This window comes from Seriola dumerili, unplaced genomic scaffold (genome assembly GCF_002260705.1).
Source record: "Seriola dumerili isolate Sdu_G_001 unplaced genomic scaffold, Sdu_1.0 BDQW01000068.1, whole genome shotgun sequence".
Taxonomy (NCBI): Eukaryota; Metazoa; Chordata; class Actinopteri; order Carangiformes; family Carangidae; genus Seriola; species Seriola dumerili.
The window spans coordinates 19,257,629-19,318,576 of record NW_019174323.1 but is presented as its reverse complement, the minus strand read 5'-3'; the positions used below and the strand labels follow the sequence as shown (position 1 = coordinate 19,318,576).

At 43.4% G+C, this 60,948-nt stretch overlaps 3 protein-coding genes across 3 annotated transcripts in view; all 3 read left to right on the top strand.

The window, feature by feature from the left end:
• Positions 1 to 1,401: 1,401 nt before the first annotated feature.
• On the top strand, positions 1,402 to 22,986 carry heatr1 (HEAT repeat containing 1). Its single transcript, XM_022742376.1, has 44 exons — positions 1,402 to 1,552; positions 1,653 to 1,869; positions 2,354 to 2,495; positions 2,581 to 2,682; positions 3,233 to 3,373; positions 3,766 to 3,977; positions 4,065 to 4,198; positions 4,325 to 4,412; positions 4,746 to 4,835; positions 5,012 to 5,129; positions 5,396 to 5,503; positions 7,776 to 7,877; positions 7,959 to 8,047; positions 8,842 to 9,053; positions 9,203 to 9,324; positions 9,771 to 9,968; positions 10,622 to 10,796; positions 10,874 to 11,025; positions 11,115 to 11,307; positions 11,531 to 11,706; positions 11,983 to 12,135; positions 12,269 to 12,508; positions 12,922 to 13,053; positions 13,631 to 13,734; positions 14,339 to 14,485; positions 14,568 to 14,686; positions 14,816 to 14,937; positions 15,097 to 15,225; positions 15,417 to 15,641; positions 15,808 to 15,937; positions 16,438 to 16,625; positions 16,709 to 16,761; positions 16,845 to 16,968; positions 17,516 to 17,656; positions 18,495 to 18,793; positions 18,919 to 19,069; positions 19,350 to 19,520; positions 20,314 to 20,448; positions 20,678 to 20,782; positions 20,862 to 21,024; positions 21,277 to 21,431; positions 21,631 to 21,789; positions 22,065 to 22,173; positions 22,755 to 22,986. The coding sequence occupies exons 1-44, from the start codon at positions 1,411 to 1,413 to the stop codon at positions 22,841 to 22,843; spliced, it is 6,456 nt and encodes a 2,151-aa protein (XP_022598097.1). The 5' UTR covers positions 1,402 to 1,410; the 3' UTR covers positions 22,844 to 22,986.
• A 1,903-nt stretch (positions 22,987 to 24,889) lies between these two features.
• LOC111219665 (arginase-1-like) lies at positions 24,890 to 31,531 on the top strand. The gene is made up of 8 exons (XM_022742377.1): positions 24,890 to 25,089; positions 25,669 to 25,741; positions 28,163 to 28,337; positions 28,648 to 28,807; positions 28,894 to 28,988; positions 30,041 to 30,145; positions 30,631 to 30,767; positions 31,072 to 31,531. The coding sequence occupies exons 1-8, from the start codon at positions 24,955 to 24,957 to the stop codon at positions 31,233 to 31,235; spliced, it is 1,044 nt and encodes a 347-aa protein (XP_022598098.1). The 5' UTR covers positions 24,890 to 24,954; the 3' UTR covers positions 31,236 to 31,531.
• Positions 31,532 to 36,463: 4,932 nt separating this feature from the next.
• Positions 36,464 to 60,948, top strand: part of tmem94 (transmembrane protein 94) — a 27,327-nt gene continuing 2,842 nt past the window's right edge. Inside the window, exons 1-32 of the mRNA XM_022742704.1 lie at positions 36,464 to 36,546; positions 37,756 to 38,152; positions 44,573 to 44,689; positions 44,844 to 44,971; positions 45,812 to 45,948; positions 46,721 to 46,926; positions 48,007 to 48,158; positions 48,429 to 48,531; positions 48,636 to 48,722; positions 48,881 to 48,997; positions 49,204 to 49,260; positions 51,259 to 51,363; positions 51,822 to 51,995; positions 52,119 to 52,340; positions 52,613 to 52,925; positions 53,028 to 53,201; positions 53,407 to 53,509; positions 53,635 to 53,843; positions 53,935 to 54,116; positions 54,762 to 54,894; positions 55,467 to 55,582; positions 55,695 to 55,794; positions 56,090 to 56,198; positions 56,712 to 56,901; positions 56,988 to 57,065; positions 57,220 to 57,305; positions 57,426 to 57,507; positions 57,786 to 57,949; positions 58,115 to 58,209; positions 58,299 to 58,392; positions 59,447 to 59,617; positions 59,887 to 60,948. The exon at positions 59,887 to 60,948 is cut by the window's right edge and continues 2,842 nt beyond it. Of these exons, the coding sequence (XP_022598425.1) occupies positions 38,129 to 38,152; positions 44,573 to 44,689; positions 44,844 to 44,971; positions 45,812 to 45,948; positions 46,721 to 46,926; positions 48,007 to 48,158; positions 48,429 to 48,531; positions 48,636 to 48,722; positions 48,881 to 48,997; positions 49,204 to 49,260; positions 51,259 to 51,363; positions 51,822 to 51,995; positions 52,119 to 52,340; positions 52,613 to 52,925; positions 53,028 to 53,201; positions 53,407 to 53,509; positions 53,635 to 53,843; positions 53,935 to 54,116; positions 54,762 to 54,894; positions 55,467 to 55,582; positions 55,695 to 55,794; positions 56,090 to 56,198; positions 56,712 to 56,901; positions 56,988 to 57,065; positions 57,220 to 57,305; positions 57,426 to 57,507; positions 57,786 to 57,949; positions 58,115 to 58,209; positions 58,299 to 58,392; positions 59,447 to 59,617; positions 59,887 to 59,959 (4,101 nt within the window). The 5' untranslated portion in view covers positions 36,464 to 36,546; positions 37,756 to 38,128 and the 3' untranslated portion in view covers positions 59,960 to 60,948. The remainder of the gene's footprint in view (positions 36,547 to 37,755; positions 38,153 to 44,572; positions 44,690 to 44,843; positions 44,972 to 45,811; positions 45,949 to 46,720; positions 46,927 to 48,006; positions 48,159 to 48,428; positions 48,532 to 48,635; positions 48,723 to 48,880; positions 48,998 to 49,203; positions 49,261 to 51,258; positions 51,364 to 51,821; positions 51,996 to 52,118; positions 52,341 to 52,612; positions 52,926 to 53,027; positions 53,202 to 53,406; positions 53,510 to 53,634; positions 53,844 to 53,934; positions 54,117 to 54,761; positions 54,895 to 55,466; positions 55,583 to 55,694; positions 55,795 to 56,089; positions 56,199 to 56,711; positions 56,902 to 56,987; positions 57,066 to 57,219; positions 57,306 to 57,425; positions 57,508 to 57,785; positions 57,950 to 58,114; positions 58,210 to 58,298; positions 58,393 to 59,446; positions 59,618 to 59,886) is intronic.

Below are 60,948 nucleotides of genomic sequence, written 5' to 3'. Positions count from 1 at the left end.
AGTTGAAGAAGTCAGATTTATTTCAGCTCTCATCGTCAAAGCAGCCTTTTTATTATTGTATCATGCATATAAACCAGAGCCAGAATGCTGTTTATAGCCTATAGTATGACATATTTATACAACAGTTAGTTCCACGCGAGTAATCTGTTTGGAGAGACAGTACCAGTCGAGTTGCGGAATTTTGTGTTGACGTGGCCAAATAAATGATAAAATAAACAAACAATTCATTATGTGTTGTTGCTTATTTAACTAATATGACGCTCGTAGAAGTGTTGTGTAAAACAATATAAAACAATATTAATAATGTCTTCTTTGACCGAATCACAGCTGTGCTGATATTCAGTACATCAGTCCCTCTCCTGTGATACTGCTTGATTTTATGATTTTAGAACAATGGTAAAAATGAAAGACTTTGTGTTTTTCACAGTTCAACTTTCAGATCGTCTACAACAACACTCATCGTTCACAATAATTTACATATTTGCATTGTATATTTTTAGATCTTTGTGTAATATTTCTTAATTTTTTTATTGAAAATATTTCATTGTTAGATTTTTCTTTTTATATGTAAGGTACCTGACCTGCAGTATTTGCTTGTTTTGATCTTTGCCTATATTTTTCTTATTCTTACTATGTTTGTTGTCACGCACCAAAACACCAAAGCAAATTCCTTGTATGTTGAAAACCTACGTGGTGATAAACCAGATTCTGATAAATCACAGAGAGAAAAAACAGAATTAAGACTAATTAAGGAATCCATGTAAATTTAAACACATCATCCCAGTTTTATCATCTGAACGCCAGAATATTTAAAGACAGTTCAGATACTAAAAGAAAATATAACAAATGTTCCACTCACCCAAATCCCACCGTCACATTCCCCCCTGACAGTAAACATCTTCAGCTTCTAGATAAATGATTTGTCATTTAAGATTCAGTGCCAAACCTGGGACTAATCTGTATGTATGACCTTAATTTTGGTCTTATTTTCTTTAAAGCTGATATTCTTGTCTACAAATGTCTTTTTTTGTCTAATGAACTGTTTAAAACCCCAATATATAAAACAGAAACAGCAAATCCTTCAAACATTTGATGGTCTTACATGATGGTCACCTGAAAATATTTTGGGTTTTTCGGCGGATGGTCGGAAAAAATAAGACATTAGACAGTGACATTTGGCCTTTGTAAAATTATTCTGGGTGTTTTTCACTATTTTATGGACAAAACAATGAATTGATGATGAAAATAATTGTTAGCTGCGGCCCTCGACTTGCCTGTCCACGCTGGGTGCAGCCAGTTCTGATGTGAGGGGAACAACTGGACTATTAGAGCCACACTCAAAGGTAAAAGAAATGAGAGTAATGTGGTCATGGAATGTTTGTGTCTCCATCAGATCAAGAAACCTTCACCATGACGTCATTGGCTCACCAGCTGAAGAGGCTGGCGCTCCCTCAGAGCGACCCCAACCTGCTGACTCGCAGAGAGGTAGCCTCGCTGCTCTTCGACCCCAAAGATGCCGCGTCCATGGACAGAAGCACCTTCTATGCCCTTGGTGAGTCGCGTCCACCAGATCCTGGTCTTTGTAGTCCAGTTTCCCTTTTACAATCCCTTTTACAACCTGCCCCCCCCCCCCACCCCACCCCACCCCACAGGCTGCACAGGGCTGGAAGAGCTGCTGGGAATCGAGCCGGCGTTGTTGGAGTTCCAGGACACTCTGTTCAGCCAGGCCTCGCTGACTCTGGAGCGCAGCGTCCAGTCCAAAGAGGTCAATGAGAAGCTGGACGCCGGCATCTCGCTCTTCCTCACCCGTCTCTCCCCGTACTTCCTCCTCAAACCGGCACACAAGTGCATCGAGTGGCTGGTTCACCGGTACGCCGCTCTCACCACAGCAAAATCACCACTGCTAATGTAGCAAAATCAATATTGATGATAATCAAACATCCACTGAGCCCTAATAAAATAAAAATGATTCATTTTTGTGAACAACAAACCGGCATTTAAAGGGTTCAAACCCTGAAAATCATTCAATAATTGGTGGTTATGATCAGGACGGAAGTTGAATGAAAAAATTATTTGAAGAAAAAAGTGGAAAATAATATTAAAATCAATATTTTTATTACAGTTTTCTGTGGACACGTTTGTCCTCTGAGAGCTCAGTGTAAGTTTTTTTAAAAGGTGCATGACTTGAATTTGTCAAAGTAAAATGTTAAAGCGTCATTTTGTCCTGAGAGTGTGACGTTGTATCAGTACCTCAAACGTTTGTGTGTATGTAGATGGTGCGGTTTGATTGACGGCCTCTCTCGGGTCAGGACATTAGATGTCCCAGGTGTCTCACGTTGTGTTTGTGCTGCAGCTTCCACGTCCAGCTGTACAATGGCGACAGCCTGCTGGCCTGTGCTCTGCCGTACCACGACACCAACGTGTTCGTCCGAGTCCTGCAGCTCCTCAAGATCAAAGACGCCACCAGCCGCTGGAACTGGCTGCACTGCCTGCAGGTGGGACGCCACCGCACAGACTCACGCCGTTCACAGTTATCTCGGTTTCTGTGGCACTCACGTCTTGTTCTTGTCGTTCCTGTAGAAACCCGGCGTGCCGTTGTCCAGAGGGACCCTGATCACCCACTGCTACACAGACCTGAGCTTCATGGACTTCATCTGCACCATGGTGACCAAGTCCATCCAGGTAAACCCAGGGTGTCACTCTCTGTCAGGGTTGTGTGTGTGTGTGTGGGGGGGGGGGGGGGTCCTGTAAGCGCAAATCTTGTTTTTATTCCTCTGCGCTGGCAGAATGGCAGCCATTTCGTTTTCAGGTTGTCTGTCTGTCACCTGGACTCAAGGATGAACGGATTAGATTTTGGTGGCTAAAGGTCAAAGGTCACGGTTACCTCACAAAACATAATTTTGGCCTTGTGAATGCAATATCTCAAAAACTCTTCAAGGGAATCTCTTTGAATTAGGCACAAATGTTCACTTAGACTCAAGGACAAACTGATTAGGCTTTGGTGGTCAAAGGTCAAACTTCAAGGTCAGTTTGACCTCACAAAACACTTTATAGCCATAAGTCAAGACTTCACAGCAATTATGACAAACTGTCACACCAATGGTTCATATCTTCTCTGACTCTGGATAAACAGGAAGTGACCTGGAGCTAGTCTGAGTGCAGGAGGTGATTCTAGAACACGACCCTGGAGCTCAGGAAGAACCTGTTTGAAACTTCTTCTGCTTCTTTTCAGGCGTATTCGGGACGCTCTGGAAGCTGCTCCCAGCTCAGAGTGACCTTCTCCTTTTACGCCTCCACCATCGTCCCTGCTCTGGACGCCGTGGACAACGTGTCCGACACCATCATTGCCAAGCTGCTGCCGTACGTCCAGAGGGTGAGTGGTTCATGTTGATGATGCTGCTGTGAAGCTGCAGGAATGACCATGTGCAGTCAGAGCAGTCAGTTCAGGGTCACAAGCAAATATAATCAATCACTTAAATGATAATTCTCTCCTACCTCCACGTTTTAATGATGATGTGAAGTTTCTGAGTTGGTATTAGAGAGCTGGTCTCTAATCGAAATCAGCGTTTTGCCAGTTTTAGATCTTAGAAGAAAAATTTTAGTAGACATTTGAAAACGTCACCTGGGACCTTTTCAACGAAACGATTACTCAAGACAGTTAGTGGCTGGTTAATTGATAATGAAATAATCGCTCGGCCGCTTGTGGTCGACATCTAACGTTTCGGAACTTTGTCTGAACTTTTGTTCGTCTTGTTTTCCCTCCAGGGTCTGAAGTCGTCACTGACTGACTACAAAGCCGCCACATACATGATCGTGTGCCAGCTGGCGGTGAAGGTGGTGATGGAGGCGAGTCTGGTCGACAGCCTCTCCGTGCACATCAGCAAGTCTCTAGTCAAAGAGCCCGTTCTGGCCAAGGAGGGTCTGGGCTGCCTCATCGTGCTGCTGCAGAACCAGAAGGAGGGAGCCGCTGGACCCAGGTAGGCACCAGGTTTCTGCCGCGCCCTCGTGGTCCAGGTGGCTGATGGGATGTGTAGTGACCTGACTGCGTTTCCTCCTGTGTTTAGAGCTTTTGGCCGTCTGTGCTCGATGCCGGCGCTGGTCTCCACGCTGCAGGTCATGGCAGCCGCTCATGATGTCAGTCCTCTGCTGCGTTACCTGCTGCCTTACCTGATCCACAATGTGTTCACCAGCAGCTCAGGTGAGACTTGGAACCACATGACAAACTCTTCACAGGGCAGAGAGAGAGAGAGAGAGAGAGAGAGAGAGAGAGAGAGAGAGAGAGAGAGAGAGAGAGAGAGGGTTTACCTGCTGTTCTCTGTCACAGGTGAGACGGAGACAGATGAGCTCGGCGTGTTGGAGTCCCTCCTGAAGTCTGTCCCTCTGACCAAAGGCCTGGACCAAACAGTGGCTCGGTAAACTCCCCTCACCCTCCGTCCACATTAACGCTTATTCAGGACATCACAGCTCTGGCTTAGATTCTCTGTCGACACTTCCTACTGTATTTTAGCCGAAACAATCACAAAAATGAAATGAACTCCTGGAGGGACTGATTAGTATGTGTCAAGGATCTTCTTCAGATGGGCCAGTAAATCACCTCAATACTTAAGCAAAGGGTTAGGGCTAACGGGCTAAGGTTAGTCCTAGGGTTAGCCCTAACCCTAACCCCCGAATCGAATCATTCAATACACTCAATACTGAGTGAACTGGTCCCTGACCCGCTCGGTGTTGTCGTGTTGCTACTGCAGTTTGCTGTTGGACAAGTACCTGAGTCAGACTGAGAACTCCTCTGCCCTCGACCGGCGTCTGCTGCCTCTGGTTCGACTGTTCGAGTCCCGGTGAGTCCGACTGCAACACATCTGGAGATATTCTTTTACAGCGATCACCTCTTCCCCCCAGGTTCCGTCGTCCTGCTTGTGATTGTTTTGTATATTTGATTATCGCCTGATTGTTGAGACAAAGTCTGAAGCAGCGTAATAAAAGGCAGTCACACTGTGTGTTTCTCCTCCGTCAGATACTGTGGTGCTCTGGACGGCGTCCTCGCAGGTCATGTGACCGACATCAGCAGCACTGAGCAGAGACATCTTTTCCACCAGTTTCTTTCTCTGTCCATGAGCAGTGGAAAGTACCAGGTACAGTGCACTAGACTGCATTGTGTGTGTGTGTGTGTGTGTGTGTTTCCTCATGATGTCCTGAATGTTATTAGTAAATAAAATTGAAAAACAAAAACTGACATGTATAATTTTAAATGAGTTTTTACATGACTAAACATATTCATATTTTCATCAACAAATCAAAGCTAAATGATGAACCTGTGGTCAGTGTGGTGGTCTTCATGTGAACCAGTTTGTATAGATATTATGAATGAATTCAGACTTTGTTTGTTTTGTGCCTGTAGATCTTGGGCGACTCGGACACAACGCTGCTCCTCAGCCTGAAACACCCTCAGCCTTCGGTCAGAGTCTCGGCCGTGGAGCATCTGATGGGCATCGTCACCTCTGCACAGGTACAGCATTTCTTTCCCCCTTCAGGGACAGTTCAGGTTTTTGACATGGGGTTGTGTGAGGTAATGATGAATGTTCAGTTCATTACCTGCAGTAGATTCTGTTCAGCGTGCTCCCGGTTAGGAAAGCCACCCGGCAGCACCCGACGGAGTGGCAGAGTGATGAGCTGCTGTGGGCAGGGCCACGAGAAAAAACTTGTTTTACACACTTTTAAAAACACTCAACGAAACAATCCAATATCTGTTTAAATGAAGCTTCGTGTAGAATTATTCAGCTCTTTATCTTCCTGTGAAAATGGCACTTGCCTTTGGGACTACATTTTTTAACCGCTAAACAACTGTATTCCTACGCGTAAGCATACATACTGAGTGCACTGTATTACATCGTAGCTGCAGGTCAGCTGAGTGAATCAGAAAGCGGTGTAATACACTGCTCTCTGTATGTATGCTTGTGTGTAGGAATACAGTAGCTGAGTACAGTTGAGAAAATGGAAGTGTCCACAAATAAAGCAGCACTTCTCTCCACATTTCTGCCATTTCCCTCCTCCTGGCTGCCTGACAGTGGGTACGCTTGTTTTCCGCTGCAGTCCAGCTAGTGAAGGTGGATCAGGTCTTCTGGTTCAGAATCTGACTCTTGCACAGACCGATAAGGTAGAACCAAAGCCACCACAGTTTGTTTACATAAGACATGCGGAGGGTTATTTTGCCATGGTGGTTGCCAGCAAGCTGACCAATCAAAGCCCAGTATGCTCAATTTCAGAAGGAAGAGGGGGCCTTAAAGAGCCCTGAGCTCTATTAGAGCGTTTCAGACAGAGGGTGACTAGAGTACGAAGAAGAAACATGAAGTCTTCTCAGAACGTTAAAGCATGTAAATCTATTTCAGTCAACACCAAGAATATAATGATTAGTGTTGTTTTTGACAGCCTGTTTTAATTTTAGTTTTAGTCTAGTCTTTGTGTCAAGCTGTCATTTTAGTTTTTATTAGTTTTAGTCACGTTCATACTCTTTTTAGTCTAGTCAAGTTTTAGTCGACTAAAAGTCTGAGCATTTTAGTCTTATTTTAGTCAGAATCATCCATGACTATTTTAGTCTAGTTTTAGTCGACGAAAACTGATGACATTTTAGTCTAGTTTTAGTCAATGAAAATTTTATTTTAGTCTCTTTCTAGTAATGCAATTCTGTTTAACCCAGTATAGTATAAGTACCTAGTAGTATAGACAAAACCAAAATTTTCTTTTAGCCAAACCCATTTCACAGTTCAAACAAGTTTATCTTATTATTATATTATTGTTACCTTATAGACTCAAGAATACATCCATTCCAGACACACAAGACGCTCTGATTTGAATTTACAACATATTTATTTTACCAACCAAACATGTTAGTACACACACATAAATTTAAATTAAATAAATAAATAAAATAGCATCACATGACAATGCAAAAAAAAATTGAATACATTCAAGTTTAACAAAGAGAAACAAGGTGCTTCAATGCTCGAGCTACAATAATATAATAAAAAGTGCAAATAACGTGTTTGTGTCTGTCTTGTATTGCTTGTAAACTGAAGACAGATTTTGCATCAAAAAAACTATTAAAAGATATTACACTACAAATGGTTTGGACCTTAGAGAGATATAATGGGATGGGAAGCACTGACTGCATACAACAGACAGTACTGAATTATGCCAACTACTGAACCAAATAACCAGCAGTCTCAACAGCAACTATATAAACTGTTACGTCCCGGATGTGTTATTTTAAAACTGGTTGTTACACACACGCCCGCGAGTGGGGATTGAGGAAGTGACGTCGCATGCGTCGGCGCAGTGCGACCTGATGATGTGAGACACAGGAAACAGAAATACTGCAAAATAATAATAACTCGACTAAACGAGTCGAAATGACGTTATAACATTTCGTCTCGTCTCGTTTTAGTCAACGAAAATGAAGAGACATTTTAGCAGAGTTTTTATTTTGTAAACCACATTTAGTCTCGTTTTTATTCGTCAACAATATTGCATTATATATTTAATTATAGTTATCGTCACATGACCAGCGTTTACGTTGCGTCTCGTCTCGTTTTCGTCACGTGATAAAGGTTCGTTGACGAAGATATTTAGTCATAATTTTCGTTGACGAAAGCAACACTAATAATGATGAACACAAAATTGCCATAATAGGTCTTCTTTAAAATAGATGTCACCTAAGGACCACTGACCAGCGTTTTCCAGAGCTTTTGACCACATCTCATGGTCGTTGTGTGTCTCCCCAGCTGCAGCAGACTTTGGACGAAGCCTTCCTGAAAGATGCCGTCATGGACTGTCTGAGGGACGACGTGCCGGAGGTCGTGGCAGCCGCTCTCAAAGTCCTGGAGGTCAGTGAGGTGGCGAGGGGCGTGGCTCTGGAGGCAGGTAGATTCAAATGATGGTGTGTGACGTGCGTTGTCTTGTTTCAGCTGTTGTTGGATGCTCTGGACCCCGAGGACACGGCATCATGTTTACTGTCGCTGCTGCACAGAGCGGATCTATTGCTGGCTCAGAGCTGGTCAGTGACATCATCATTATTATTTGAACCATTTCATTAACAAACTCAAATGACTGTGTGGAGGCCATTTTGTTTGTATGTCTCCACCCCGGCGACAGTCAGATATCTTAGTAATGGCTCGACCGAAATTCTTCAAATTTGGCCCAAACGTTCACTTGGATGAACTGGTTAGATTTTGGTGGTCAAAGGTCAAAGGTCATGGTGACCTCAGAAAACACTTTTAGAGCAATAACTCACACAGCAATAATGACCAAATTTCATACAAATTGTTAATATTTTATATGAACTTGATTGATCCCTGATCAGACTTTATTGATCCCTAATCAATTGCCTGATCATTATATATAATTGACTCACTTGGGCTGAATTATATGCTGAAAAATCATATAGTGATACGAGTCATGATTTCAGATGGAATTTTTCTTCTTTCATTTAATTTATACTGAAAAAAATCCCAAATCCAATATTTGGATTAGTTGTTCGGCCTTAATGCTCACATTATACAATAATACTGTGACTTATATATAACATGCATCAAAGACCATGATATGATACAGGATAAAATCATTACTTTTTTTTTTTACTAAACGAGAGAAATGATGTTTTTGTTTCTGTGATTTATTTATTTTATGTGAAACACTTTGTGATAGTGGCTTTGATTTAAATCATATTGATATCTAATAATCATTGACTTTATTGATTTCTGAACGTGATGATGATGAGTGTTTATGTCAGTATTGTAAATGATGCCTTCATGTATCCTCAGTGGATTTGAACTCTGTTGTTTCCTTCAGGCTGCCGGTGCTGACCGAGGCGGTGCGTTTACTGTCCGACCCGCGCATGGGAAAGGGGGACGCCGAGCAGGTGCAGAGAACAGGCTGGAGGCTGTTGCTCTTCCTGGTGATCACCACCGCCGGGCCGGACTCGGCCCAGCTCAGCCTCGCCTCCTGTGTCGCCCGATCCTCTGTCGTCGCCCAGCACCCGCTCACCTTCAACTGGGCTCAAGGTAACATTTCCTGTGGTGGCTTCACAATAAAAGCCACTCATATTTGCCGATGTTGGACTGAGCCGCTCGTCCAATAGCAGCTCAGCCAGCAGGACTTTAGAGAGAGATCTCTGTGACGCTGATGTTCGCTGTTCGTTCTGTCCACACAGAGTTGGACGACGTGATGAAGAGGAGCTCTGAACCCGGCTTCGTGGGTTTGGCCAACCAGCGTCTCGTCTCCACGTTGACCAAGAACCTGGCGAACATGGAGCACTTCTCCAAACGAGACGCCGTGAGTTTTTATGTCAGGCTGCCGTCCAGTCACTTTTTAACCCTTTAAGACCTGAGTCTCAGCACTGTCTGAAAACAGCCGCCTGAAACCTGAAGGTTTTCTCTAACTAAAACCTTTATTTCTCTGCCTCTGAAGCAGATAGACACATGAACTAAAAACCATCTGAGAGCTTAAACCTCTGACTTTCATTGTAAATCATTGGCCTTGCCTTGAAAACTGGATATGGCTATATTTGTCAAATGCCTCTATTCAGTTCAACTTTTTTAAAGTTTATTTTTAAGTTTAGTTTATGTAGATGTTTTTGATATTGATGAACATTAGAGTAAAGGCAGTAATGGCATTTGTCTGGGACTATTTTCAGCAGTGGATGAATCCACATTTGGTGCTGCGGTGAGTGTTTGTGAGGTGGGATGAGCAGCAGGTAACAGTCTGTGTCTGGTCCTCAGCTGGAGAAACTGGCGCTGCTGGTGGAACAGCAATGGGGCTCCGGCCTCAGAGAGAGGGCGTCCTTCCTGGTGCTGACCCAGACGCTGCTGCTCGGCCTGGGGGAGCTGAGCGAGACCCAGCACCTGCTCACGGCTCAGAGGGTCTACACGGTGCTGGAGCCCCCCCTGCTGGAGGCCACCAGGGACGTGGACGCACAGGTCAGAGGAACATCTGCAGCCGGCTCCGACACTGATGTTAGTTTCTCACTCTCAACTCCTGATGAGACCACAAGCTGTAAAAGTAAAACATTTAACACACTTTTTGTTTGGTGGATAGTTGAGAACATGTCACCACTTACAGAAACACAGCCTGCTGTTGCAGAGCAGCAGAGGAACAGCACAGTCCAGAACCCTTCCTTCCTTCCTCAACATCCTTTCTCCTTTTTTTAAAACAAAATATATTCAGTAGAATTTTCCAGAACTATGATGTACTTTAACCCATGTGAGAAACTCTTACACACACAACCAGTTCAATCAGTCCAACTCCAGATAATGTGACCGTCGTACACACCAAACACATTTCCATAACTAAGTAAATTTATTCATTTGTAGACAAAGTGAAATGTCATTTTTTCCATTGTGTTTATTTCATTAACTATCTATTGTGGGGGGGTAGTAAGAGTTTTTTTACGGGCTGATATCAGATGCCAAACATTGAAGTCACCTCTTCCTAGAATAAAGGAGTTAAACTGGAAAGGTATTTTTGTTTTGAATATTCCCTCCAATATGAGCAAAGTCTCATTATTGGCGTCGTGGTGGGCGTGTCTCTGTCACGTCTTCCAAAGCTTCATGTTTTTTTTTTGTTTCAACAGGAAACTGAGCGTCTGGTGTCCGTCCCCTCCTCCTTCTCTGAGGCTCTGACTCTGTACCTGAGCAGGTGTGGGCAGCGGCCAGGTGAACGCCTGGACAGAGAGTATGGCTTCGTCCTGATCTCTCTGCTCAGAGACTTCATCTCCTCTCTCAGGTGTCACGACGCCTCCTTTAAAGGTAAAGAGCCTCCTGAGCGTTTGACTCCCGCTCTGTCTCTGCGAGGTCACCTGATCACGCTCTTCTCTGTCTGACAGCTGAAGCGTGGTGGAACCCGGAGAAGCTGGACACAAACACCTGCTGTTACCTGGGACTGATCTGCCGCCTCTTCGGTGTCATCATCGCTAGTGGCGCCGGAGACGGGCCGGCGGCGGGCAGCTTCAGAGAGCTGATGAAACTCCTGGTCCAGGTGAGAGAATCAAAGACGCTGCTTCAAAAACACAAATCTGTGCCGTGGTGAGAAGACATCGCTTGAACCGCCGTCTCCGTGTCACCCAGGTCCACCTGCGCGAGCCGGCGATGCTCTTCAGGTTCCTGTGCATGCTGTGGGGATATGGCAGTAACCACGGCGACCAGCTCGACATGAAGGTGGGCGCCGTCCTGCAGACTCAGGCGCTGTACATGGGCCGAGCTCTGCTGAGCGTCCAGCCCACCGCCACACTGGAGGAGCTGGCCGGCACCGACTCACCCGGTAAGGAAGCGACAGTTTAACTCCTTAATTACTGAAGTGAAGAAGAAGAAGAAAAGAGACATTATCTTTTATTCTTTTATTACATTATTATGTTGATGTAGGAGAGCAGACAGAGAACTTATGCAGGCCGCTCACTGTAACCCTGTGTGTGTGTGTGTGTGTGTGTGTGTGTGTGTGTGTGTGTGTGTGTGTGTGTGTGTGTGTGTGTGTGTGTGTGTGTCAGTGGTCCCGTCCTTGCTGTGTTGTCTCAGCTCTCCGGTTCGTGAGGTCCGGAGAGCGGCGCTCGGCGCTCTGCAGATCCTATCAGCAGGAGCCAGCACCTCTCCCTTCCGGCCAATCACAGAGAAGCTTCTGAAGACCTCGGAGGAGATCGTCGCCGACCCGTCGTACCTGAGCTCGGTCAGACATTTATAACCTGTTTAATCAGAACCATAATGATTTGATTTCTAAAGATATAAAACTGAAAAACTGGATCTAAAACACAAATAAGTAAATATATAAATATACAGATAATTATATAATTTGTGCCACAAAAAGTACATTTCCGCAGAAACTTGTGGAAATGATGAAGAATCTCCACATAATTTCAGTGTCTCTAGTTTAAAGCTTGTGTGTGTGTGTGTGTGTGTGTGTGTGTGTGTGTGTGTGTGTGTGTGTGTGTGTGTGTGTGTGTAGGCTCTGGGTTTCCTTCATGACGAGTGTTTGTCCAGTAAAGCGAAGCCGCTGCAGACGTCGATGCAGCAGCTGCTGCGCAGTGTCCAGACGCCGTGCTGTCCGTCGTACAGCGCCGCCAACCTGCTGAGAGCGCTGAGCCACGTCAACGGACAGGTGGGGGCGGGGCTAACACACCTGTACAGCCAAATGTGATAAGATAAATAAATAAACAGGGAACAACATCATTTCATTTACACATTTACATGGATCTAGTATCTAACAGCTGCCCCCCCCCCCACCCGCCCAGTCTGTCCTGTCTGCCCTGCTTCCTGTTCTTGATCGGCTCCTGGAGCAGACACCCGACGCCCCCACCCCGCTGCGGGCAGAGGCCCAGCTGATGCAGCTCGTCCTGGGGAAGTACAACGACGTGTCGGCCCCCCTGCTGGCCGAGGACCGGAACTGTCTGGATCTGTTCGTCAGAGCTCTGAAGACCTCGACCCAGCCGCACCCGGACATCCCCAGCTGCCAGATCAGCGCTCTGGAACAGGTCAGGATCCCCTGGAGCTGCAGTTAAGAAACCAGTTTGAACCAATTTGAACCAGGAGGTATGAAGCTGGGGTCAGAACATAGTTTAAAACCTGGATTTAAAGGAATAAGACCAAGTTTACAGGGATGAAACCAGGTTTATAACCAGAGATAAACTTGTATAAAACAAGGTTTATAATCAGGGAAAAAACCAGGGTTAAAATGTATCTTCAGATCTGGATTAACAGACATAAACTGAGTTTTTAACCTGGATTAAATCTTTGTGGGTTGAAATGTTAATATTTCTGGATGGAGGTGATCTAAGAGGACATGAAGTAAGCAGAGGTTCAGGCTAGTTGAGTGTCTGTAGATCAGGTAGGTTTGTCTCAGATTGTCTCCTCATCGTGCTTCCTCGCCCATCACTCCTCTCTGCAGATCACGAAGCCGTTCTTCTCGGCCATTGGAGACGAGAAGGTGCAGCAGAAGCTGCTGTCGCTGATGTTCGACCTGCTGGTGGAGAGCAGGAGTCCGCTGGTGGCCAACACCATCAGCAGCGTCTTTAAAGGGGTGAGGAGACGGTCCCATGTCTTAGCTGGACGTATGAGACGTCACAGGGAACGAGGAAACTGAAACAGGCTCATATTCAGTGATATAATGTCGTGTGATGAAGAACAGAAACACAGACACTGAATCCGTCATCAGAATCTATTTTAAAGTTTTATTTTGTCTTTTGGAGAGGCAGGTGATTTTTTTTTTTTTTTTTTTTTTTTTGTAAATGGGAAGAAGATTTTTTTTTCATTTGCCTCCCGGGGCTTGTTTTCCCAAAAAAAACAACTTAGAGGTTGTTTATACAGATGAAAAAAAACTCCTCAGATTTGAGGATTTCTATCATAAAACATAGTAAATGAATTTCTTTGGCTTTGGACTGTTTGTTGGACAAAATGAGACATTTAAAGACGTCACTTTGGACATTTTATTGACAAGTTAATTGATACATTAATCTGGGGAATAACTGGCAGGTTAATAATGAAGATGATCATTAGTTGTAGTTACTGTAACGTTGACACTGACTCATGATGTAGTTAGTCACTTAACGTTAACTGTCAGACCTCCTCCTCTTCCTCCTCCTCCTTCTTTTTAACAGATCGCAGTTGACGGTCAGCTGGTGGCCAATGAGCTGGCTCCACCTGAGAAGCCCAGAGTGAGCGTGACGGTGCAGCAGACCCGCAGGAGCAAGATGACACAGAGGTGAGATCCACAACGTCCGACAGGTTTCACACTGATGAAGTCTGAGGTCACGTCGGTGTCAGCAGAGAGTTTCTGATTCCTGCTCATCAATGTAATTAAAAGATAAACGACCTTATTCAGAGAGAGGTCGGAGCTGAAGAGGTCTGACTCCTCGAGATCCAGTTCATCATCTAAACCTTTATACATTTGAGTTTCATCTCAGCGAAGTGGGAACATTTTAAAACAAAGGGTCGTCTCTGGTTAACAGCTATTAAAATATACATAATATATATTATAATATTTAATATGGAAACCAGGTGAAGTCGTACAGTTTCTACACACTGGTGTTCCATTATGTTATTAACATTATGATGTATAGTCATTCAACAATTTACATATTATCATTTATATCTAGCTCGTATCTTTTTCTGGTTATTTATTTATTTTAATTCTTTCTTTATTAATTTTTATTTATTCATTCCAGCACGTGGGAATGCTAACCAAACCTCTTCCACTTAGCCAGTACTGCGCGCTACCTGTATCTTATGCTATGCTATGTTAGGCTATGCTATGTTGTCTTATCTTATCTCATGGCTTCAGGAATAACAGATGTCTCTGTGGTCAGGAAACCTCAGGAGAGCGGTGCAGCCGGTCCAGAGGGGGGCGCCGTGCCGTGGCAGAGAGTCACTCTGGTCCTGGAGCTGCTGCAGCACAAGAAGAAGCTGAAGAGAGCCCAGATGCTGGTGCCGGTCCTGTTCTCTCTGCTGTCCAGGTACACCCAGGTGTTGGTGGGCGGAGCGTGTTCCCTCAGGTGAGCGAATCTTGTCCGAGCTGACGTGTGTTTCTGTGCTCAGGAGTCTGGAGCCGAGTTCAGGGGATCACGGCAACATGGAGTACACCAAACAGCTGCTGCTCAGCTGTCTGCTCAACATCTGCCACAAGCTGTGTCCCGACGGGCGAGCTGTGGGGCCGGGTAGGTCTCCACGCTCGGCGCCGTCGCCGTCCACCTGCAGGACTCCAGTGAATTTAACTGTTGCAGCTTTTCTCTCTCACCTCTCTCTGACCCCCCCCGACCTCTCTGACCTCTGACCTCTCTGTGCAGATGTCCTGGATGAAGATAAGTTCAGTGTGGAGCTCGTGGTTCAGTGCATCCGAGCTTCCGACATGCCGCAGACCCACCACCACGCTCTGCTGCTGCTGGGCGCCATCGCCACTATCTTCCCTGTGAGTGCTTCACCTCACAGCAGGCGGGCGGATGTTTCCTGTTCAGTTTCATACTCGTTAGTTCAGTTTAGCTTCTTACTGAATCAGGTGTGAGAGAGGCGGAGCTCAGAGGGTTTCAGGTGCAGGAGAACTGATCCGTGTCTCCTCGTCCTCCCCCAGGAGAAGGTCCTGCACAACATCATGCCCATCTTCACCTTCATGGGCGCCAACATCCTGCGCATGGACGACGCCTACAGCTTCAGAGTCATCGACAAGACGGTCCAGATGGTCATACCTGCGCTGATCAAGGTGAGACGGAGGCAGCGCCGCCTCTTCATCACTCCTGCTCTTCATCACTCCCCCTCCTCTTCATGGCTCATTCTCCTCTTCATCACTCCTCCTCCTCTTCATCACTCCCCCTCCTCTTCATCACTCCCCCTCCTCTTCATCACTCCCCCTCCTCTTCATCACTCCTCCTCCTCTTCATCACTCCTCCTCAGGCTCACCAGCTCCCTGATGGTCAGTCTTCAGCTCACGTGCACGCCGTGGTGACGAGGATCGTGCACGTGTTTGCTGATGCCCTGCCTCACGTGCCCGATCACCGGCGGCTGCCTGTCCTCGTCCAACTGGTGACCACGCTTGGACCCGCCCACTTCCTCTGGGTCCTAATGCTCCTCCTGTTCAAGCTGCACGCCGTGCAGCCTGGCAGCTCAGTGAGCGAGAAGGTGAGACACCTGTCCTCAGTCACTCACCTGTCCACACCTGTCCTCAGGTGTTCTGTGCTTTATGTTTTATCCACTGTATTGTATTGTAATTCTGATTTTTGTGTGTGTGTGTGTGTGTGTGTGTGTGTGTGTGTGTGTGTGTGTGTGTGTGTGTGTGTGTGTGTAGGATGCGGCTCTAGAGAGAGACGTGGACTTCTGGATTTCTCTGTGCTGTCAGTTCGAGGTGTCGGACCAGCTCACCTCCCTCATCAGCATCCTGCACTTCCTGCTGCAGCTGCCGGACGACAGAGACGACGGTGAGACGCCGTCAACCAACATCTGTCTCAGAACAACATCTGTCTCAGAACATCAGTCAAATGATGAGCAGGAAATGCTGCATGATGAATAATTCTAACACACTCAGATGTAACTGTCTCACACTCTCTTCTCTCTTCATCACAAAAACATTTGCCTTTTTGCAGCTCCAAAAAATATTTTAAGTTTCAGATCTTGAAATTTAAGAAAAGTAAAATGAATAATTAATGCAAAGAAATTTCAAAAATCAATCAAATTTAAGAGTTTAAGATCAAGACTTAAGAAATTAAAACGTTTGGCTCCATAATACATGACAGGGAAAAGCAGCAAATCAGAGTGGAGCAACTAGAGACTAAAATCATTAATCAGTAATTAAAATAGTTGCTGATAATTTCGTTATCGACTTAATAAATTAACAAACCAGAAAAATAAATGTGCTCACTGTGAAGCAGCAGACCTTCAAAATAAAACTCTCAGACTCAGGCGTTCCCGTCCTCTGCAGCTCCGGTGAAGCCGGCCGCCGGCCGCCGAGGAGCCAAGAAGAAGAAGGAGGAGGAGGAGCAGGAGGAGAAGGTGGAGGAGCTGATCTTCAGCGTGGAGGCTCACAGCAGCAAAGAGCTGAGACACTTCAAGTTCCTGTCCGTCTCCTTCATGGCTCAGCTGCTCGGCTCAGCCAGCTTCGTCCAGAAGGTGGGAGCGTTTCACTAAATCCACACACACAGTACACAACTACAATCACAACAGTGTTAACATTAAACCGTGATGCGCCGCAGGTCGCAGACGGTGGCGACGTGGTGGATGATTCTCTGCAGCAGCTGCAGCAGAGGTGAGTTGTGAGTTCTGCCCAATGAGACGCTGGAGCTGGTTTGCTCCACGGAGAACCCGGTGAACAGCTGCTGTGTGTTTCAGGCTGCTGGAGGAGATCCTGCGCTACATCCACAGCGTGGCTCGCTGCGCGGAGCACAACGCCGACAAACCCACCGCCAAGTTCTGGAGGGTCCTGCTCAACAAAGCCTACGACGTCCTGGACAAGGTTTGTTGTAATAAGCAGCTTCCACAGTCACAATGTTCAAACTGAGAAGAAGAATTATTGTAGGAGCCATTTTGTTTTCAGCTTGTCTGTCTCTTGATTTTGGAGGTCAAAGGTCACATGACCTCACAAAACACTTTTTAGCCGTTATTCAAGACTTCACAGAAATATGACAAAAATTCACACATTTTTTTTTGGTGAAAAAACATATTTACCTTCACACATCTAAACACACAGTATCATCATAATCAATAATACAATAATAAACAGAGGGAGGGATGTTGTTCTGAAGATGAGCTCAGCTGTGATTCAGTCGTAGGAACGTCACTCCCCAGCACCGTCTTAATCACAGCAACAACAGATTAGGTTTGTCATCCAGATAGATTGATTATTGATTGATTGATCAATAGTCTGTAATTGAGTATCCGGCAGGAAAAACTGCAAAGAAAACACATGGAAGAAAATGATCAGATCTAAAACCAGGAGTTCCACCGTCATCTCTAACTGCTGCCCAAATACAAGAGTCTCACCTTCGTCTCCTGTCGCCCAGGTGAACGCCTTGTTGCCCACGGATACCTTCATCACGGTGATGAGGGGGCTGATGGGAAATCAGCTGGCGTCAGTCAGGAGGAAAGCCATGGAGCTGCTCAACAACAAACTGCAGCATAGGACGCAGTGGGAGGAGCAACAGGTGACACACACACACACACACACACACACACACACACACACATAGCTGTTAAATGAAATAATAAAACAATGTTCCATTAAGTAACATGTGACATCACTTTTGATGACATCACATAAAATAACAAATATTGAAATAAAATAATTTCACATCATTTAAATAACAACTTGATATGATGTCATAGTAACGAGACGAAGAACGGATCATTTACTGTGATATAAAATAAAGTGGGAAACACAAGACAATAACGAGTTAACGCTAACGATATAATGTTAGATAACTTTAATAATGAGCATTTACTGTGTAACATAAAATAACATTACAGCATGATATAATGTACATTGTTATTAGAAATGTTATTACAGCATAAATATATGATGTAACATTACATAACAACAAAACATAACTTTAATAAAATAACAACAATTACATAATGTGGTTATTATGTTATTAAATAATACCAGTAGCAATTAAACAGCATAATAAAATAATTTAACTTTAATACCAACGTAACATAAAGTAAAATAACATTAAATAACCTCCTTCAGTGACACACATACAATAACACAATCTATTAATAATTACATCACTCAGGTATTTGTTATTAGTAGTTTATTATTCTATCATTACTAATTATAATTGATTACTAATAACAAACGTTTGAGGTAAAAACTTAGAAACAAGAACTTGATGTTTAATGTCAATAAAATCACATTAATGAACTTCTTCTCATGACGTTATTTATCCTTTGAATTTCTCTCTTTTTATCAGAAATCATATTTAATCTTAATTAGTTTTGTTAATGACTAATGTAAATGAATTGATTCTGTCTCTGCCTCAGGTCACCGTGCTCTTACAGCTGATCGGAGACCTGCTGAGCATTGTGGGTAAAGGTCACAGTAAGGCGATGGAGGAGGAGGCGGAGCAGGCTATCAACCGGCAGACGGCGCTCTACAGCCTCAAGCTGCTCTGTCGCAGTTTTGGCTCCGCCCACCAGGAGGCATTCGTCCCCGTGCTGCTGCAGACGGTGCAGATGGTCACATTGGCGGAGGAAGAGAAGAACGTGACGGGCAGTGCGCTGCTCTGCATCGCTGAGGTGGTCGCTGCGCTAAGGGCGCTCACCATCCCACAATTACCCAGGTGAGGATACACCTGAGCAGCATCACGACAATGACTCAAACCTGTGTCTTATCACAATAACATAATAATAATAATAATGATTATTATTATTATAACCTGCTGCTGTTCTGTCTGCTCTCCTGCAGGTTGATGCCGGCGCTGCTGCACACACTGACAGACAGGCACGAGCTGCTGACCAATGAGATCTACCTGCTGAGCGCCGTCACCGCCCTCCAGAGAGTCACAGAGACGCTGCCTCACTTCATCAGCCCCTACCTGCAAGACACCACATCACAGGTGAGAGGCCCCGCCCCTGCCTCCTCGGTGGAGTATTTCCTGAACATGTGACAGGAAGAGGTCAGTCAGAACACACCTGACACACCTAAACACACCCGAGGAAGACTAGACCTGATCCAAAAAGTGTTCCACCCGAAGGTCATGAACCTTAATTCATCCTAAAATCATCTGGGCCTCGTCCTGCTCCGGACTCAGGTCCTGGTCCTGGGTCGATCTCTGGTCTCAGGTTCGTGTTTGTCGTCGCTCATCAGCGTCACATTAACACTTCCTGTTTCTGCAGGTGTGTCGGCTGACTCGGCAGGTAGAGACCTCCTCCTCCTCCTCCTCCTCTGCCACCCAGCTCTCCGTACGTCTCGCCTCCCTCAGGAGCACCCTGGCCACCCAGCTGTCCCCCCGGGTCCTACTGCCCACCCTCACCAAGTGCTACAGCAACATGGTCGTGGATCACAAGGTGAGAGGAAGGTCTTTCTCTGACTGGAGAGTTTCTGCAGCAGCTGATTTCAAACTTCAACTTTCTCCTGTTTCCTCTGATTCTCTGAGAAAGAACTCGGAGCCCAACACTTCAGGATTTCTCACATTACAAACCTACAACCTCCTTTCTGTTTCCTCGAGCGCCGGCATCTAGGAAAGGTGCTGAAACCCGGAGTATTGACGAGCTCCGACGTTATCAGTTCTGCTCTCGATGCTGGAGAAATTAAGAAAATAGATTTCCTGTTCATTATTGTGACATAAAAGTTCTTTCACATTTTATCACCAACTCGTTTCTCTCTCTCTCTCTCTCTCTCTCTCTCTCTCTCTCCCTCCCTCTCTACCTCTCTCTCTCTCTACCTCTCTCCCCCTCTCTCTCTCTCTCTCTCTCTCTCTCTCAGTACATAGGAGAAAATATTAATTCTGTTCTTAATTAGTTTTTTTTCTCTTACAAAATAACAAAGTGTTGATAAAAGAACCGGATCAATAAGTGGTATCGATCATTAAAATCTTAACGATCCCGTCAGCGTGGAAATCGTCTTCCCTTTGCTTCGCTGTGTGTCATCTCTCAGCTGACGTCCACCTGGTCCTGCAGGTGGACATCAGCTGCATCAGCATGAGACAACATGAACGTCAAAACTACATAAAAACTGAAGGAGAGATCGATTACTCAGATCAGATCAGCTGAGAGTGATGTCATGACCGAAACAAAAACACAGGTGTGGACACACCTGAGGAGTGACCTCATTGACCTCTGAACCCGTGCTTTCCTGCAGGGTCAGCTGGGGGCGCTGATGAGCGTCCTGAAGGAACACATCGCTCACATGGAGAAAGATCAGCTCAACGTCCACCAATCAGAGCTCACCTCCTTCTTCCTCACCGCCCTCGATTTCAGGGCCCAACACTGCCAGGTGAGTTCCCTCTACTTCCTGTTTCAACTCAAAACACTTTTCAGGTAGCGAGTGACCGAACAAAAGCAACATGGACAATTCAATGACACAAATAATCTAAAAAAGCATTAAATGACTTAAAAATTAAAAGTAAACATTGAATAGATGGGAGTTACCGTCAGTGGCCGACAGGTTTAATCAGCTGATCCACCAGGTAAACGGTCGTGTCACTAACTCCTCCTCTCTTCAGGGGGATCTGGAGAAGACGTCGCAGATCGAAGGCTGTGTGATCGACTGTCTGATCGCCATGGTGATGAAACTGTCCGAGGTCACGTTCAGACCGCTCTTCTTCAAGGTAACATCACCTGCCGCCATGTTGGTTCGTGTTCCAACCCTGTAGGAGGTGGTTGATGTTGATGTTGTTTCTCCTGCAGCTGTTTGACTGGAGTAAAGCCGACAGTAAAGAGCGCCTGTTGACGTTCTACCGTCTGTGCGACTGCGTCGCCGAGCGGCTCAAAGGACTGTTCGTCCTGTTCGCAGGAAACCTGGTGAAACCGTTCTCAGACCTGCTCCAACAGACCAACAGCTCCAAGACAGGTGAGCCCACACATCATCAGTATTGTATTTATTGGTTTTTTCAAATATTTTATTTTACTTCTTTTTATTTTCTGTTAAATTTGAAATTTTATTTTGTAATTTAACTTTATTTCTATTTTTTTTTTTTTTTAAATACGTCATTTCTTCATTTAGCAAATTTGTAATTTATTTCAGCTTCAGGATGAAGCTGCTGCAGATTCAGTAAATAGTAGATGTCTCAGTATCACAGTGTCTCAGTGTCTCTGTCCTCAGACCAGCTGTTGTTGGACTCAGGTGTTGGTGTGGAGAAGACCAGTCTGCTGCTTCAGTACGTCCTTGACTGTCTCCACAAGATCTTCCTGTACGACACTCAGCACTTCCTCAGTAAAGAGCGAGCCGACGCCCTGCTGAGCCCGCTGGTCGACCAGGTGAGAGCTCACACACCTGTCACAGGGGATCCCCTGAAGCTGAAATTTAAATATGAAATAATCAGATGTGTGTGTCTGACTCTTTTTATTCCTCTCTGTGTGTGTGTGTGTGTGTGTGTGTGTGTGTGTGTGTGTGTGTGTGTGTGTGTGTGTGTGTGTGTGTGTGTGTGTGTGTGTGTGTGTGTGTGTGTGTGTGTAGGTGGAGAACACTGTGGGCGGGGAGCAGGTGTACCAGCAGAGGGTGACCCGACACCTGGTGCCCTGTGTGGGTCAGTTCTCTGTGGCTCTGGCCGACGACTCTCTGTGGAAAACCCTCAACTACCAGATCCTTCTCAAGACCAGGCACAGCGACGCCAAGGTGAGAACACCTGCACGCATCTGACCCTCACCCTCAATCATTAGTGGGGGGGCTCAGAGCCATGAGCTTTTTGTGCCCTGGGTGTCGCCTCTCAGCATTCGAACCTGAACTCTTCTGTGGAAGTACTGGTCTTTTTCTTTGTGCTGCAGCTTCCTGGGACAAATACCATCACAACGGAAAACACACCAACAGTTTCTTTATGATGTGTGTAAGTGTGTATAAATACAGAAAATGAAGTGAATTATACACCTCCTTCTCCTTCTCCTCCTCCTCAGGTGCGTTTCTCCTCTCTGTTGATGCTGATGGAGTTGGCGTCGAAGCTGAAGGAAAACTACATGGTGCTGCTGCCGGAGACCATCCCCTTCCTGGCTGAACTGATGGAGGGTGAGGACACACACACACACACACGGCTGAACATGAAGCATTAACACATAAGTGTCAAAAGCTGAATATGACTTGCGAGTGTTGATAGACTGGAAGTTTATTTTGAAAGATGAACTGTGTGTTTCCTGTGTTGAACCGGCGACAGTCCTTCACTTGCTTGCTTCACAAGCTCAGATTTCTTGCATTTCAGTGAAGTGTATGTGTAAAGATCCCATCAGCTGACCCAGGTTTCAATGTGGCTGCTGTTTGTTGGCACATAACTGATTGTTTTCTACTTATACTTGGCTGTTTTTTCAATGTAAAATCTATGATGATGAAGATAGACAGAGAGAATAAAATACAGCGATGATGATCCTGCAGAAAGTAGAAAGCTCAGGCTTGTATTTCATCATGAGCAGACTGAGAGTGATCCTTTATAAATAAGAACAGGTGAGTTGTTCCTGTAATAAACATCCTAGGACTTAGTGAGGACAGGTGAGCTGTGACGGAGCTGCAGTTGTGCGTGCGTGCGTGCGTGCGTGCGTGCGTGCGTGCGTGGACACTGGTTCATGTGTGTGACGAGTGTGTGTTTGTGTTTTCAGATGAGTGTGAGGAGGTGGAGCAGCAGGTCCAGAAGGTCATTCAGGAGATGGAGAACATCCTGGGAGAGCCGCTGCAGAGCTACTTCTAACACATACACACTCATCATACACACCTGTAATACAAATACACACACACAACAAGATAACAACAGTGTTTTAAACATCATGATGGTCGTCATTTCTCAGCCTGATGTCAGATTTGTACTTTCTTCTTTAATATGTTTAAGAAATAAATAAATGACTGTGTCGACATCTTTGTTTTTGTTCTTTTTCTGCTTGTTTTGATTTTGTCAAGAAAGTAGATGATAGATTGGAGAAAATCAATCTGATTGACATCTGGTCCTTTGTTAACTGAAACACAGAAGAGTTAATGTCAAACACACACTCAGTGAAACTACAGGTGGGAAAAATAGCAGAACCAAAGAGCTGCGCTCGGCTGTGATGAAAACCAGGTTTGGCATTTTCTCACAATTTCTGACTGAAAAAGTGTTTAATAAGGCTTTTAATTTATTTGAAGCTTCTGTAGGAGATGTTGAGTTAAACTCATGTTACGTTAATAGCAATACAAAAAAGAAAGTAAGATAATTATCTCAATAATTGAGAGAAACAGCAGATTTTCTTTTTAAGAAAACTTCCCAAAAAATCCTCCATTTTTCTAAATGAGTCAGATAATTATCTTGTTAATTCAGAAAACTGGAATTTTATATTTATTTTTTTAAGAAAACTTCTAAAAAAAAAAAAAAGAAATTCTGAATTCTAAGGTTATTACCTCATTAAGAAACTTCGCTGAGATAATTAGCTGGAATTTTTATTTTTTATTTTTTTTTAAAAGAACCTTTTAAAACTCTAAAGAAATTCTGTTTTTCTGAAGAATTTCATCTTCCTCAAGTGAATGCATTACACTCCCATAAATCTGGGTGAACTATTGAGCAAAAACAGTGTAGAGAAAGTGTTTTCATGACCTGACTGACTGATTAGTTAAAGTGGAGGAACAGTTGAGTTTGAGTCAAATGAAAACAGGGATGACTAATTAAAATATAACCAAACATAAAACAGGAAAAGCTGGAATAAAGGCCTGACTGAGAATTAACAAAGTAAAGACAATTTTAATTTAAACACCGGGAACACCAGGATCTTGATGATTGATCTTTCTGTGGTTTTTATTGACAGTTTGCTGCTGTGCTAGTAAAACTGAAACATCCACTTTATACACTGAAAAATCAGTTAATCAAAATAGTTGTTGGCTACAGTTCTTAACACTCAGTATGTGATAAGATGAACCTTTATTGATCCCTCGTAAAGGAATTAAATTGACACAGCAGCACGAGCTGAAATATAATAGGAAATAAAATGGGTCTAGAAAAAAAATAGAAATAAAAATCTAAAATAGAATAGAAATACTATATACAATAAGAATATACAATCTATGTTGGGCAATTTTGTACATGTGTAATATAAAAATGAAAAATGAATGTTTGATATACAATATGTGCATAGTAGTCCTAAAGTACATATACAGAACTCTATGAGTGTACTTTGTATGTGTACTCTTAAGTACTGGGTAGCTACAGGCAACAGCACCTGATTCATTTCATCATTTAATTAAAGTTATGAAACTAATCAATAAAAAGTTGGAACTTTACAGACCATTATTTCCCATTAAAATATCAAATAATGAATTAATTTGTATTTTTGTTAGTAAATTAATTAGTGGATACATTAATCTATTAATTATTTTTTATTGTAAAATTATTTATTAATGAATAAAATTGCATGACACTTGTGGTCCTCCATGTAATGATAAAACCTTAATGCACAGTGACACTGTGCAGACCCGTGTGATGTCATCACAGTTTAATTTTCATAAGCGGTTACGTCACAGTCGGGTTCTCACTTGCTGCTGCGCTAATCAATAAACCCGCGCGCTGTCTCACTGTTGAGACCTGCGCTTTAAATTAATTCAAAGACATTAAAGGGCGGGAATCACCGTCTGCGTTTAAGATCCATCTTTACGAATCAACTCCTTAACGACGTCACTTCTCGTTACGGACCCTCCGCGTGTCCCGCGGTGTCCCGCTGCAACTCCAGGGGCGGCAGGTGACGTCACATTGTGGTTTTTAAGGAGGCCCGCTCCCTCGGTCTGCGAGTCGCTCGGTGAGAGCGAGAGAGTGTGTGTGCGTGTGTGTGTGTGCGTGTCAGCATGAGGAGCGCGAGGATACTGCGGCAGCTCGCGGTGACTGTTTGTAAACGTCATCATCATCATCATCATCCTCATCATCGTTATCATCATCAGCGGTCAGCCGGGATCATCGGAGCACCTTTCTCCAAGGGACAGGTGAATGCACTCTGTGTGTGTGTGTGTGTGTGTGTGTGTGTGTGTGTGTGTGTGTGTGTGTGTGTGTGTGTGTGTGTGTGTGTGTGTATGTGTCACCACCTTTATGAGGACTCTATGATTTTACACATGTACTGTGAGGACATTTTGTCTTCAGGCTGGTTTTAGGTTCCAGGTTAGAAACGTGTCCGTGACAAAGATATAATGTGTGTGTGTGTGTTTCTGTCATAGGCTACTTTAGGGGACAAATATCAGTTTTACTAACTGTAAACAAGTTAAATGGGGACGTCTTGTCCAACTGGGGACAAATTCTGGGACCTCAATGAGGGAAAAGATGATTTGGGGGTCAATGTTTACAGTTAGGACAAGTTTTGGTTACTGTGTGTGTCGGTTAGAAATGCGTCTGTGTGTCTGTTTGTGTTTCTGTCATGGACTCCTTTAGGGGACAAATTTCAATTTCAGTGACTACAAAACATGATTTTGGTGTCAATGATTAGAATTAGGACAAGTTGTGTTTACTGTGTGTGTGTGTGTGTGTGTGTGTGTGTGTGTGTGTGTGTGTGCACTCTCTTGCTGCTGCAGCCCAGAGGTGGAGTGGAACGAGGACCAGACCTGATCAGAGCTGCAGGACTTCTGAACAAACTGCGAGAACAAGGTGGGAAAGTAACATGGTACATTTACAGTTTTTCAGTACTGCACCACAAAATTAAAATATGCTAACACTTTACTTTGAAGGGGCTGTTTGTATGTTTCTCTGCTGCTGAATGTGGTTTCATGCTAGGAGTGTGTGGTGGTGATTATCGCTTGATGACCTTTGGCCATTGTTGTCTTTACAGACAAGAGGTTATAATAAGTTGCTACATCTTCAGGGCCGACTGGAGGCTGCAGTGACTGCAGTGAGATGGGTCAGGGCTAGCTGGTTGCATGCTAACTTCAGTAGAACAAAATTTGTAATAGAAACAAGAGTAAATGTTTGTGTTTGTTTCCACCTCTGGGGACAGATGTTGGTGAGTATAGGAATAATGTTTGATGCTGAACTGGTCAGTAAACAGCTGCTAATGCTAACATTAGCTTTGTAGCAATAGCAAAACTTACATAGAACTCCTTTTAGTCTCCATGTGCATCATATTTTATCAAGTATTCAAACATGCACTAATTAGCTACATGCTACTTTCTAGTTCACCTCAGAGTAAAATATTGTTCTTTTTGCTGCACTACATTTATCTGACAGATGTAGTTATTTTACAAATTAAGACTTTTACAAACAAAATATGTGAAGGTTTAATAAAATATGATGCTTTGTTTTAGATTTATTTTGTTTTAGAGCGGAAAAATTAATTGGCAACTGTTTTAAAAATCGTTATAGTTATTTTTCATTAATAAACACTTTTATCTGGTTATAGCTACATTAAATTACATATATCCATAGTTCTTGCATCTTTATATAAGTGATACATTTATAATCTACACAAAAACTCAATTTATCTGACAGATTTAGTTCAAGTCACTCTAATTTTCTATATTAAACATGCTGATCTCATAAAATCAGATGCATTGTCAGTGTTTCTGGTTCCTGTAGCTGGTCAGGTCAGAATATGTACAAGTTAATAACTTACGGGTCATAATACATACAATGAGTTTTGTTACTAAATCTTATAGTTAATATTTTAAAGCTTGGCTTTAATTACCTTCCATAACATTTATCATTTAATCTGCATATTGATTATGATTGATTATCATTACAGTGTGATGCGCTGCAGTCAGTCAGGGCTCACTGTGTATCTGGGACACAACATTAAATCTTATGAGACTTACAGCTCTGAGCAGGATCAGACCTGTGTGTGTGTGTGTGTGTGTGTGTGTGTGTGTGTGTGTGTGTGTGTGTGTGTGTATGTGTGTTTGTGTGTGTGTGTGTGTGTGTGTGTGTGTGATCTGAGTCATGCTGCACACACACACACACACACACACACAGTTTTATTAATGGAACACAGCAGACAAGATTGGAGAGGCATCCGACCTTGATCCTCCAACAACAGGCAAACACAAACACACATCACAGAAATAGATCTGTGTGTGTGTATGTTGTGTTTTATGATCAATTGCTTATACTTATGTGCATCATACACATACTTTATTTATATTTTTATTTCATATTTATTTATTCATTTTTAATTCTATTATTTCTAGTTTATATATGCTGAGTTGACCAGATTCTTGTCCAACACATTTCATTGTACCGTTAACCTTGTGTAAAACCTACATATGACTTGAACTCATCATATGTTTTTTATGTTCACTCTTAACACTCAACAAGAGTAACTTTATATAAGACAAACATCCACACTGTGCTTTTGTAAGATGTCACAAGTCAAAGGTTGGGAAACACTGTAACTTTAATCTTTAACTGTGAGGTGGATTTTACTTTCATTTAATTATTTACTTATTTCTTATTTAAAGTAAAATCTGAATCCGAAAAGTATGTGGTGGAGTAGAAGTACAAAGCAGCATACAAAGGACATAATGACATACAAGTACCTCAAACTGTACTAAGTAGAAGTACTTAGTTACTAAGTGACAGAGTCAGACTGAGACGTCATCATGAGGACAGTGAGGTTCACAGACGTTTCATGCGTCACTCATTTCACTAGCAGCAGCTTGTTTCCACACAGGAAACAAAACACATGCTGTTAATGATCACACAGAGAACATTCTGGGAAAATAAACCTGTAACAAAGTTGTTCGTTTCTCAACTCCAGCATCAGAGAGAAAGAGGACGAGGGTAACACACACTTTCAGTTATGAAAAGATATTTTTCATCTTATTGTGACAGATTTTATTCCATTTTTACAAGAAAGCTCTTTTTTTCTTATTATAATTTGATATGTCATCATAACGAGAAACATTTGTCATAAAAATACAATAATTTGGCGTAATAACGACAAAATACAGAAGCCCTGACAGGCAAGTGAAACGTTTTTCTTTTTGCCAGAATCAAGTGTTTTTTTTCCATCTGTATAAACACTCCAAGAGGCAACTGATTTTAAATTTAATTTGCAGTGTTAAACATTGTCTGCAGGTTGTACAGTGAAGGATTATGGGAACATGGCGTTCGAGGAAGTGGTTGACGACGAGCCTGTCGGTCGGGTGAAATGTGCAAGAGCGGTGGGCAGCGCCAACAAGAGGCTTTCAGATGCAGTGCAGGCCGTGAAGAGGGAGGGACACACCACTGTGATGCTGGGAGGAGACCACAGGTCAGTGAAGTAAACACAGGTCAGTGAAGTAAACAGACAGGTCAGTGAAGTAAACACAGGTCAGTGAAGTAAACACAGGTCAGTGAAGTAAACAGACAGGTCAGTGAAGTAAACACAGGTCAGTGAAGTAAACAGACAGGTCAGTGAAGTAAACAGACAGGTCAGTGAAGTAAACAGACAGCCCTTTTATCACAAGCTGATTGATTGATTGATTAATTGAGCTCTCACTTCAAAAGTTAAACATTTAAGGATCAATGAAGGTGTGTCCAGGTGTCTGATGACTTCTTTGTTTCTCCGCCCCCTCCTTCAGTCTGGCGATCGGCTCCATCCATGGTCACTCAGCAGCGGTCGGGGAGCTGAGCGTCGTTTGGGTCGACGCTCACGCTGACATAAACACACCGCTGACCTCGTCCACGGGAAACATCCACGGACAGCCCATGTCCTACCTCCTCCACGAGCTGCAGTCCAAGGTGAACTATGTCACATGAAACCAGTCCAGAGTCGAACATTCACACACCGTTACTCTGAGATCTTAAATATTGCTCTCTGTCGTCAGATTCCAGTTTTACCAAACTTCTCCTGGATCAAACCATGTGTTTCAGCCAAAGATCTCGTCTACATCGGGCTGAGAGACGTGGATCCAGGAGAGCAGTGAGTTTCTGATCCCCAGTTCATTTCACTGTCAGGCTTTTTAAGGCCTCAGGGACAGGGACTTTACTGACTCACTGAGTTTATCTTTCATCATGTGTCACAAACTAAAGTTATAAATAAAGATTCTGTTCAGATCTGTGATCAGCTGACAGAAATCATTCAGTTCCACATTAATTTTAATGAAGCTAATTCAGGTTGACAACCTGTAGCTCCAACCTGAACATGAGCTGAGCAGCAAAAGAAATGTTGATTATTGATTGATCAGTCCCTCCAGGATTTGGCGGCTTTTTTTTTGGGGGGGGGGGCAGCTAAAATACCTGATCTCACAGCAGCTTTTATTCTCTCATTTCTGTTGCAATGTTTTTAGTTTTTACCGCAGGAGAAAATAAAAATTTCATGTTAAACATCTTCACACGGTTTTAACAGGGATGTTTGTTGGTGAGTGTGAGATGTTCATGTCACACGTGTCTGCTACTTCACAACATGCTTCAAAACCACAAACAAGGAAGTGAGTTTGGTGACATCATTAAGGTTTTGATCAGGGACTGGTCTGATTGGTTCAACTAGCGGGAAACTTTGATGATTTTTTTATTTTTTTTTTATTTTTTTTTTTTATTCGGGCTTTTGTGCCTTTATTGATAGTGCAGTAGAGAGAGACAGGAAGTGGGGAGGCAGAGAGAGGGGGAATGACATGCAGCTAAGGGCTGTCCGATGCGGGACTCAAACCAGGGCCTGCTGCAGCGAGGACTGGAGCCTCTACACATGGGGCGGATGCTCATCCAACCGAGCCACTCGACGCCCATAAACTTTGATGATTTTTTGATCATATTTGTGTTTGCTTTTACTTGTATTTTATTCTGATTGATTCATCCTCTGAGGAACGTGAATGTCCCAGACCGTCCAAAAGTTGTTTAGATTATCCGCAGGCAGGACTGCCATGCATAGAGCCACAATGTTGACATGAGATAAAAACGATTGACTACGACATTTTTCTACTGTGGCTATTTGGCATTCTTTATTCGCGACTGTTTATCGATCTGTTCTTTTCACAGTTACATCCTGAAGCTGCTGGGTGTGAAGGTGTTTTCCATGTCAGAAGTGGATCATCTCGGTGTACCCAGAGTCATGGAGGAGACATGTGACTACCTCTCTGCCAAGTAACCCTCCTGATGACACGCTATACTGTGACGGTTTTTTACGACATGTTATACTAAGACGTTTTTTACATGTTATACTATTACATTTTTGCAACATGCTATACTGTGACTTTTTTCCGATTTTGTATACTGTGAATATTTTTATGACTTTCTCCATGATACATGGGTGGCACGTGGTGCAGTGGTTAGCACTGTTGCCTCACAGCCATAAGGTTCTGGGTTCAAACCTGGTAGCTGATGGGACATACTATAATATGATGGTTTTTATGACTTATTATACCGTGACATTTTTTATGACTTACTTTACTATAATTTACTATTGATATTTTTATATACAATTCTTGAATTAGTTCTGAATGGATCATCTATCTATATCCATCTCAATACATAGATGCATATATAAATACGTAGACACACATAGGTATATACATACAGTCCATACATAGAATAAACAAAAGAGAATAAATGTTTTCTTATTTCAACAGAGTGAAGAAGCCGATTCATCTGAGCTATGACATCGACGCCATCGATCCCTCTGTTACCCCGGCAACTGGGACACCTGTAGTTGGAGGACTTACCTACAGAGAAGGAGTCTACATCACTGAACACATTTGTCAGACAGGTACAAAAATAAATTAATGCTACAACCCTCTGTTTAATATTTCTAGTTTAAAAGACACAGAGGTCAATTAAAAGACATGAAATGACAACAGGTACACAGGTACAACCTCAGAGACAAAAAACAACCACATAGAGACACAAAGCAACTCCCAAGAAATGCAAAATTACCCATTTTCTCATAATCCATCCATCCTGGAAGTAGACCTCAGCACAGCTTCGTTCTCATGAAAGACATTAAAAATTAAGTGAGTTTCACTGTTCTTAACACAGTCAGTCTAAATGTACCACCTGTGCTTGTCCTGTAGGTCTCCTGTCGGCGGTGGACATGGTGGAGGTGAATCCTCTCAGGGGTCGGACAGAGGATGACATCCAGTCCACAGTCAGCACTGCAGTCGACCTGCTGCTCGGCTGTTTCGGACGTCTCCGTGAGGGAAACCACTCATCAGATTACCGCCTGCCCGAGCCTTGATGAGGACGACGCAGACCTCTCCCACTGCACTGATGGACACCTGAACTTCTCTGATCACCAACAGTAATTTGAATTTGGTCCTTTAACATGATGTCAGTGAACTAAAGTTTGTGTTTACCAAACCGTCTGGTCTGTGACACTTTAAACCAAAGACACAAAGATGAAGATGTAATGTCCAACTCTGCTGGAGCAAACAAGCACAATGTCATTTATTCATTAACCTACTGTGTTAATTACTTTTTGAATGATCTATAGTCTATAAAATGTCATATAAGAATAAAAAAATGTAAAAGTGACGTGTTCATAGACATTTCAATTAATCGTTCATACATACTACTACAAATACTTGAAATTAATTACAAGAAAACTAGAATCACCTCCTCGCGGTCGTGTCCCTTCGGCACTCAGACTAGTTCCAGGTTACATCCCTGTTTATCCAGACTCAGAGAAAACATTAAACATTTGTGTGAAATTTTGTCATAATTGCTGTGTGAAGTTTTGAGTAATGGCTAAAAAGTGTTTTCTGAGGTCACCGTGACCTTTGACCTTTAGCCACTAAATATAAAATCAGTTTGTCCTTGAGTCTAGATTAATGTTTTTACCGAATTTGAAGAAATTCCCTCAAAGTATTACTCAAATATCGTGTCCACAAGAATGGGACAGACGGACGGACAAACCGGACAACAAAATGGCTGCTGCTCTGACTGTCCCCGGCGCGGAGGAATAAAAACGTAAAGATACTTGATTACATGTGAAAGTCCTGCATTCAAATTCTTAAGTAAAAGTAAACATAATCAATAACATGTACTTGGAGCTTTAGCCAGGACTAGCCAGCTAGCTGTAGCTGGACATGGCACTCTTGTTTTGATTTAATTTGATTTGAAATTGTTGCTACTTTGAACTTATACATGGCATAAAAAAAGTAAAACAAGTCAGATTCTGTTGTAACTTAATGTAGACAAAATGTGTGTTTTAAATTTGAAAGCAAAGATCAGTAATTAGCATTTTTTATTTCGTTTCTATCTGTAAAAGACGTTTAGCATTTTAACTAAACAAATATGAGTATAAAGTGTTTACAAGCTAATTAATAAACTAGTTATAAACCATTCATTAATCCTTTATACGGGGAGTCTGATTGTAAAGTGGTCCTGACATTTTCCGGAACACTCTTGTACTGTTGTATCCTCTGGATGACGCAGATGTGATGAAAGTGACTGATGCATCTTCAATCCACAAAAACTGAAGCGTCAAAATGACAAATTGAAATTAAAAATGAATTACCCTGAAAAATTGTAAACTGATGTTTTTTGTTCAGATTAGATCAATAATAATGTTATCAATAATGTTCATGAGTGAGCTTTTGACAGGGTTTCTGTAGGTTCACCCATAAGACCTTCTAAATTATTCACCAAGTGCTCAAATTTATTGGCATTTAGTTTCCGGTCTTTAAGATAAGCTAAGCTAAGCTAAGCTAACTAGCTGCTGGTTGTAGCTTCATATTTACTGCTAAGACATGAGAGTGGCATCATACTGTTGCTAGAAAGAACTATTCTGACACAGATGCTGCGTTCACAGACTGAATTTAAATGGAAAACTGCAGCGTTTGGTCAAGCTGATTTAAAAATATCCAAAATTGTACTGCGTTCAAGTGACAATGGTTAGATTAAAAAAAAAAAAAAGATCAAAATCTGGAGCTGCACGTGTTCGACTGTTCAAATAAAAGAAACAAGAGGACGAAGTACAGTAGGAAGGTGAACAGAGGTGGGGGTGGGGGGTGGGTACATAGTGTGCCTCCTTTAAATGTCAGTGTTTATCTGTTGTTTGTCCCTGCAGTGAGTGAATGACCTCAGGGCTGAAATAGCTTCAACGCTAACACAGATGGTATTGGTGGGAAAGAGGGGGTGTAACCAGTCAGGTTGTGGGGAGGAGGGGGTGAGGGGGGGCATGGGGGACGAATCACATAAATGAAGGACAAGAAAACAGACAGAATCTGCAGCAGCACGTTGCCTGTTAATTGTCAATAAATGGTATTGATCCTCCTGTGGTCACATTGCTGAGGGCATCATGTCATAATAAGAGTCCCCTTATAAAAGATTTATAAATGGTTTATAATGAGGTTATTAATTCAGTTGTTAACACTTTATAAATCATAAATAAACAATCATAAACAAGTTTAACACAGTTATAATTCTAATGTGTTATAACAGAAAGTGTTAACAAGCTAATTAATAAACTAGTTCATTAACTAAACTGTTCATTAATCCTTTATAAGAGGAGTCTTATTGTGAAGGGGAACCCTGCTGAGATTAAAATACCACGTGCAGCCACAGACTGAGCTGAGGAGGAGTCGGAGCAGGAGGAAGAACGAGGAGGTGGAAGGAGGAGGAGTCGGTTGTCAGTCGGTCTCCTGGAGGCCGCAGCACACTTTTCAGACAAATGACAAACATGGAAGAAGTGCACTTTGCTGTATTTCAGCCTTCATGAATCCTGCAGCTGTAGAGTGGTTCTCATGAGGGCTGTGACTAATGATTGTTTTCATTATCGATTAATCAGCTGATCAAAAAAATATTCAGTTTCCTGTCAGAGGCTGGAACCAGCCACTTTTTGGCTTTTTTGCTTTGACAGTGACTGAAACACAATTAATCAATTAGCAAAATAGTTGCCAATTCATTTTCTCAACTAATAATTGCAGCTCTAGTTCTTATTATTTAATTTAATTTAATAATTTTATCTTCACTATTTTGTCTCACTTTTTGTTAGATTTTTAATATCCTTTTATTTCTGGTCTTACTCACTTAAGTACATCTCCTGTTTCAGTAGCCTATTTTATTATTTTATCTTTATCACTCTATCGTTATCTTTGTTTTCCGGTGTCATCAGTTCCTTATTCCTTATCATTGTCTTATTTTTATTGTTTTTATTTATGTCATTTATTGCCCCGTGTGTAAATGTGGGTGTGTGAGGGTGGGTGTTTTTTTTTATTTGGTTTTATTCTGTAAAGCACTTTGTGTCACATTGTTTGTATGAAAAGTGCTATATCTGATTGATTGATTGATTGATTGATTGATTGATTGATTGATTGATTGATTGATTGATTGATTGATTGATGAAAATAAAAAAAGGCAATAACATTAATTTAAATAAAAAGTTTATTAACAAAACATGTTCATATTTCTAACTCAACTAACTCACTAACCCACTAACTTCTGGGCCAAACAGCAGCTCTGACATCAATGGACTGTGGCGCCCCCTACCTGTATGTTGCTCACCTGCAGCAGGAAGAGGAAGACTCAATGTGTGTCTGAGCTGCAGCAGCTTGACCACACGTCAAACACAGAGCGAGCCTCACTGACAATATAGAGCAGCCAGGTGGCGCTTCTGTTTCCTATCCGGTTCATCTTTCTGCAAAACAAGCAACACAAACAGGAAACAGGAAACACAAACAGGTCAGTGGGTCTCAACCCGTGGCTCGGGGCCCCGGCAGGGTCAGTTCGTGGCCACTTTAAAACATCTTGGAAAAACATTTGAAGACCTTCTATACTGACATTTTTGGGGGATGATTTGTTTCAATATTATTTGTGTGAACAGATCGACAATCCCTGCATAAATAGATAGATTGTTTATTTATCCCGAAAGACAAATTCATGTGTCCATTAGCTCATTGTTGATAATAATAATAACAGTTGAAAATAAATAAACAATAATAATTAGATTAGTCCACTTCCTTTGGCTGAGTTGTTCTTCAGCCTGATGGCAGTGGGAGCAAAGGATCTTCTGAATCTCTCTGTTGAGATGTTTTGATGAGACATTTGCTCGTCAGACGTTTGTAAATGTGTAATCTGTAAATATAAACAATACAATAAAAGAAAAGTTATGTCTTTACAGGTTGGAGGGGTGTGAAATGTGAAATGAGATCCACAAATTATTTTTCGCTTCACAAATAGAAAATTTGATTCACAAATGTTGAAAGTTGTAAATGTTAGAAAGATGATAAGAAAAATGATTTTCATTTATTTGTAAATTAATTCAATGTATTCACATATAATTTTTTATTGGTGGAATTTGTTTGTTTATTTGCAGATCTGTTTTATATTTGCAAGACACTTAGATATTGCCAGTCCAGTCAGAGAGACTGAGAGAAAATGACACCGAGTTGGAGTTATATTATAAACTGCATGTAAGATTTGGGGCTTTTTGGAAAACATGACTTATGACTTAAAGTTATTATTCAGAAAAAATACAGATGTAAGTGGTATTTTAGCATTAATCCTATTACTTTTAGTTGGTTGTGAGTTGCAGTTGTCTAGATGTTGGGTATTTAATTTGTTAGATTAATGTTAGTTATATTTAACAGTTCATCATATATTAAAAACTCATTATATGTTTTCTATGGAAAATCTAACGGCACCCGTGAGATACATATAGTGACATAAAAAGTAAAATATTTTCCCCTTAAATGTGGTGAAGTAGAAGATTAGTGTACCAATTAAATATTTTTCTGATGGACATAGTTCACTTCTGCAGTTTAAAAAAATAAAAATAAAATAGAGCTATATAGAGAAACTGAAATTAAGGTTAATAAAACAGGTATTTATCTTTCATATACGCTACATGATATTTATCAAATTTTCTTATCTCCACTTTTTCCTTGCAGTGCTCCATTCAAGTCAAATGGGACAAACGTGTTGTCATACAGGTACAACCGGAACTACGGCAGTTCTCCAGCATTCAGTTGCCTAATTTGGATTTAATCACATAAAATCATGTTATCGCGCGGTTTCTGTAGTTTAGTTTAGTTTGTGTTTAACAGTGTTGCACTCTGCACGCTGTAAAACGTTAGTTTCTTTAAATCTTAATACGAAAAAGCTGTTGAGTGACAGGCTTTGGAAAACATAAGTTAGCTCCTAGCTTACCTCATGGTGCGCGACAGCTTCTAACAATAACATAATTGTAATAGTTGTAGTTATCATATTATTACCATTACGATAATATGTGGTTATTATCGTAATGGCTATTACATTTAAATATTCCAGACTGTCGTGAATTGGTGACAGTAAACTTCTGAGGTTTCCTATTTCAAAATAGAACCATAAACAATCACACAGCGTCGCAACACAGTTTCTCCCACTCCCCTCTCAGCCAATCAGGGGGCGGAGTGCTCTGGGGCCGACCAATCACAACGCACTATTCCTTCTTCGAGGCAGAACGCTCTCAACATGGCTGCTGCTGTATAGTAAAGGCTCACAATTTATACACGAGAGAAAAACACAAATTTAAAAGGATATCAACGGCGACCTGAAAATAAGAAAAGGTGAGTTCGCGGACTGATCCTGTACATCGACGGCATGTGCTGTTGTAGCCGAGGTGGCAGCAGTGTAGATGTTGTTAGGTCGAAGCCTCTGTTTTGTTAGCATCTGCCTTTGACATGAAGGGCAGGGGACGTTTAGCCGCGATGCCAGTGACTCTGTATGGAGCGGACAATATAAACTCTTTACGCTCATTGTTGTCGTTGTTGTGTAAATGTTGTAATCTCTTTAATAAATGGTGTTATTAGCGGCGCTGTCGTGCTGTAGTTAACACCGACTCATAAGCACTCGTAATAATGGGTTCGAGCCCGTGGGATTTGTGAGTGATGCACACAGTCTACAAAGTTTGGAGCTATTTCCTGGCACTCAATAAGCATCTCATTTAAAATGACCGGCCTTTTCTCACCGAAGACAGGAGTGATTGATAAAAGTAATGATGGCTGAATTCCATTTAGCTGCTTCAGTGTCAGGGTCCTGTCATGCTGTGTCTCCCTGGGACACAGTCAGGACAACAGAGCCATAGTTAATGTTCATTACACAACATCTGTGCATTTCCTCCTATGACAAGTCAAAATATCTGGCTTATTGTTAATCGGTGCTTGGCACAGTTTCTGAGATGTGCACTGCCATACTGCCACTTTTTTTTTTATAAAACATTATATGTGGCCACAGTCTATATCCTTAATGTCTGTCCTGGGTGACATTGCTTGCATCACCTCCGTCTCCGTCTGGTGCTGCAGTGGGACTGTTTTTGGGTTCGATCCTCCTCGGATAGGTTTACGCTGCAGTCAGTGCACCCGCTCACCCTTCAGTCTGTCTGGCTCTTTTCTTCTCTGTTTGGCTGAGCGCTGTCAACTCTCTGCCAATGGAGACTGCTGACTCTGGAGTTCAGTGGGGTTTTTTTGTGCCAGAGGAACCTGCTTATGTGGTCAGAGTGAGTGGGACCGGTGTCAGTGGATTCAGGGCCTTGGCTCTGCTTTTCAATTGAGCCCTTTGAGCCACAACATGACAGCATCAAAGCTAACGTAAACTAAGCAGCTTGAACTGATTTGGTGCTAATAAAACCTGCCTGCACGTGATTTTATTCAACAACTAGTGTCTTAATTAAACTTGGACTCCACTGTGATCAAGTCCTGCGATGTAGGTCAGTATTGCTGTCATTCCAGTTAGACTTGCTTATTAATTCACTTGTTTAATTTCTCATTTTTCCACAGACCTCTACATGAATGCTGTGAACAGGATCCGTGTGCCACACATGAGCAGCAATTAACCCTTCAAACAAAAACCCCACGTCCCAGAGTTCCCTGATTCTCTCTGCGGGTCCCTGCAGCTGTGGGTGTGCCTCCTGTCACACTGGCAGAAGAGGCGGGGCAGGAGGTGTTGCCAGGTGGGGGACCAGGGCTGCACCTGCCCGCTTTCTCCGTCTCCATCCTCCATTTGTACCTGATCCACTCGAGTTGCAGCTTCCGCAGGCGGTGGTCTGAGAGGGATCCGGCCAAGAGCTCCAAACGCGTGGCGTCTGACCGGACTCTGCCAGGTGGCGTCGGCTGGTTGAGGGGCAGAGCATGTTGAGTGGTTGTGGTTGCCATGGAGCCGCAGGATAAGAAGCAGGTGAGTTTAGTTGCTTAGCTCAGCATGTGCCTAAGCAACATAAATGTCCCTGAGGTGGAGAGTTGTTTACTGAACACATAGGGCCCCTGGGATTTAGAATAGCGCTAATTTTGTCAGCTGTCTTTAGATTTAGTCTTAGTCCTGAGATCTGAAGTCCGTGTTAGTTTGAATTGACTTCAGCCTTGTTAGTTTTAGTCAAATTTTAGTTGACTAAAACTCTGGATGCCAATGAAATCACGTTTGTCTATTTTAACTTAATCACCAGAAGATCAGTTGACAAAAAGGCAAAAATATTGTGAACATTTTAGTCTTAATTTTAATCAAGACCAAGAATGAGCATGTCAGTTAAACTTCTGTGAACTGCTTCAGATGAGATTTCATCCAACTGAAGAAGAGAATCATAATGAGAATAATCTACAGAATCCAGAAATAAGAAAACCCTTCACGATCAAACAGAACCATGTCCAAAGCCCCTACAATAGAGCCTACCCTGTTTGTGTTATACTCATACAGTAAGCGTTTAAAATAAGTTGTTAACGATTAGAAAGTCCGGAGTCAGGTTTTTCTCCTGACGACGTCCGTGACTGGAGACGCTTTGAGGTAATTTATTCTCAATTGGCAGAAACATTCACCTGGACTCTAGAATGAACTGATTAGATGTTGGTGGTCAAAGTTAAAGCACATTATGACCTAGGCTTAGGCCGATATTTCCCACCATGTGTGATATTTTCCACAATATATAATGATATATATAATAATATAAAATCCCCCTCATAATAATATCGTATATCGCAATATTTTGTCTGATTACATTTTGGATATCGCCCAAATCTACTGTGACCTCATGTCTGTCCCATGTCTGACGTGTTCATAGATCATCTTAATGTCTACACCGACGAGCTGATAAATCATTCAGGCACTGATAACAGTCCACACACACAAAGTGACTGATTAATTCCACCATTGGAAAGGGGATTTGAGTCGATCTGAGGAGAACGCTCTCTGAAGCATACTGTGTAAATGTAAAGCCTGGGTACTTTCACTTTCACTTTCTGGTTGGCTAACGCTTGTTTAAAACCTGTAGGATTATCTTTGGTAAGCATTGTATTACCATAACTGATAGATCGAGGGGCAGAGCTACAAAAAATAAGTTGTGAAAAAAACAAAAATAATTATCCTTTAATTAAGCCAACTGTAAAATCTACAAAATCAGTTGTAAAGGAAAAATTGAAGAGCTGTACGACCTTATTTTTGTTTTGTTCCAGGGCGTTTAATACAGCATCATTTTGTCATATGAACTCTCATTGTCCTGATCGTGTTTGTTCGTTTCAGTTTCAGGGTCAAAAGATTAAACCTGTTCAGTTAAACGTAGACATGTAAGAGACACATTTCACAACCAGGCCCCGCTGGGTCAACATAACAAGCACAGGAGCGGAAATGTTGCTCCAACGCCTCAACCCACCTTTTCTTCCATCTCAGTGTTCCCACCTATGTGCTGTGTAGTGTTATATAATCATTAACAGTACAGTCGGAAACATGAGGCCGCCCTCCTTCTCAAGGAGACTGGAAGTCTTAGAGGTGGACTAGACTCACTTCACATGTTGGAATTACACAACATAGTCTTTTTATTTCATTCATTTCATGTTTGTTTTGATGGAACCATGGTGATATAATCTACTTTGAATGCACGAGTCAGAACAGAAGAAGAACCACCGTTGAATGTGTCACAAAAGTGAACAGCACAGGAGCCGGCGGTGCGTTCAGGGTGCTGAAGTCACAGCTGGAATTGAAGTAATACGATGAACAATAACAAACAGTTTTTATTACTCACCCACACAGATATTGCCTGAATCAGATTACAGTACCGATATCACTCCGCGCTGGATGTTCACGAATGCTGGATCTCCTTGTCACTCTTTGTTCTGATGCTTTCACCATGTTTTTTATATATATATATTTTTTTGGGCTTTTTATGCCTTTATTAGATAGTGCAGTAGAGAGAGACAGGAAATGGGGAGGCAGAGAGAGGGTGAATGACATGCAGTAAAGGGCCGTCCGATGCGGGACTCGAACCGGGGCCGACTGCAGCGAGGACTTTAGCCTCTACACATGGGGCGCCTGCTCAACCCACTGCGCCACTTGACGCAAGGTGGAGCAGTCAGTCAAACGTCAGTGTGTTCAGCTCAGTTAGGACATCATTGGAGTTACTTTTGGCGTCCATACCCTTCATACTTTCCGAACTATTCGACCAGTTCAGAATGTTTTTCATGCATTTTTTTAACAATATTTATTCCCGCTTTCAGGTAGAAACTCCCTTCAACTTCAAAATGTTCAGTGTCTTTCTTTCCATATGGGGGTTTTTCAACTTTTAAATCTCAGTCACACAATATTCAACTTTGTTTGAAGCTTGGTTATAAAGGATGTGAGTGAAAGAAACCTTCAAACCCAGTCAGCTTCACCACTCATTCATACATTCACAGAGAAGTCGGTTTGCTGTAATCTTAGTTCGAGTTTCATGCACCTTTCAGGCCTTTCCAGACTTTTACGTTGTTGTATGTGGGCCACAATGATTCACTCTCTTTAACTCGTTAAAATGTTCACTCTTCATACATCATTTTTTTTCTTCATCATGAGCCTCTTTCAACAATGAAAGTAAACAGGCTTGTACGGCTTGGGCCATCTGCCCCACTGACTCCAACAGCTGAGACCAAAAAGTAAAAGTGGCGATCTGGAAGATTTCAGATTCCTGGTTGGTTTGACAGCATCTGTAGCTACTTGTGGAAACAGCAAATGTGGTTTAATACCACAGGACACAGGATTCTGGGGGCAGCAAAAAAAGATAAAGAAGTTAGAAGTGATCTGATTTGATGCGGCACACAGCCAATCAGAAGAGAGGAGGCTCTGAGCTTCTCTTCTGATTGGCTGACTGTTTTCTGAGTGATCCAATAAAAATATAGCAGATTTCAGGTAAAAACACTCAGAGAAACCAAATCCTGCAAGGTTTGGATGGTGGGTCCAGGTGGGCGGGGCTTGGTGACTGCTTTGTTGTGACATCACAAAGTTCCAGAAGTCCTGATGGCTGGTTTTAAGGCTCAGTTTCTGAATACAGGCTGTGTGCATTTCTCTGTGGACTGAGGCTTTGATACTTTCACAGTATTAATATAGAAGCTAGAGCTGATCTATAATCACACTACACATGGACACAGACCTTTACACTGGAGGAGCTTTAAACTCTTTTAAATAATTTCAGGAATCAACATAGGTCATATATATATACAGTATATAGGTCAGGTATATCACACAGTCATATATATGCGAAGCTGGCAAGAATGAAAAATATCCAGCAGGATTAAACAGGCCTGGATGGCATGGTTCCTCACATCAAAAGAGCCTCTGCCCCCCCCCCCCCCCCCAGGATGAGAATGAACTGAATGAGGCTGAGTCTGTGCCAGAGAGTCGGCCAGACACGGTGTTTTTGAATTAAAGTCCAGCTGGCAGCGCGCACCGACACCGGGCTGTGGTGCTGTCTGCATCACAGTGACGAGGGAAATTTGGGTGAGGTTTTTGCAGCATCACCACCACCAGCTCTGTGAGCAGAGGCAGCCTCTCCAGTCAGTTCACTCACATCTCGACAACTTGTTTCAGAGATGTAACGACTCTCGTCATGTGGCACAGCTGCCGTCGCACGTTTCCCCTCGTAGCAGAGAGATTTTAGAGCAGAGGAGGGCGGTCATGGTGCTGAAGATGAGAGAGGGGATCTGTCTCTGGAGGAAGAGCAGTGTAAGTTGTCTCTTTTTGGAAGTATAAGTCTTAACAAATGCAGCAGGACTGTTATCGTGTCAGTCACATATACTCTAGTTAATGCAAGTCTTTTGTAATGCTGGTGATTTGTTGGGGAGCGTCCGGGGTTAATCTGAACCCTCCCCAGGTTGTGGGCTGTCTCTGCTCGCTTACGTCTGTCTGGAGGATTTTTGTTGAGGCATTGTTACTCTGGGGAAATGGGAGGATATTTATAGCTTGGCTGTGTGGGATGTACAGCTTGAAAGCAGAATCCTGCGTGCGTGCGTGCGTGCGTGCGTGCGTGCGTGCGTGCGTGCGTGTTTTTTCATATTTGTGTATGCCTCTCAGTGTGTGTGTGTGCACAGACACACATCCTCACAGTGACATGGAGTGTGGGAAAAGGTTGCTTTCCCATTACCGTCAGATATGGCTCTGCGTCCTTTCCCTTTCTATTATAAACAAATTTGTTTCCTCTTTACACAGATATCTAGTTTAAGCATGGATGGTGTTTAAAGTTTTTCATTTATGATTAATTCATTGGATATTGCAAACAATCACTTTATTAATCAATTAGCCGATTAACAGAGAATTAATTGACAGCTATTTTCACAGTTATTTATCAAGGGTCGTTGCCAAACATCCTCCAGTCTCTCAGTCGGCTGCTGCTTTCTTTATGTTTATGTCGTCGTTAGGATTTGGATTCTGACATTTCATAAACCAAATGATTAATCAGTTAACTGTCTTTAATTGGAACTATAAAGCCAGAAATTAATTCAAGATTTCCTGTAAAAGTTAACGTTTCATGCCTTTGTAACTTTAAGATAATATTTGTGATGTGTGTGTGCGGGGTGCGGTTGGGTTTTTCTGATAGGGTGAACATTAGCAGTGTTAGCAGTATGTGTTAAGGCTTCTACCTTAGTGTAATGCTACTGACCCAGTTAGAATATTGTAATTCAGATTGATTTATTTAGGGTGGAGTGGTGGTTAGCACTGTGGCCTCACAGCAACAAGGTTCTGGTTTTGAAGCCGGCTCCGCCCACTGGCAAGGACAAACAGGTATAGCTAATGGATGAATGGAAATTTATTCAACAGAAAACTTGTTCCTGTCCTGAGCCACAGACATATTCCATCCTGGGTTGAGAAATTAATACAGAGATATTCAAAACTGCATCTTCACCACATCAAATCAGAATTTTCTAGCTGGCTCAAATCACCATTGCATGTTGTTTAAAGTTAAACGTTCCTCTCAGACATGTTTTAAACTCCTCTGTCTGCTGTGATTCATATTTTTGTTTTCCCACATGAAAAGTGAATCTGGATCAGGCCTGGAGCCCCGCCCACCACCTGCTGGCTCCAGGTGGACAGGTGAAAGAGCAGAGAGCATCAAGATGGTGAGAGGAGGAAACATCAGAGAGACTCAGTCACATGTTTGAGCCTCAGTCAGACCCAGACTCAGAGGAGGAGTCTGAGACCAGAACCAGAGACTAGCAGACGGATCAGAACCATTAGCACAGTTAGCATCTTTTTAGAACAGTTTGTAAAGTTAGCATCTCTTCGGAAAGGTTAGCATCTTTTCAGAATGTTAGCGTAGTTAGCGTCTTATCCTAACAGTTAGCGTAGTAAGCATCTTGTTTTTGTTGTTTGTTAGCTTGTAACTGGCAGTGGCTGATACAGTGTTAGCGGTTGTGCTAATGCTAACGCTCTCTCTCTGTACTGACAAGGTTTCAGGTGTATTTAGCCCCGCCCCCCGTCCCCACAAGTTGACAGGATTGGTTCCTTAGGTTTGTGACGTATGAAACCCTGAATCTGTGTTTATGAGACTCATTGGTTCACTGCAGTTCAAGGTGGAAACACTCAGTCATGGAGTTGATGATTATTTCATCATCATGTGTCTGTGTTATATAAAAACATTATATGGATTTAACAAAGTGAAACAGTGGATTTAATCAGAGGGTCTTTAATAAGAAAAGTGTGTTTTAGTTCCTGTTTTCAGGATTTGATTTGATTTGATTTTCATCATGTGTTGACGTCTGTCATGTTTCCACTTTGTACCACGTCATAAGATCATCACATATCATTAAAGGTAGCAGTGTTTTTGAGGTCACGGTTCAATGAAACTAAACAGAACGAAATCATGTGCAGCAAGCAGGAACACACTCTGCGATCACCAGACTGAACACTCCTCGGCTGCACCTTGAATTTAAGTTCATGAAAACTGCAAACAGAAGTGGTGACGAGGGACGACCCTGGTGGAGCCCAGACCGCCACAGAGAGCATGCCTGACTTACCTCAGACAAAAAGCCAGTAACCCTGACAGTGAGTCAGCAGGCACAGCACCAGGAGCTTGGAGTTACCTCATCTAAATATAATGCTCTCATTCTTTTAATGTTTTCAGTTGTTACCTCTGTTTTTCCTGCTGTGACAGAACAAAATATCAGCTGTGGACAAAGTTTATACAGATGCAGTCGTGTCAGGACTCAGCTCGTAGAACAGAGCGTGAACATGATAAATAAATCATCAAATAAATAATTAGATGGTGACTGTATTGCATGGAGAAGTATTTGGGAGGATCTTGTCAGCTGAGTTGTTCATGTTTTTTTGAGGTTGAGTATGAAGGCGTTGTTGTGCGTGTGGTCGCAGGAGGATGCTGTGACCCTGGGCCTGTCGACCGGCCAGGCTCTGGTGAAGCTGCGGGACCAGCTGCGGGACCTGCTGGAGCAGCACCAGAGGGCTGCACACCGACGAACCTCTGCGCAGGTACGCACACACGTGTATGCATTTATATTTCTGTCAGTGGGAGAGAAGACGACATGGCCTTCATTTCATTTACTGATACCAACACATTCTTCTTTAAATAAATGTTGACGTATCGTTTTGCTGATGCCTTGTTGTTTTTGCCGTGTTCTCGTAGGAGCAGTGGGTGACTAGCTTCCTTTACCATGGCAACCGTCACTCCTGCCTCCACTGGCCAGGAGCTGCCCTCACTCTCCTGGTGGTGCTGGGACTCTTATGTTGCCATGGCAGCCAGCCAAAGGGCAGGTAGATAGCCTCCTTGTGACAGAGCCGACCAGATGTGTGTGATGCTGTGATTTTTATTCAGTCAAGTTTTTATTTTAATACGGAAAGATTTGATCTGGGTTTTTAATATGAGTAAAAACTTGAAATTTATAAACTTCCTCATATTAAATATCAAGGTGTCTCTGTCACTCTCTCACCTGCTCGTCTCCACCGTGTTATTCTCTGGTAAAATGATAGACATGTGAGAGATAGTAATTAATCACCAGCTGCACAAACAACAGCTGCCGTCGCTCTCACTGTGTGCCAAGGCAATCTCACACTTGTATTGACTGTTCTCCTTCCACTCCAACAGATGTTATTAAATACCTATACTAACGACCCATTACTGACCAATCACTGAAGCGCTCGGAGACCATTCCTCACGCTTAGAGTTTTAGATTAGAATATGGCTGTATATAAGAACTCAGACTGTGGTTGTGGACCTTTCAGGTTAACGTGAGGATTCACATGTAGAACTGTTAGATTCGGTGTTCTGGATATGAGCCACAGCTGTCGTCCATCTGACCTGTAGCCTGCAGCTCGCTGCGCTCTGTTTTATCATCTCGTACACCAAAGTCTCTCTCATATCTAATATCTCCATTTGTGTTTTGTTTGTGTGCGTATATTCTGCTCATTTTGAGATGTGATGTCTTTCGGTGAAGAATGGAAACTAATTTATTTAACCCTAACCCCCCCTTCCCGCCGTCCTTTCTCGTAACCCCCGAACACCCTGATTCCTCCGTTGTGATGAAGACTGCGTTCCTGTTTCTCTGTTTGATCTGTCTCATAAATCTGCCGCTCTGCTGCTTTTCACCTCCACAGCTCCGGTATAGAGCTGGTGAACGCCGCCGCTCTCCTCCTCCTCTTCCTGCTGAACCTGCTGCTGGTCGGACGTCAGGAGAGGCTCAAGAGGAGCGAGATGGTGCGGCGCCTCAGGGGCATTATAACACAGCTCAGCGGTGAGTCAGAGTTTGGGCATTTGAACTTCCTGTGGCAGAAAATATCCATTTATCTGTTCTGCTTCTTCTCTTTACTCAGCTGCCTGGAACTCATTTTTGATAATGAAAGTTGTGGGAACACGGATTGGAATAGGGCTAATGATCCAGTGATGACAAGCAGCAGTTCGAGTTCTTATTTAAGATGGATACTGTTCCACAATTAATCTATTTACTGCTTTTCTTGGTATAAATTCTGCATTTTTATTACTAGTTCCTTCTCCATTGATGGCAAATTTTGTTGCATTTATGGAAATTTGTGTGGATTGTCGTCACTGACTTGAGTAAAATAAAACCACATTTTAAATTTGAGGATATCTGCCGCACCCATTCTCACAGCTTTTAACCAATCCTGGTTCAGGACAAGGCTTCAGGGGGAATCCCTGCACTAACAAAATCTCACATTTGGAGAAACTTTCAATCAGGAATAAAATAAATAACCAGAGATAAAAGTAGAAATAAAAGACGCATCAGTAAAACAGCTTAAAATGTTTGAATAAATAGAAAGATAAATAAATAAACTAAATAGAATTCAATAAAAGCCAGGCTACAAGGTCTTGAGTTTACTTTCAACAGTATCCACTTCATTAAAGTCAGTTTGGTCATTTTTACCATCATGCATCAGTGACACTGACCTGATACCTGCTGTCACAGCTCTGGATGCACCGTGACATGTTTGCTATCGCCTCATCCAAGCATGTTAACTTCATCCTCACTTTCCCTCCCTGCGCTCCAGACTACCTGTCGGGGTGCGTGGGTGACGTACGGTGGTCTCTGTCCCAGTACCCTGACCTGTACACGCCCTCGTCCCCGTCGTGGTCCCTCCACTGGACCTACCGTGACTCCCGCCTGGTCAACCTGCCCGTCAGTCTGCTGGTGGAGGGAGACGTCATCGCTCTGAGACCTGGCCAAGAGGCGTTCGCATCACTCAGAGGCATTAAAGTGAGTCTGTGCAGACGCACGCATGTTCTCACACTGAAATAAAAAGGTGCAGTGGTAAGAAACTGAACAAGTGCATGAGGGAAAGTGCATTTTTGTGGACTGATTTAACTGCACTCACAGCTCTCTGTTCTGGCACCATGTGAAGTCAACAGACCTCCAGTCCTGTTGAAAACACTCGGATTTACTTGGAGCACCTTCTTCAGTCTTTTTTTTTGACTGAGCTGAAGTTTAATTCATAACATTCAAAGAGAATCTACTTAAAAGACCTAAAACGTCTAACTAATGTAATTAAGTAATGACTCAAAGATCTTTTTATTGGATTTTGAACATATACATTCATATAGTGTAACACTGGGTGTGTCAGTGTAGCACTGAATGATGATACCAACTGATTTTGTTAATATAACATACACTTTGTACTGTGTACCATATACTATATACTATATGTTAACTTTACAGAGTGTCTGTAGATAAATAAATAGATAAATAACTTCTTTAAGTCTAATCTTTAAACCCACGTGTCCCTCAGGTTTTTATCTTTCACTTTTATCGTCTGTGTTTTTAATTCAAACTGCTTCCTGTCAGTCTCAGACCATGAGGTAGTGAACGCATCACGTTTGAGCTGCAGTATTTCTGTGTTGTGTTTCTGATTGTATTTCATTGCACAGCACTTTGGTTGACCCTGGTTGTTTTAAATGTGCTTTATTTATTCACCATGAGGTTGACAACCAGCTGATGGAGACTTCTCCTGGCCAAGAAGTAGTCCAGCTCCTAACGTCTGTAAAACTGCAAATGATCATTTTTACACTTCTGTTTTTGTACAGATGAAAGAAACGAGATGTAACGTTCTGATTATTAAACTGTGGAGGCGCTGGATGGTGGATTTTACTTCACTGACAGAGCCTGGTTAGCTGTTTCTCCCAGTTTCCAGCCTTCATGCTAAGCTAAGCTAAGCTAAATTAAGCTAACCTTATCCTGGCTGTAGCGTCATATTTAAAGGACAGAGTAGCCCCGCCTAACTCTTGGTAAGAAAGTGAATAAACACATTTTCCAAACGTCTTCTTTTCTGTCCCTCCTCAGGATGACGAACACATCGTGTTGGAGCCTGGAGATTTATTCCCCCCGTTCTCCCCTCCTCCTTCCCCACGGGCCAATGAGAAGAGAGGACCCCAGAACCCCCAGCAGCACCGCCTCTTCAGGGTCGTCCGGACTCCAGTGCTGGACACGGTCAGGTACCTCGGCCCCGCCGCGAACTACGAGAGCCTGATATATGAATGTGTTCTGCACAGCTAGTTCACACACAGGCTTGACTAACGTAACGCACTGAAATCCTTTCAGAAATCTCTCTGTATTTCATGTGAATCAGCTGTGACACCAGACACGGGATGTTAAAGTACCGCTGTGCTGATAAATCAGATTCACACACAGTCACATGAAAAGAAAGTTAAAGAAAACGTAGAGAATGTTTTCATCTTGTTTTTGTCCTTTTATCTTCTCAACAGGAACAGTTTGGAGATGGCGCTGTCTCGGCCAATCACAGTCCTGGATAATGAGAGGTTCACAGTGCAGTCGGTCATCACCAAGCTGGTGTGTCCCGTGGTGCTGGTGAGATGTTAACATGTAGCCTCTTCTTACAGTGTGTTTGTAATAGCTTGATTTAATGTGTGCCACCTCGTCCTCAGCGGTGTGTTTACGGTCTCTGCCTCTAGGTGGCGTTCCTGCTCGTGAACACTGGCCGCTATTTTTGTGACGCACCCAGCCTCACCCCCCCCTGCTACAATTTCTTCCAACTTCAGGTACAGTCCTTCAGAACTACTGCTACTCCTGTCTACATTAGTGAGGAGTGTGAACCAGCCTGAACGAGAAGCTCAGAAGACTTTATGTATTTGTACGTATATATATATTTTATACAAACAGAAGAGCTGACAGAGTTGTTGTGACGTCGTATTTGCAGGTGATGGGTGTTCTGCCCATCTTGCCGCTGCTCTTCCCCGTCATGTGGGTGCTGGTGAACGCCTTCGGAGAGGCCAGGGTCCTGGCAGAGTTCAGCCGGGTGTCTCCAGCTGGTCTGGTGAGTGACGACACAGAGAAGAGACAGCTTTAGTTACTAACACAGAGGTCTGTGTTTGAGCTAATATCTGCACACACACACACACACACACACACACACACACACACACACACACACACACACACACACACACACACACACACACACAGAGGAGACACAGCGAGGACCTCCCTCTGTGTTTTAACTAGACTCTTCTCTTGCCCCAGCTTGCTAAGTTCTCTGAGGACACTCTAAGCAGCTACACCGAAGTGGTTTCCTCCCAGGTATAGCCTCTCACTACCTCACCCCCCCCCCCCCCCCGCCCCCCCCCCCCCCCCCCCCCACCTCCTCACCCCCACCCCCTTCCACTTGCTTGGCTCTCAATTCCACCTGAACCCCACCTGTCTTCACGCACTCACTGTCCTCACCCCTTTGCTACTCCCTCTGTGACCCCCACCCCCCGTACGCAACTCTCACCCTCAATCTCCCGTTTCACATCTTTGATTTCTTCGCCATGGCAATCTTCACGGACATCCTCTGATTCAGACCACCGATCTGATTCTCCATGTGTCACCTCCTTCTCTTTTCTTTTGCTTTAATATGAGCACTCTGCTTCCTGCCTCTCCATGTTTGTGATCATCGTCTCATCTCATGGATACAGCCTCTGTTTCCAGCTCCTGGCCAAACCCAATCATTGTCCTCGTCGCTGCCGGGCTGATGTTCTCATAGAAAAACAAAGCAAATCAGCAGCACTCTCCATATTACCACGATCTGAACCCGTCAGTGTTTTGTCTCCGGCTTTGGCAGATGAATCCATAGCCATTGTTCTGATATGATATGAGAGGGACTGTCACATGAATCTGTCCTTGACCTTCCACCTCTGCTTGCCTGCCTGCTCTGCATGACTGGAAATCACCCACAGTCTGGATCTTTGCTGGGAATCCTCTAGGATTTCCTCTCCTTGTGTCCTGCTCTTCATATGAGTGTTTTTGGTTTGAACAGATTTTGTACTTTAACTGTTTAAAAACATTGTCGGTCAGTCCCGTCCACCACGCTCCCGGTTGGGTGCGAGAGGCCCTGATCATGGATGAACATGTACGTCAGCTGCAGTAGCGAGTTAAAGCTTCGTATCTTACTAAGAACAGTAGCTTGATGTGCTATTTATGTGATAATAGAACATTAACGCAAAGCGTGGGAACAACATGAACATCAATATCTATATAAATATAACATTGAATGTAACAGGACGTTGGATTAAAGCTGTTGTAGTAGAGTTGTTCCAATACAGATACTAGAATTAGAAATGCCCCCGATACTGAGGATGAGGGTGTGAGTCTAATACCTTGTGATTTATTAATAAACTTTATAGTTTCAAACTGCAACTTTCCTGGAAATCAATTCTTCTTCGCTGCTCTAAAACAGTAGCCTACACAGGAAGTTGTGCCGATGGACGATGATCTCAGTGATCGACTATAATCAGAGCGATTGGCGACGACTGATGACTCTGCCGACGTCCAGGCGATAGTTCGCTCTCTTTCTCATTCATGTATGAACATATTATTATTATTTGTAAAATAATATTGATTTATTTTGCTGTGCCACAGTGTGACGTCGTGTGTGTTGTAGCTTCACACTTTCCACCCAGTCCCATTTTAAACCTTTGCCCCGATCTGTGACTCCTCCTGTTACAGGAAGTTTAGTAAGTGAGAGACTTCTGTTTTCAGTTGATTGTAGGTTGGTTCAGCTTCATCCATTTAGACTTAAATCTACAACACGTGCAAAAAGTGAAGGGGTCCGAAACTGCTGTATGTTCATGTGTCCTCATTCTGGCACCCAGAGACCCAGGAAGTTTGTTTTGGATTCAGCCTGATTAAAAAGAAGTCTGACCAGAATGTTGAGGAGCGTTTCCCTGAGCAGGTCGTGGTTGTTTGTTTCCTGCTGAACATTCGTCACGAATCTCGTCCAGAAAAGAATGGAAGTGTGCGTGGATGTGTTTTGGATCACCGCTGCTGCTTGCTCCAGGCTTCACCTCCTCGCCTTGTGCCACTAGATCTCTAGTTTAGAAGCTTTGTCCTTTTTTTCTTTCTCCATGATGTCATCCAATCACAACGCTGATTAAGACCGTCTGTTTTTAGAGCTGGTTTGGGCTTTTTAGGCAGAGTTGGCTTCTTCCTCGTTAATTAAAGCTAGTGATTTTTATTTATTCATCTATTGAGACATGTCTATCCTCTTTCTGGTATCTAATTTGATTTATGTGTGTGTGTGCGTGTGCATGTGTGCAGGAGATGCTGCGTTGTGTGTGGAGACACCTGGTCGGCGTCCTGAAGGGAGAGTCTCAGACGCTCTGCTACACCTCCAGCCTTCTCCACACTCTGGGATCTGTCACTGTGAGTATTACAGAGCTGAAGGAACAAATACATCCAAATGATGATGACTGATTGTCTGCAGCCCTCCTGCAAAATTATGTTACAGGACCACAGCAGCAAATACGCATCTTTACACAGTGTTGGAAAAGATAAACATGATTATACTGGAGGAATGAACTGTCAATGTCCTCTCAAGGTCACCAGAGGTCAGATACAAACTGCCTCCACGTCTGTAGTGAACCGTCAGGGTGTGAAGATTATAAGATGAAGGTTTCATGCTTTAGTTGTAAACTGCACCGTTGTTCTGCCTCCCTGTCCCACTGGTAGAAGATCTGAACACAGACATATTTTAATGACTGATTGACTGGTGAAGCCCACGGCAGCATTTAGGCCTCGTACATGGAAACCATGTAATAGACTTGTCAGGGCGTGTAGAGCGTGTGTGTAAATCCTGTGTGTGTGTGTGTGTGTGTGTGTAGGTGCTGTGTTGTGTGGACAAACAGGGCATCCTGTCGTGGCCTAACCCCAGTCCAGAGACCGTGCTGTTCTTCAGCGGCCGGGTCGAACCTCCTCACAACAGCCAGGACGACCTCAGAGACGACCTGTCTGTCAACTCCTACTGCCGCATGGAGACGGATGATGACAGGGACGAGGTGTGTGTGTTTTGGTGGTTACTTCTAGTTTGTAGTTTGTTGTCTGTTATTTTTAGTAGAAACTGACTCAGGCCAACTGATCACCTGATAGCGCTCAGTGTCGTATCCCCTGGATCTGTACAGGCCCAGGAGGTGCAGGCTCTGCTCTGTCTGCCGGCAGAGTCCTCCACGCAGCTGGGGGAGGGGCCCGAGCTGAGCGAAACCTCGCACGACACCGTTCGCTCGTCTGACACAGTGGGGCTTCGGCGCCCCTGTCAGCCCACGCACACTCGCACCAAACACCACTCCGGATCCAACGTGAGCTTCAGCCACGACACCGAGGGAGGCGAGGAGGACCAGGCCCAGGTAAAAAACTGGACTGACACCGTTTGAGTAGTCGTGAAGTACGGAAGAGGATTAGGGCCACATCAAAAAAATTCTGCGAAATCTCAGAATTCTGACTTTCTAAAAAAATAAAAATATTTCTTCCACATTAGAGCCACATGTGAAATTTCTTTTTTTGCATTCTCTCTGAAAATTAAAAATAAAACTTAAACCTTTTTTTCCTTGTAGAATTCGGAGTTTAAAGTTGTTCCGTCGTGATGTGATGTTTTAACGTTGCTGGTCTTGGTCTCCAGGACTTTGCGTTGGGCTGCCCTGAGGCGGAGGCGGAGGACTTCGTGTGCGACTACCACCTGGAGATGCTGAGCTTGTCTCAGGACCAGCAGAACCCGACCAGCATCCAGTTCGACGACCAGTCCTGGCAGTGCCACCTGCCCTCCCTCAAGCCGCTGGGCCTCAACATCATGCTGAACCTCTGCAACGCCAGCGTCACCCAGCAGCTCTGCCGCTTCTCCGACCACCTGTCCAACCTGGCGCTGCAGGAGAGCCACGGCACTGTGCTGCCCGTCTACGTCCCCTGGGGGCTCTGCGAGCTCTCCAGGCTCATAGGTGAGGAGTGAAATGAGGGAACGACTAATTGTGATTTCAGTTGGACTTGAAAGTAACTCAGGTTAAACTCTTTACCCTCCTGTTTCCTTGTTTGTGCGTCAGGCTTCACTCCTGGTGCCAGGGAGCTGTTCAAACAGGAGAACCACTTGGCTCTGTACCAGCTGCCGTCTGGAGAGAAGACCAAGGAGTTCACCTCCCGCCACCTTCATTACTTCACCAAACGCCAGCCTCCCATGTCCCACCTCATCTCGCTGTTTGTACGGGACTCCTCCTCCAGTGAGTCTACACACACCTCAGTCTACCTGTGTCTACCTGTGTCTACCTGTGTCTTTCTGCTCGTCTGATTTGTTTCATTTTATGGTTGAAAGGAGCAGGAACAGGTTTTTGTTTTACACAGCTTGTCCAAAGGTATTTGGTTTTGTTTTGATGCCTGCTGATGATGTCATCCACTCTGTCATAACCTCCGACCTCTCCGTTGTAGATAACATCCAGATGCTGTCACACGGTTCGGCTGACCTCATCCTGGAGGCCTGCACTGACTTCTGGGATGGGACTGATATTTACCCGCTGTCAGGCTCAGACAGGTGCAGTATCTGTCACAGTCTGACGTAACGTGTCAGAACATTATAACCTCCATGAAGCTGTTGCATTAGACTGCATTCACTGTAGCTGTGTGACTTGATTTTCACTTTCCCTCCCCGTGTCACAGAAAGAAGGTTCTGGACTTCTACCAGCGCGCCTGTCTGTCAGGGTACTGCTCAGCCTTCGCCTACAAACCCATGCAAGTGTCGCTGTCGAACCAGCTGAACGGGAAGTGTGTGGAGCTGGCCCCCGGTCCCTGCCTCTTCTCTGGAGTGGAGCTGCCCTCCACCACACCCATCAAACACAACTCCTGCAGGAACAGCTGGAGCTCAGATGGTACGATCCGTGACAGCTGGACGGAGAGTCAAAGTGACAACACAACTTTATTTCATTTTCCTTTCGTTGTCTTTCCCCGTCTGCTCTGCAGAGGGGATAGGTGAGGGGGTGGAGCGTGAGGACTGTGTTCAGGCCCTGAGCGGGCAGATCTTCATGGGGATGGTGTCGTCTCAGTTCCAGGCCAGGCTGGACACGGTCCGGCTCATCGACGCCCTGGTCACGGCCTGCATCCGCTTTGTTTACTTTTCTATGGAGGATGAGCTCCGCAGCAAGGTGAGCGCACACACACACACACACACACACACACACACACACACACACACAAGTACCTAGTTTATCTTGGCTAAAATGATCTGGGTCTGTTCCTCTTCCTTTGTTTTAATGGACAGAAACATAAATAACCACAGATTGAACTTCACACTCAACAAACCAAATAACATTACGAAATCAATCAGGCCTGACAGCTACATAACATATTAAAGAATAACAAATAAGAATGACAAACAGCTTTCTTGACACAGTCCCATTTTTAAGTGTTTTTTGATCATCATTTGTTTTTGAAGTAAAGTAACTCTCTCTCAATTCTACATTGATTAATATTCAGGGAATCCACATCAGCTGCTTTAAAAATACATTTTCCCCCAAACAAAATAATCAAATTGATAATACAATAATGTGTTCCTCTTTGCTTTGGACAGTAAACCTTTTGATGCAGCTGATTGTAGTCCACACTGGGGACACGGCAGGAACTCGGCCCAGAACCGATAATATCCAATATCACAATATTTTTCATAGTATCGAAAAAAGAAAAGAGACTGTATGAAGAATATAAAGTATGTGCAGCATGATGTAAACAACATGAGTACACAACAGAACAGTGTTGATGAGTGCGTGTACTCACACTTGGTGTGTGTGCAGGTGTTTGCGGAGAAGATGGGTCTGGAGACGGGCTGGAACTGTCACATCTCCCTGACTCCCAACGGAGACAGTCCCTGTGACGGAGCTCCGTCCAGCCCAGGTCACGGCTCGCTGCACGAAGACCTGAACCAAGGTACCGGACCCGTGTTCGGACAAACTGAGGCTGTTATTCACTTTATTTCACACTTAAAGTTCTCCAGTTCGAAGTTGGATAATTATATGTCTGTGGAAAATCACAGATTAAACCATCCGGCAGTGACTCAGTTAATGTGACGTAATAATGAGGAGTAGTATTATAAAGTAAGAGGGAGAACTTTTACTTCTGATCGTTTCAGTTCATTTTACTGATAATTCTTTGGTGCTTTAATGATTGTCAGTGCAGGACGTGGTTTTGTTCTTTTCACTTCAACAAAGAATCTGAATGTTTCTTCAAATCAAATGTGAACAGAGGCGAGAGTTTGTGCCGCAGAAAAAGTTTTAGACTTTTTTTTTCTTCAGTTTTCCCTTTTTTTAAATTCTGTTTTGTCTTTGTCATTACGGGGTATTGACTTTAGATTGATGAGGTAACAATCATTGAAATGAATTTATCGTAAGGCTGCAACATAACGACGTATGAAAACGTTTTGGGGGAAACCTGTGAGGTTTCTGAGACCCGTGATGTCTGAGTTTCTCTAACTCCGTCGACTCTCTTCAAACATGTCACAGACTCTCGGGACGAAGCAGAAGGTCCGCTGCTGCCGGAGGAGGAGGCGCACTCTGACCTCGCCAGCTTCCAGCCCACGGACAGCGACGTGCCCAGCTTCCTGGAGGACTGCAACAGGGTAATAACATCTATTAAAACCTCCCTACAGGATCGGTTTATTACCATCCTTAGACTTCAGCTCAAATTTAAATGAGTCAAAGAGTTTTTTCCTGTTCTTGTTTTCCTGTCAGGCCAAGCTGCCTCGTGGCATCCACCAGGTCCGTCCTCACCTGAAGAACATTGATAATGTGCCTCTGTTGGTGCCTCTCTTCACTGACTGCACCCCTGACAGTGAGTATCCTCATGTGTGTCACATCATAACTCTTCCTCCTTACTTTGAGGTAAAATGTATTAAATGAACGTTTGTCACAGGAAATGTATTTTCTTGAGAGCAGAACCGATAACGAGCTTATAGATGCTCCGCTCTTTAAACATGAAACGTTCAATACCGGGTTTCGGTTCCATCCATAATTCGAACAAGGAAAAGTGACGGTTAATGACCAGTGAGATTTATTTGAGTGAAATAATTGATGTTCTGCATGACAGTCTGTGTTTATAGATACTCACCATGGTGTTTTCTCTACAGCCATGTGTGAGATGATGAAGATCATGCAGGAGAACAGAGAGGTCACGTGTTGTCTGGGAAGCTCGGCCAATTTCCGCAACAGCCGCCTGTTCCTCCAGAGTGACCTGAGGTAAACCCACGTTAACACAGTGCAACCCTCCTGGTTTATGTCATGAGACCAGATCGACCACTGTTGGTTTGTCATGAAAATTGTTGGTTTTCTTTTTTTCTAAATAAGAGCCACTAAATTTTGAAGACTAGGAAACGGTGTTTGTGATTTTTCAGACCAAAACTCTCTGAAATGTCACATTAAATTTTCTCTGGTACCATCCAGCCACGCAGAGAGTTCGTCTTGTTAATCCAGGTGTAGCTGTCTCTGAGATTTCTACCTCCATCAGTGAATAAGAACAAGTACACAGTCTCACCTCCTCAGGTGTTTCCACTTTCATCTCTTTTTACCAGCTTTGCTTTATATAGTTCATCAGAGGTCTGGCTTTCCTGTTTGGTATGGACACAGATATCTCACTACTTTATTAGAGCTAAATGAGGAAAGGTTTTTTAGTCGACTGTTATAGTGTTGATTCATTTCACAATAATCATGTGATCTTCACATTCTCAGTATGATCCTTTAAATGTCCTGCAGCATCGCTCTGGACCCTCTGTACCCGTCTCAGTGCTCGTGGGAGACGTTCGGCTACGCCACCGGAGGAGGTTTTACCGGAGGCGCCGAGGGTCTGTCTCCTCTCAGGCTCTCCGGACAGCTCAACAGTCTGGGCTGCTCCGTCACCTTCCACCAGGGAGAGAGTGTCAGCATGGTCAAGCTCATAGAGCAGGTCAGTAGACACACACACACACACACACACTTAAACAAGTCGAAGAGAGATGTTGATTAATTTGCGTTTGGGTGAATCTGTTCCAGGCACGACACACGACCTACGGCATCCGCAAATGCTTCCTGTTCCTGCTGCAGTGTCAGCTCAGTCTGGTCATCATCCAGGTGAGAGAGGACACTGCACACACTTCCTCCTCATCAGTCACATCGTTATAACAGGGCAAAGCTGTGTGAGGAGTTGTTGACTAGATGACATGTTGCATGTGGATTACAGAAACAGAAATATGATACTGAAGAAATGTGTCTCTGGTGTTTGTAGTTCTTAGCCTGTCTGGCTCAGCTTCCTCCTCCAATGAACACCACTGACATTCTCTGGTTGTCCTGCTTCAGCTGCCCACTTCTAAGGTACACACACACACACACACACACACACACACATTAAAATAAAGTAAACTATTAATAACTGTGTCATTTCACTGCAGGATGTCACACTAACTGTCCAGTTGTGTTGTGTTGTGTTGATAGTGTGTCACTGCTGGGGAAGCCTCCTGACAGCTCAGTCATGGCAGTTGCCACGGGGAAGAACCTAGACGCCATTCCAAGAAAGGTGTGATCCCACCTGTCGAATCTACTCAGCTACTGGATTATTACTCCTACAGATTAGAGAAACATACTTAAATACTGTTAACCAGAATACTACACTGTACGTTCTTCCAGTCCAATGAAGCTTCTAGAACAATATCCTCGAAGAACATTTTCCTATCAGCAGTAATGATAAAGATAAATACCAAACAACAAACACACTTTCTCCACTCTGTGTATTTTATTTTTCACATTATGTTTCAAAATAAAAGACTCTCTCATCATGTCGTCCTCTTTGACCAGACCCAGAACTACTTCCTCGGCTGTTTCCTGCTGAAGTTTGGTCTGACAGTGTGTGCCTACCTGTTGGCCTTCGGCTTTACTCTGCACGAGGTCTGCCGGAGTAGCGGCAACTTCACTTTAGCTGACAACACCAGCATCACCTGCCTTAACATACTCGCAGCGAGGTAAGAGAAGCTCTCTCTCTAACTGAACTGATCCTATCTCAGTTATTAATGCTAAAAATGATAGACTGATGGTGAACAAGATGCAAGAACGAATGTTGGAGAAAAGATAGATTTCTTATATGAAGCGTTGATGAATGAAGTTGTTGTTGTTCTGTGTGACCACAGCTCTTCAGACGAGGCTCCTCATTGGTTCACTGAGCTGTCAAATGGTCTGCTGCTGACTCAGAAGGTCATGGCAGGGTTCCTTGTCTTACACACAGGTAGGGCCTCTCTCTTTCGTCTATATTGTTTGTGGATAAACTACGGTCAAGCCCACTCACCTTTTTCTTTTTTTTTAATCCTTTTCCAGTGGTGATTTCCCTCAGCTATGTCCACCGCTCTCAGCCTCTGTGGAGAAAGAGTCCGTTCAGCAACACCTGGTGGTGTCTCACTGTACCCGTGGTGTAAGTTAGCATTTGTATACTCTACAGCAGCGGTTCCCAACCTGTGGGCCATGGCCCTCTGGTGGGCCGACAAATCATTTGCAAAACAGTAAAATTCCTGTGAAAAAAATATGTTTTTTATAACTACAACTAAATATAAATTATATTTTAAAATATTTTAAAAAGAATTTACCTTTAAATTTAAAAGATTAAAAATGTTAAGCACTGTGATAAGCCAGTGACAGGAACTTTTATGTTGCTGCCAGACCGCATCGTAAACTTGTTTTGCTATCTGAGTCTCATCTTGGTTTACTATGAAGTGAAAAGTCTGTGTTAGCACTCTTAGCTAGCTCCTGTTGGCTTGAGTGAACACAGAAAGATTGTTGACCTTTTTGACGGTTTAGCTAGTATGTAGCACGAAGCTTGCTGAACTAAAGACGTTTAGTTACTGTATCTGTGTACTGTGTTTATTTACTACAGCTGCTAGCTAGCACGTTGACTCAGAACTACTTTAGCACTGTCCCTGCTAATTGGTGTTAACTGGCCAAAGCTGGTAGCAGTTGTTGAACTCGGGACTGTTGTCATGAGAGGTGATCATGAAAAGAAAACAACGTAATTAATAAAATAAATGATTGCATCAAGAATAATAAAAACATAGTAATGAGTTGAGTTTTAATAAATAATTGGTTCATAGGGTTATTTACTGCTTTAAGTTCGGTCCTGAATGTTCCATCATTATCAGTATTAACGGAAAAGGTTGGGAGCCAGTGCGCTACACATTCCACTCACTCAAGTACCTAAACCCAGTTTTCAGCACCTTCCTCCTGGCTGTGCTTCAGAAATAATGTGGGTTTATACTTGATGCCAGGAGTTAAGCTTCTTAATTCTGTAGCACTGCCGCTAACCCTTAACGCCAACTATGAATTATTTGCGTCCTCACTTGAATACGACCACTGTGTTGATGCAGCAGAGCTGATGATAACTCTCCACAGTTGTAAAATCCTGTATTAATGTTTTTTGACGACGTGCTGCTTGTCTGCTTTTCTCTTGAGCCTGTCTCTGTTCTGTCCTCCAGTCTGCTCAGCCAGGTTGTTCAGGCCTTGGTGGATTACCAGCTGTGGCGTGACCAAGGTGGCGCCCTGACCTTTAACCTGGGCGACATCCCGCTGCACGCCTGGGTGCTCGTGTCTCTGTCCCCTCTGCTGGTGGTCGTGGTCAACGAAGTGGTGAAGCTGCACGAGATACGGTACGAAGCGGAGCACAGGAGGCGGTTGTATAATCGTCATGAGATGAGACAGTTTAGTGACGCATGGGGAGAGAAGGACGGGTTGATATCACAGTCTTATGTTGCAGTTATCATCAGGGATTATTGAGGATTACGAAGTGAGCAGGAGCGGTCTTTGATTTCCCCTCCTCTTCTTCAGAACATGGATGTGTTGTGAAGCTGGAAACATTTAGCAGATTGTGTCCTGGTATTGATCGTGAGCTCTGCTTTGTCCCCTCTGTCCGTCTCAGGGTGCGAGTCCGTTACCAGAAGAGACAGAAGCTGCAGTTCGAAACAAAGCTGGGGATGAACTCTCCGTTCTGATGCTTTCCCTCTGAGGGAGCTGGCGTCGAGGTAATACTGGGAACCAGTCGGTCTGTTCTGGAGACCAGGGACGGACGGGGTGCAAATACTGCAGCACTCCTCCATTAACACTTCAGCCCAACAGCACTGCAACCTTCAGGTGGAGCTGCAGATATCAACCAAATGTCTTTACGGTGGGAGCTTCACGACACGAGCTCCTGTCAGTTATCTGAAGGGCAGGGAAAAGAAAATTCCAAAGCATTCATTTCCACTGAGTAGAAAAAGAGCCAAAAATAGATTTACTGTCTGGTTTTAGTTTGTTTTAAAGGCATGAGGAATGTTTTCACACAAAGTTTATTCTTCCTCACCGTCACTTCTGTCTCTGAGAGCTGTGGGTGGTCGCTCTCATCTCCAGGTCCCAATCAATCCAATGAAAGCTACCTTTACTTTGAAAGGTCGACACATTGAATCGTGGCATATCATCAGACCAGTCCAGCCTTCGTTCACTTTAACATCATATTAGTATGTCTTTATTTAAAAGAAAACACATAGGGTTGAAAAGAAAGGTTAACTTTGGAACCCTGAAGTGTTTATACTGTAATATTTTAATGGTTATGAAAGAAATAATCACAAGAAAATTGTGTGAAACAATAGAGAAAGAAAGAAACAATAATTTGTGAATTAAACCTAATTATTATCAAATATTTTCATTACAACAGAGTTTAATAGTTTTATAGGAGGCTTTTTATTCATTTCAAAATGTCCCCTTTCAGAAGTCTTCTTATTTGCTCAGTGACACACAAGCTCAACAGTTAGCTGCTGTTAGCCAGAGGAGCACCAATGCTAAAGTTATTCTGAATCAACTAAGCTGCTGCTGCTGTAAATACACAGCAGATAAACACAGACTGCTTTTATTTAACCAGCTAGGAAGGGTAGGAAGCTTGGTTTATTATAATGTGAAAAGTCTGTGTTAGCGCTTTTAGCTAGCTCCAGTTGGCTAGCGCGAAGAC

Bases quoted from the DNA above. Each gene is read 5' to 3' on its own strand.
- heatr1 (XM_022742376.1), top strand. From the start codon at position 1,411: ATGACGTCATTGGCTCACCAGCTGAAGAGGCTGGCGCTCCCTCAGAGC. The intron at 4,836-5,011 runs GTGAGTCCGACT...CTCCTCCGTCAG, and splicing joins GTTCGACTGTTCGAGTCCCG to ATACTGTGGTGCTCTGGACG. The intron at 20,449-20,677 runs GTGAGTTCCCTC...TCCTCTCTTCAG, and splicing joins TCAGGGCCCAACACTGCCAG to GGGGATCTGGAGAAGACGTC.
- LOC111219665 (XM_022742377.1), top strand. From the start codon at position 24,955: ATGAGGAGCGCGAGGATACTGCGGCAGCTCGCGGTGACTGTTTGTAAA. The intron at 25,742-28,162 runs GTGGGAAAGTAA...CATTGTCTGCAG, and splicing joins GAACAAACTGCGAGAACAAG to GTTGTACAGTGAAGGATTAT. The intron at 28,338-28,647 runs GTCAGTGAAGTA...CCCCTCCTTCAG, and splicing joins ATGCTGGGAGGAGACCACAG to TCTGGCGATCGGCTCCATCC.